General features: G+C 42.3%; 2 protein-coding genes, 1 non-coding gene and 1 pseudogene across 5 annotated transcripts; 1 reads left to right on the top strand and 3 right to left on the bottom strand.

Moving 5' to 3' along the window:
• The first annotated feature begins 2,940 nt into the window (after positions 1-2,940).
• Positions 2,941-27,149, top strand: WBP4 (WW domain binding protein 4). 3 transcript variants are annotated; one of them, XM_040267174.1, is made up of 11 exons: positions 2,941-4,606; positions 5,510-5,582; positions 6,657-6,775; positions 7,996-8,058; positions 8,148-8,271; positions 10,210-10,377; positions 11,460-11,506; positions 11,964-12,039; positions 13,857-14,062; positions 18,205-18,422; positions 25,587-27,149. In XM_040267174.1, exons 5-11 carry the CDS (start codon positions 8,211-8,213, stop codon positions 25,795-25,797), a joined length of 987 nt encoding a protein of 328 aa, XP_040123108.1. In that variant the 5' UTR covers positions 2,941-4,606; positions 5,510-5,582; positions 6,657-6,775; positions 7,996-8,058; positions 8,148-8,210; the 3' UTR covers positions 25,798-27,149. The 3 variants fall into 3 exon arrangements, with proteins under 3 accessions (XP_040123108.1, XP_040123107.1, XP_040123106.1); XM_040267173.1 differs by lacking the exon at positions 6,657-6,775; XM_040267172.1 differs by lacking the exons at positions 2,941-4,606; positions 5,510-5,582 and having other exon boundaries at positions 5,605-8,058.
• Positions 3,668-3,739, bottom strand: TRNAE-UUC. The gene has a single exon. It is a non-coding gene; the product is annotated as a tRNA-Glu (tRNA).
• Positions 27,150-57,590: 30,441 nt separating the features above from the next.
• LOC120883166 (kelch repeat and BTB domain-containing protein 6) lies at positions 57,591-61,988 on the bottom strand. Its single transcript, XM_040267164.1, has one exon. The coding sequence runs from the start codon at positions 61,397-61,399 to the stop codon at positions 59,291-59,293; it is 2,109 nt and encodes a 702-aa protein (XP_040123098.1). The 5' UTR covers positions 61,400-61,988; the 3' UTR covers positions 57,591-59,290.
• Positions 61,989-71,148: 9,160 nt separating this feature from the next.
• LOC120882893 overlaps positions 71,149-72,089 on the bottom strand; it is a 3,067-nt pseudogene continuing 2,126 nt past the window's right edge.

Below are 72,089 nucleotides of genomic sequence, written 5' to 3' on the forward strand. Positions count from 1 at the left end.
ATATTATGCTATATTTAGTTTTTTCAAAGAGACAAAAAATGTTTTAAAAACTCTACTGACATAAATATCACTCCCGTAAAACAACTTGGGTTGCTGTTTGGTCGCTCAGTCGTGTCCGACTCTTTGCAACCCCATGGACTACATCACACCACGTTTCCCGGTCCTTCACTATCTCCTGGAGCTTGCTCGAACTCAAAACAACTTGTTACTCAGTCAAGTTATCCAGTTAAAATTCTCTTTTAATGTCCCAACCTGATCCCAATGACGCTCCCTCTGGGTACTGTGTACTCTCACCCAACCAGGCTACTTGCCTGCCTCATACTCCCCCCTACCCACAAGCTCAGCTTTGATACACATTCCCCACCACGAGAAATCCAACCCATTCTTCAAGGTCCAGGACAAACACTCTCCTCTCCTTGTCTGGACTCTAGTCCTCTTCCCTGAGAAGAACTTATTTCTTACCCATATGCTCCTGAAGCAATTCTGTAACTCGGACACCGGCCTATCCAATTCTGCCTGGTACACAATATATAAATCTATGTCTTTTTTTTTTTTTTTTAATTTTTCGGCTGCATTAGGTCTTCATTGCTTTGCAAGAACTTTCTCCAGTTATGGGGAGCATGGTCTACTCTACGTTGCAGTGCGAGGGCTTCTCATCACAGTGTCTTCTCCTCTTGTAGCGCACAGGCTCCAGAGCGAGTGGGCTTCTGTATTTGCGTCACACAGTTCAGTTCAGTCGTTCAGTCATGTCTGACTCTTTGCGACCCGATCAATTGCAGGATGCCAGGCCTCCCTGTCCATCACCAACTCCCGGAGTTTACTCAAACTCATGTACATCGAGTCGGTGATGCCATCCAGCCATCTCATCCTCTTCCTGCCCCCAATCCCTCCCAGCATCAGGGTCTTTTCCAATGAGTCAACTCTTCACATGAAGTGGCCAAAGTATTGGAGTTTCAGTTTTAGCATCAGTCCTTCCAATGAACACCCAGGACTGATATCCTTTAGGATGGACTGGTTGGACCTCCTTGCAGTCCAAGGGACTCTCAAGAGTCTTCGCCGACACCACAGTTCAAAAGCATCAATTCTTCGGTGCTCAGCTTTCTTCACAGTCCAATTCTCATATCCATACATGACCACTGGAAAAACCATAGCCTTGACTAGATGGACCTTTGTTGGCAAAGTAATGTCTCTGCTTTTCAATATGCTATCTAGATTGGTCATAACGTTCCTTCCAAGGAATAAGCTTCTTTTAATTTCATGGCTGCAATCACCATCTGCAGTGATTTTGGAGCCCAGAAAAATAAAGTCTGACACTGTTTCCCCATCTATTTACCATGAAGTGATGGGACCAGATGCCATGATCTTAGTTTTCTGAATGTTGAGCTTTAAGCCAACTTTTTCACTCTCTTCTTTCACTTTCATCAAGAGGCTTTTTAGTTCCTCTTCACTTTCTGCCATAAGGGTGGTGTCACCTGCATATCTGAGGTTATTGATATTTCTCCCGGCAATCTTGATTCCAGCTTGTGCTTCTTCCAGCCCAGCGTTTCTCATGATGTACTCTGCATATAAGTTAAATAAGCAGGGTGACAATATACAGCCTTGATGTACTCCTTTTTCTATTTGGAACCAGTCTGTTGTTCCATGTCCAGTTCTAACTGTTCACACAGTCTTAACTGCTCCGAGGCATGTGGAATCGTCCAAGACCAGGGATCGAACCCATGTCTCCTGCATTCGCAGGTAGATTCTTATCCACTGTGCCACCGAGGAAGCCCTATAAGTCTGTCTTGCACACAGAGAAACTGTCATCAAACTACTCCTCTCAGCATACACTCGAGTACATATAAAGCCATTTGCAATTATAGCTGGTACTCAGTTGAAAATCACATCCATTTTAGCACAATTTGGTACAGTATAACACCAAGTCATTAGGAAATGCAAGATCAGGAATGAAGCACTATGGAAACAATTAAGGCAGAGAGTTCTTTTCTTTCTTCCAAATTCCAGCCTCAGTAAATGGTTTCTGAACAATGACACAATCCTTTATTTAAACAAAACTTTTCCACTCTTATTACTGACACAAGAATTGCTCAACAATTCCTGAAGCTCTAAAGTTTGTGAGTGATATGCTTTATCAAGAATTTATGGCTCTAAACCCAGAGCATAAGGAAGTGAAAGCTACACAAAGTTATACTGATCAAAGGAGCCAAAATATACTTTTAGTATTCTCTCCACAACCTCCTCACATTAAAAAAACGTGGTCAACTTTCAAAATATCTGAGGGTGCTTGGTGTAAACGTCCAAAATATTTAAATTAATAGAGACGATCTAAAACATATTTAGCTGTGGAAGTTTACAATGTGAAAATAATTAATCTTTAATCATGCAGATCACACTAACAGCTTATTCCAAAACTCACTGTACAGCTAAAACTATCAAAACAAGAGTTTGAGAAGGCACGTACAACTCAAGTTTCTGCTGCTCATCACGGCACGGCCCAGAAACCCATCCACAAGAGCCACTTCTTTCTGCTTCATTTGTTCCCAGAGGCCCAATAGGCTAAACATTATATAGCTCACCCCATTTTCTCATTTCAGCTTGCATTTAAGATAATGCTTTTGTTTCATTTACAACTCACATGCTGCTGACACAGCTGCCCCTTCTTTGTAATAAACACAGGGCTTCTATATTTAAAAATACAGTGAAACTTTGTTATAACATCCCCTCCCCAGGCTCGGGCCAATTTTCTCTCTTCCGAGCCCCACCACCACGCCAGGATTTGCTAGCCGCGGCGCTCAAAACGTTATAGACCCTTTGGAGAAGTCACATTTCTTCTTGAAAGACATCTCATCCCAGTGGTTATTTTTCTTCTGCAGAACGTGCGCGCGCGCGCGCGTGTGTCTGTGTGTTGGGCGCGGAGTGGGGCGCGGAGAACCGGCCGGATGCCCTCGCCCTTCCCGAGCCAAAGCACTCAGGTCTGCGGCTCCCGAGTCTGGGGTGCTTTCTGTGAACGGCGGCCGGCGCCGCACATGTCAAACCGGGGTGCCCTCTGCGCGGGGCTCGGGCGCCCCGGGGAGGACCCGCGCCGGGCGGGCGGCAGCGGCGCGGTCGGGAGAGCGCGCCCGGGGCGTCGGGGGGTCCCCGGCCCGCACCGCGCCCGGGGGCTGCTTTGTGTCGGGGGTCCGGGGGGCGGGCGGGGTGTTTCTAGGGAAGAACCCGGGCGCGATGACTCGGGGCTCCGAGCCGGGCGCGGGCGAACACGCCCCGCGTCGCTCGGGACCGTCCGAGGCGAGGGTGTGTGCCTGCCGGGGGCGCCGGGGGCCGATAAGGCGAGGCCGGGGTTAATCATCGCCTCCCGAGCTTTGGGGAGGGGACGGCCCGGGCCCGCAGCGGCGGGAGGACGGCCCCGGGAGAAGTGAGACTCCGCGCCCCGCGCCGCAGCCCCGCCGGCCTCCCGCGCGAGCAGCGGCAGCCTGAGCGCACCCGCTCCTCCCGCCCGCCCGGCGCCGCACTCGAGGCAGCCCAGATCTGACCACACGGCCCTAAGGCGCGTTCTCCACAAAAATCACCTGGATGGGGCGGTGGGGGGGTCAAGAAAAAAACAGAGCCAGAGCCACTGGAAATAAAACAAGTCGGTTTCGCCTGTCAGTTTCTGAAAAGTGTTACCACGTTCCCATACCGGGAGTCGAACCCGGGCCGCCTGGGTGAAAACCAGGAATCCTAACCGCTAGACCATATGGGAAGTGCTGCGAGAAGCTCCGCGGTGACTCACCTGACAAGAGCCAACGCCGCCGCCGCCGCCCCAGTTCCACCACCCACCGCCGCCGCCGCCTCGGGGCCGCCGCCGCCGCCGCCTGCTCCCCAGCTCCCCACGCGCTCGCGAGCCCGGGAGCGCGCCCGGCAGGAGCGCGCGGCCGTCCCAGCGGTGGGGCGGGGTCGCTCCGCCGCCTGCGGAAAAGTTTGGAGGCCAAGCCCAGCGACTCTCGGCCCCGAAACCAGCTGTTTCACCTTTCTTTTTTTCGTTCTTTTTTTTTTTTTTTTTTTAAACTCCGCCAGCGGCCCTCTCCCCAGCCTACGGGTCCGGGCTGCTCCGCCGGTCAAAGTGCGTGCGGACCAGTTGGCAAAGTTGAGGGCGGCGACGTCTCTGGGAACAGCTGTTTGCGTTCGGGGCGGAGGCGGCGCGCGAGCTCCTCGGGCCCCGAGCCAGCGAGCCTAGAAGGAGGTGGAGGTTCTGGATCTCGGGAGGGGAAAAGAGAGAGAGAAGGCGAGCTGACGCGGGGACGCGAGACTCGAGCGTGCGCTCAAGTCCCGTCGCGCTCTCGCCCCTCGTCGGCGACCTCGGCCCGCTTATAACGACCCCACCTCTCGGGGAGCCGGAGGCCCGCCCCTCGAGGAGGAGCGCTGGGGAGGAGAGCGCGAACGCGGATTGGGTCGCCGGGGCACCCGTAGTTGGGAGCGGCGGAACGCGGGCCCCGGGGACGGCGGGAGGCGTCCGCGCTCCGAGGCTGCGGTGGGCCTCGTGGTGAGCTGGGGCCCGGTTCTCCCCGCGCGGAGAACGCGAGCCTCGGCCGGGGCCGGGGGCGGCCCGCGGAGCGCCCGGTCCAGTCATGTGAGTCGGGTTTCTCAGGCTCTCAAACAACGAGGTCTTGTTTCCCCGGGCGGCCCTTCTCCCCCGGGTCTCTCCCTCCGCCACCGCCCCTCTCCCCCCCCCCCCCCCTCGGCCAGGGGCGTGACGGAAGCGCCCTTAACTCGCTCGGGGCCGGTTCTCCCGTCCCGGGGTGGGGACGCGCGGGCTCTGGCAGGGAGCCTGGCGGCCCCTGCAGGTAGGACGGCCGCCGTGGAGCGACAGACGGCTGCCGCCGCCTCCACCGTCGGGGGCCGCGAGTGTCCTCGTTCTGGCGGCGCTTGAACCGTGGGGTGTCGTGAAAGCGGAGGGTTGGACTGCGGCCACTGCTGCCGCCTCCGCCTGCTAGAAGCGGCCAGCCCTGGTTAGCTTATGACTTGAATTTTTGGTCTTGCCAGCTGAGAGATCCATTGGCTTTTCAACTCTCTCTTGCCTTGAGGCTCAAGAACAAACTATTAACTGATAGTCTCGGAGGAGCCACAGTCTCCCACCAGAGGCGTCTTATGTTTAGTTCTTTGAGTGGAAATAAATTTAATGTGAACTTTATGAGTTTCTTCAGGTCTCCATTACGGTAACCTCACCTCCAAAAATGCCAGAAAGGAATGGATGATCTTCTCCAACATGTTCCTTATTTAATACTGATGACAGTAACAATCGAATCATTTTTAAAAGCTATTTTGTTTAAGGGAATTTTAAATACGGTGCAGACTTTTTTACTCTAGTGGCAACAGAATTTCAGTTGACTGCTTTCGGTCGGCTAAATAATAAAGCAGGATGCTGTGTGTAACACGATTCTGAAGCTTGCACGTCGGACTCTAAGCTGAAGATGTAAATCATGCAAAAATTACCTTTTTTAGGTTCTAAATAAACTTGTTTTTTCTTTTCCAGGGCAGACTACTGGAAGTCACAACCAAAGAAATTCTGTGATTACTGCAAGTGTTGGATCGCGGACAATAGGCCTGTATGATGATTCCTCTATTAGAGAGTCTCCTGATACTGTGTTCATGCGAGATGTTCTTTGTTGATCTCAACTGAGAGCTTACAAAGTACTTTCACATGCGTTGCTTTTGATTTTTCAAAACATCGAACAATTTCTGTTGTGTTTTCATTCCTTGTAGGAAAGTTGTGAGCCTTCTTCTTTATCATCAGCCCAAATTTGATTATGTACTAAGCCAAATTATTTCTCTCTGGCCCTTCACTCATTTTCAGGAACTGGACATTGAGTGGGTAATCACATTCATGTTTATGAAACACCTAGGTTATGACGGTGCTGTTTGTAATATTGTTGTATACAAAGAAAAGTAAAAGCAGAAAGTCCTTAACATGTAAAAAGAAACGTTATTGTAGTTTGTCTTGTATATTTCTCCTCTATAGGTAGTTAAATATTTGATGTAGAGCTTTATATTTCTAAATGCTTAAATTTGAAAGACATCAGTATCTTTTTCATGGAATATGAAAACAGCAAACTTTAAGCACATTATTAGTATATCTTTTAGTCCAAATTCACCTTTTAAGACATAAAACGAAAGACACCATTGATTTTTTTTCACCCATCTCATGCATGTCTTTGTACTGTGTATGTAGTAGATAAATGATAGGGTATTTTTTAGATGTATATTTGTATCCTTATTACTTGGTAGAGGTGGATGGGTAGAAGAATAGTAACACCATCTGTAACAATGTTATGTTTCTTTGGTAGGCATTTATTTATTATTATCTGCAAAGAGTTTGAGTATATTTTTCAGTTTTGTCTTTTTTTATTTCTTCTTGAATAGTTGGTACAGTTCTTGACTATCTTGTTTGATTTTGCCCATCCTTACCAAAAAAAAAAAGTCAAGTTTTAAAAGCTACACAAATCACTGATAGCCTCTCTTCCTTGGAAGTATGCAAGCAATTCAGTTAAGTTTTTGAGTTCTCTAGAGAAAATAATTCTTTCTAGGATTGTCTTTCTTCATTTCCTTGAATGGCTAATACACATTGATTTAACCTTTAACTAGATTTATTTTTGATTAGGCCTTTACTATTCTCTGTATAGTAAAATCAACTTTAGGAAACCAAGATATGAAAAATAGAGGATGAATATTTGCTTTACGAAGTCACACTTTAAAGAGGAATTCACAGCAGTACTTTAGAGTAACTCAGCAAGTGCGTTAGGTAAGAATTGATTGACAGAACTTTGCAAAGTTAACCAGAAATTTCTTATCTCATACAACACATTTGTAATTTAGAGAGCATTCTTGCTGTTAAATAGGTAATAATATTCACTCCTTAGCTCAGTCCCCATCCATCCAGTTACCATCATTCCTCATAGGTTACCCCGTTTTCATATTCTTCTCTGTGCTTCCATATTTGTATCTAAATGTTTCTGTAGATTCCAAAGTACATAGAAGGTAGCATGCTGTTTACACTGTTGTGCACCACAGTTGTTTTTTTTTTTTAATTGGATAGCATATCTTGATGCTCTTTTATCATCAGTGTATAAGGAGCTCCTTTGTTCTCTATTACAGCATCCTAAATTTAGCTTGCCCTACATAGGAGTTTTACATTTTGTACCATTACGACATTGTATAATAGTATTTGTTTACAATTTAGAAGACATTTTTTAATGCCTACTTTTCTCTCAATTCGGAGAAGTTGAGAATCATCGTTTATTCCTTTTTGTTTTTTTTTTTTTAGCATAATGTGGCAAATAGAGCAGTACAAATTCTAGATTCATCGGTTGTGACATTTTATGTTGATGGGTGTTTTTCTTTGTTTTTTTTTTAATTTAGTTTATTTATTTTTGGCTTTGCTGGGTCTTTGTTGCTATACTCCCGACTTTCTCTCATCACGCGTGGACTTCTCATTGCAGTGTCTTCTCTTGTTACGGAGCACGGGCTCAGTAGTTGTGGTGCACTGACTTAGTTGCTCCTCAGCATGTGGGATCTTCCCAAACCCGCAGCTCCTGCATTGGCAGGCAGGCTTTTCACCACTGAGCCACCACGGAAGGCCCCAAGAGGTGTTTCTTGAAGTGTGAGGTGTTTTTTTTTTTTTTCCCCACTCCTCTTTTGGCTTTGTGTCTTGCTTGAGCCCTCATCACAGTCATATTCAGTAGATTAGTCATCGAGGGTGCCTTGTATACTTCTCTATTAATGTGGACATCATAGTTTATTTTAAGCACCAAAGGAAACCTTGTCAGAGGGCATAATAATAAATAGTGTGGTTTAGTTCCTTAGCATCATTTGATGAAAAGGGCCAGTTTGCATGAACATTAATTTTATCTTTTCTGCCAGTTGTACTTCAGTTTTGTTATGTTCCATTTCCCTATTTACTGTTACTTTGCTGTGAACGTTATGATGTGTAGTTTTCCTTTGTCTTTTTTTTTAACCTTCAAGAGCATTGAATTTCATGAAAGAGGAAAGAATCATAAAGAAAATGTGGCGAAGAGGATCAGTGAGGTAATCTAGTTTCTTTCTTTCTTTGCCAGTTTTTCTCTGTAAATATCAGCCCTTTATCTAGCATTCACTTTTATATGTGTCTTACACAGATTAAACAGAAAAGCCTGGATAAGGCAAAGGAAGAAGAAAAGGCATCAAAGGAGTTTGCTGCAATGGAGGCAGCTGCCCTGAAAGCATACCAGGAGGATTTGAAAAGGCTTGGCTTAGAGTCAGGTAAAAAAGCAGCCAGCATGTTTTAAAAGTAACATCACAGGTTGTGCTAAGTGAGCTCTTACTGTTTCCATAGAGAAGTTATACGCTCGGTATACTCTTAGTGCTTTGCCTGTGTATCACAGCCCTATTTAGACTGTGGGACTTCTGCTCATGCACTTTTCATTTTGCTTTTGAAGCTTCATCTTTCAGTACCTCCGTTCACGACAGCTGTATTACGCTAGGGGTTACCTAGCCCTTGCTCTTAGGCCAGTAGTTCATTTCAGAGACACTTGAGTTTTTATGGATCCTAAAATTTTGGCTAAATGGATCTATTCATTTAAAAAAGAGGCCTTGCCTTATAACCCCAGTTCACTTTATCCATACTATCAAAACTATGAATCATGTTTGTTTATGTAGTTGAACTATAGTGAATTAAACTTTTGTGGACAGATAATTGATTTTACTACTAGAAAGTAGATTTTTATTTTTTTTAACTGTTTAATTTTTTTATTGACTGTTAGACACATTATGTAAATTTAAGGTTTACAGTACGGTAGCGTGATAGATCGGAGAAGGCAATGGCACCCCACTCCACTACTCTTGCCTGGAAAATCCATGGACAGAGGAGCTTGGTGGGCTGCAGTCCATGGGGTCACACAGAGTCGGACAGGACTGAGCGACTTCACGTTCCTCTTTCATGCATTGGAGAAGGCAGTGGCACCCCACTCCAGTGTTCTTGCCTAGAGAATCCCAGGGACAGCGGAGCCTGGTGGGCTGCCTTCTGTGGAGTCGCACAGAGTCGGACATGACTGAAGCGACTTAGCAGCAGCAGCATGATAGATTTATTGTAATGTGATTGCATTATAGCAGTATTTATCATATTACATATCTATGATATCATTGTCAGTATTCAAACTGTGCAGTACATTTCTGGGTTATTTACTACTTACTGCAAATCTGTACCCTTAAACAGTGTCAGTCTTATCCCTCTACCCCCCATCCCCTGTTAACTACCCGTTTGCTCTCTTTTTTACAAGTTTGACTTTTCTAGATTCCACATATAAGTGATAACGGTATTTGTCTTTTTGTATCTGGCTTATTTCACTTAGCATAATGTGCTCAGGGCTCGTCCATGTTGTTGCAAATGGCACAGTCCTTTCTGGTGGCTGAATTGTATATATGTGTATGTGTATATATGTGTGTGTATTAAAATGCCATAATTAGTCTCTTCCTGATTAACATTTAGGATTTTTAAAGTTTTTCGCAGTTAGAAAGACTATTTCAGTGAGTGCCCTTATGCAGGCATGTTGTCACAATGTATATCTGTAGGCTTAATTTCAAGAAGTGAGATTGCAGATTTGCAGTGCAAATGTTTTATAAATTGATTGATGAAATCAAGCTGTCGTCACAAATGTTGAGCTGATTTACACTTTTTCTAGAAATAAAATTATTTTATTAACTGATGTTGGAAATAACTATTCCTTTGGAAAAAAGCAAAGCCGTAAAAACTACCTATTTTTTACACTCATGTAAATACCTGATGGATCAGACTGACTAACAGTGAGTTTGGTTTCATTGTTGATCTAATGCAAAAACAATTGTATGTATTTGCATTTCCTTGATTATTAGTGAAGATAATGTTAATTCTCTGAGTTACCTTTGACTTTTTGCTCATTTTTGAGTTAGAAAGTTAGATTTGTAAGGGATCTTTGTTAGGAACATTAACTCTCTGTCGTATTTGTTATAAAGATTTATCGTTTTGTCTGTCTTATATATATATTTTGGGATGTTCTCCTGGATAGTCTTATATTCTTGCATGTTTCATTTTCCAAATAGGCTTTGTAGTAATGTATCAGGTTCCCAAAGGAATCTTGTCAAGCTTTTGATTGAAATAAAATTATTAAACCAGAAAAGAAAACTTTACATCAGCTACTTCACCCTTCCTTCATCTTTCTCTAGAGATCTCAGAGCCAAGCGTGTCACCAGTAACCAGCATGGTCCCACCCACCTCTGCATCAAATCAGCAGAAAGAAAAGAAGAAAAAGAAAAAAGACCCTTCAAAGGGCAGATGGGTAGAAGGCATAACCTCGGAGGGTCACCATTACTATTATGATCTTATCACAGGAGGTGCGTCATTTAGGCGTAAAGACAGTAGAAAATGATAACTGACAGTTTATTTTGTGTTAGAACTTAGTTATTATCAGAACACTTCAACAGTGAGAGACTAAACTTTACATTTTTGCCACAATGGTTTAAAAAAAACAACTATGTGCCCTTTAAAAATGTACCCTTTTCATAGTGATTCAGGGTCATCACTAAAGACTTAATAGTGGGTTCCTTATACACTATAAATATAAATAAATTGTGTAGCTTTATATTTTCTCACTAAAACTTTGTAAATATGTTAAATTTAGGGGTGTATGAATCACATGTAGAGAACAAGAAATAGAAAGGGTGGGTACCTATATTCAAGGAATGGGTAGAAGAAAAGTTAAGAATGGTTGGGAAGGTAGGAAATGAGACTAGAGAGTTAATGAGGAAAAAAACCTTGGGCTACCAGTATTGTGGGAATTATTAAGATCTCTAGTCACAGTCAATTTTTGACTACGCAGAAACAGTAATAATCTCTTGAGAGTTTGCACTGAGCTATCAGTGAAGTGCATGTTGTAGTTCAGCAGTGAACCATAAATAATTATATGCTAAATATTGTCTTAAATTTATACAGTAATTACTTACTAATTACATTTTCCCCTTTCTGCAGCCTATTCCTTGCTGCCTTTGTTCACCATCCTACTTCATATACTATTTCTCTTAGCAATGCTTGTTTTTAATTCCTGCGTATTTCATTTCTGTCTTGAGTCATTCATTCCATCTTTCACTCTCCCCTGCCCCAAGATGTCAGAAGGCCTTCTCATGCCTTCAAAATTCATCAAACCTGAATTCTAAGAAGTCTTTAAGAGGAGCCCTACCTGGCTCTAATACTTCTTGTGGAAGCACCAGTAACTTCTTATCCTTCATTCTGTCCTCCCTTCTTGGTTACATAGCATTCACATGTATGCTACACAGTACCACTAGGGTGTATGTTGTTTCTTTTATCTTTGAATTATGTTTTAAAACTACAGACACATAGTATTCATGTTGAATATATTGTAAATATTTGCCAAATTATTTTGGAAAGATTTCACAAATACAGTATGTTTTGCTTTAAGCATCTCAGTGGGAGAAACCTGAAGGATTTCAAGGAAACTTAAAAAAGGTAACTGAAGCACATTAATAGTATTTTCTTTATTCTTTAAAGTGATTGGCGTTTGGGATTTTTGTTGGGTTTAGTTAATCGGATTTACTTACAGATAAGCCTCCCAATCCCCCCAGGCACTTTGCTCCTTTCTTTCTATAATCCTTTTGTTAAAAGGGTGGATGGAAGTGGAAAAGTGTTGTCTACACTAAGTCTATGCAGGGTGAATGTTATTAGTTGATTTACAGTCAGTTGCCATTTACATATCCCAGTCAGTCTGCAAAGAACTGTCCAGGTGTTCAGAAGTGAGATATTCCATTCATGAAAGGTGGCTCATGACTAACACAAACCAGCTTCCTGGCCATGATCAGTACCAATTCCCAGGTTTCCATAGGAAAGGAAAGGTTGGCTGACTGTCTTAGTTATCTAATATATAACCACATCTTCAAATTATGCTGGGTTTTTTTCCTCCCATTAGGCAACAGGGAAGACTGTGTGGATAGAAGGGTTAAGTGAAGATGGCTATACCTATTACTATAATACAGAAACGGGGGGTAAGTAGTACTTTGGATGATCTTTTAAACTGTCTAAAATTGTGCCGAACACTGCTCATTAGCCTGCTGGTGAATTGTCTGAACTTTAGAATTTTAGTATGCTGCTGCTGCTGCTGCTGCTGCTGCTGCTGCTGCTAAGTCGCTTCAGTGGTGTCCAACTCTGTGCGACCCTGTGGACAGCAGCCCACCAGGCTCCTCTGCCCACAGGGTTCTCTAGGCAAGAACACTGGAGTGGGTTGCCATTTCCTTCTCCAGTGTATTATTTTTTGTAATTTAAAAGCATTAATACAGTGGAAAAGCAAAGAGGTTTCTATAATATACTGAGCTGTACATTGTTATTCTCAAGTGACACTGCATTCACAAATTTTACTTCGAAACTCATTTTTACTTTTTCCACTATGATTGGTTTTATCATGATTATTTTAGAAATAGTCATTACTTTGGAAGATCACCTCATTCAACTTGCCCTCTCCTTTTTCAAAAAACAGAACTGAGGCTACTTTAGCAGCGGTGAAGTCTGTCTGATTTTCACTTTTACTTTAATAATTTTCAGTTACATAAATATTAGAAAATGTGTAATTGTTATTACAGAATTATGAGTTTTTCAAATTAAGATTTTATCTAATTTAATTTCATAAAACTAGTCTTCGCAGTAATTATAATTGATTTCTTCTGCAGTTAAATTTACCAAAATAGCTATAGTATTGGTGTAACTCTGAGATGGTTTTTGTTGTTGTTTTTTGATTCCTGCTATCCAAAGATTGCTACATAGCGTTAAGCCTTTTAGGAGGAAAAGGCCCTTTTCATCTCCAAGTAGATACCCAGTCTGCCCAATGATGACAGTGGTTCTATCTCAATAAACCTGATACACTAAATCTGTATAGACATAAAATAACTTACAACTCAGGGGTTAGATCTGAGTGAGCTCAGCGCACACCTTCTTCCCTTATCAGCTCTGTGATTTTGGCAAGTCACTGAACCTACAGTTACTCTTAAGTAGAGTCGATCGTATACTCTGTGAGGTCATGATGGTCACGTGTCTGTAAGGTTCCCCAAACAGTGCCTAGTACATATTAGATGCTTAACAAATTTTTCATGAAAACTCTTTTGTTACTTGTGTGAAATAGAGGCAAGGAAAAGTAATGTTTTTCATTAGTGCTAGAAAGTTCCCTGTAGTTAATAAGGGACTGGACCAATGTGATTATTAATATAGCCCCTTTTACTCTTTAAACTTTCCCAGTTGAACAATAAATTCTAGAATCACTTTTATTAAACTGAAAATAGAGAATAACTGCAAGATAATTAGAGCTGCTGTCATTTTACTAAAAGCCCAAGAAACCACTGGGTGGCAGTATAGTTCAACTGAGGGTTTTTTTCTTTTCTTACCGATAAAATGACAAATTTTATTTATTCAGATCCTTGCCATATTATTTCATTTTGTGAAGATCCCAGGGAAATTTTGTGATAAATAAATTTAAGAAAATCTCCTGTGTGTCCATTACCACATTTCCTGAAATTGGTGGTGGTTAAATTTTGAGTCCTCAGAATGTATTACCCAGTTTTTAGGTCGCTTTCCATTGGGACTGTAGTTGATACATCTAGTGAACCCAGAGTGCTTGAATTTCATTTCTGAAAGCTAATAGCAAGATCTTTGAGAATGCTTTTTATCTTCTTGATCAAGTGATGGTGCGAAACAGATGCAGTGTTGTCATTGTCACTTAGTAATATCTTGAAAGTAATAGGAAACATTATATTGGAAATTACTTTTAAATAGAATTGGTCACTAAATAAGATGACTGTTAAAATGTGTTGAATAGAATCCAGATGGGAAAAACCCGATGATTTCATTCCACACTCCGGTGATCTGCCTTCTAGTAAAGTCAATGAAAAGTTACTTGGCACCCTCGAAGAGTCCAAATCATCAGATTCACATGGTGAGTCTGATGGCGAACAGGAAGCAGGAAAGGAGAAAAAAAAAGAAGAGATCCCAACAGAAACACAGAAGCTAATAATAAAGTTTAAGGTAGGTTCTTGGTTCTTTACAACAGTTTGTTAGTTTATAAAAAGATCTATTGACTCTTCAGCTTTCTGGTAGAAGGTGGAAATAAAACCAAGATATGTGTGACTTTTGGCACCCAGATAAATGATAGCAGCAAGACAGTAAATTGATTTTTAGACCTCCTAAGTTTGAGATGCCTCTGTAACATCCAGAGAGCTGTCTGAACATGCACGGATGAATGTCTAAGTCTAGAAATGTTAACTTGAGTATCATCAAAATACTAGTAGTAATTTAAGTCATAGAACAGATGAAGTAACCTAGAAAAATTACTTTGGGAAACATTAAACATATAAGTGTAAGTGAGAGAGAAGGCCACAAAGCAGAATGAGGAAAGAATGATTAAAAAGGTATGCAGAGAAGCAGAAGAATACAATATCCCAGAAGTGTGCATGCCAAGTCGCTTTAGTCGTTTCCGACTCTTTGTGACCCTATGACTGTAGCCCGCCAGGCTCCTCTGTCCATGGGATTCTCCAGGGAGGAAAACTAGAGTGGTTCAGTAGTTCAGTTTAGGTAACCTGGGGATTGGACCTGCGGCTCGTGCATTGCAGGCAGATTCCTTACCGCTGAGCCACTGGGGAAGGCCTGGAGTAGAGAGCATCGAGGACTAACTTGGTCTAGAAAAGAAAAACATGTCCTTTGAATTTTGCAGACAGGAAGTCCTTGATATGCTTTTAGTGGTTAGACCAGAGTTTCAGGAGGTGAAACTCAGATTACAAGAGGATGAAAAGTGGTGCACAGTGTGTATGTGGTTGGGATATGAAATGAGAAGTAGAAAGTAAATGATAGGATGGTGGCTACATACTGACTTTTAATTGTGAGAGATCTGTAGTGGTGATGTTTTCCTTAAGAGGAACTCCAAAAGAATACCAACAAGGGTAAGTGAATAGGTTACTCATTCTCTGTAGGAAGGTAAGGCTTTCATTTTCTATAAGGTTTGACTGTAGATCAGTTGCTGTCAGGGAAGAAGTCATGCCTTTTAGCTTCAGCTTACTCGTCTGTAAAGAAATCAAGATTGTTTGCTGAGAGGAACTTTGGGGAGCTTGACAACATTAACAGACTCAAATAATCCCTGAGCCAGGGTGGGAGAGGAAATGACCAAGAAAGAGGATTGACAGGTAGTGCTGCTGAGTGCCCAGCCGTGGTGGGAAAGTAAAACCAACATTTTAATAGTGTTAATAGTATTGCTGGACTTCCCCGATGGCGCAGCACGTAAAGAATCCACCTGCCAATGCAGTCTCTTGCAGGAGATGCAAGAGACTTGGGTTTGATCCCTGGGTTGGGAAGATCCCTTGGAGCAGGGCGTGGCTACTCACTCCAGTACTCTTGCCTGGGAAATCCCATGGACAGAGGAGCCTGGCGGGCTGCAGTCCATGGGGTCTCAGACACCACTGAGCACGCTCACACAAAGTAGTATTGCTCGTCCTCCTGCTTTTGTGACCTTTTTAGGAACAGTCAGGAGCCTGGATGCCAAAGTGGACAAGATACGTATCATTGATCCACAGTTGAGTACTGGCCTGAGAGGTGAATGAATATCCAGGATGCTGGAGAGAGGGCACTTGCGGCCTTCCCTAGGGTCTTGTCTTTGCCTGCAACTTCTCTACCCACCCCATAAATCCTGGTGGAACTTAGGGTGAAGAACGTATCCAGTTTTTAGAAGAGCAGCAGCAACGCTTTTTGTGTAACATATATCTCAGTGTTTATAGTTCAGTTTAGGAAATCCAGCATCCAATTTGGGACAGATATTAACTCCAGGCAAACAAAATATTTCAAAGTATCCGGCCACTTGCCAGAGAAATCAGTAAACACCTTGGTGTTACTGGTCTATAATATTTCTGTATTCAGATTTGATCATTGCTTTAAGCAAAATATGGAGTCATACTGTAATAAGGTTTTATTATCACTTTGCAATTTAATCTGTCACAGAGAATATCATTAAGTCTTCATCCACTGAAATAATGCGTGAATAGTATTCCATGATGTGAATATACAGTGATTAATTCAGCCCTGTGGAGCTGAAATTTTAAATAATCACTAAAGGGACCAGGAGAAGAAATAACTGGAGGCATGTTACTTAGCAGTGTTAAAGTCTCTGCTGAAATTGGATACCATAAATTCTGAAGGCTCATCAGTTTGTATATTGTGTGATTCTTTTTTTGGTAACACTTGACAGACCAATGGTTGGATAGACCTGGGTTGGAGATTTTTAGATCTTTTGCAATAGACAGGCATAGGGACAAAGATATTTAAGGGAGCTAGCTAGCAAAGGAATGTCTCTGAAGTGATTCTCTGTGGGCTGGGGCCTGATAATGAAGAATATGAAGTCTAGATGAGACCAGCAGACTCAGAGCACAGGAAATTAAGGTAACAGAGATAGCAGCAAGGTTGAACAGGAAATATCGTTAGAAGTAAGGGAGCCAGAAAGCCAGCGGAGTAACATTGTGTTGGACTTGGAAGATTTCACAAATTATTGTTGAATTTTAAAATCAAATGTAGAAAAATCATGAATAAAGCATATTTTTGAAGGAAATGTTATTCAGCAAAAAAGAAAAAAAGATTTCACAAGTGGGGCATTTCTGAGTGATGACCTAATTCAAATTAACAGGAACATAAATGTGAGGATTTAATACTTGAATACTACCTATGCCGCAGGTGCTACATGTGAGGAAATACCTTACTAGGTTACTAAAATACAGTGAAGGCCAAAGTCAATGGTTTTGTGCATCACAAAACTGAGGGTCGGGAATTTTTAAGCTCGAGGATGACCACGAGAGTTTGAATAGAGAGCACAGGGTGCCGGAGTTGCCCGTGTCGCCACGTCATGGAGTTAGATCACCAAGGATGGAGGACAACTGCATAGAAGGTGGTACAGGTCTCAGAGGAGGCATTTAGTAAAACGTTCTCAGTAAAAATGTTTCATTTTAAAAATGACATGGTCTGGAAGCAGTCATGATTGCTAGAGAAAGCTGATGCTGTGTCCTGGTTCTGTGATAGCAGCAGCATAAGAGAATGCATTAACATCCATTCAAAGAATTGCAAACAGAACAGTCCCAGGACTGCCATCCGTGGTAGTACAGTTTGCAGAGAGGCTAAACCGAGCCACAGGGCTTTGTTATCCCAGTTGAAGAGGTGCCGTAAAAGCACCAGCTCTCCCAGGGGCTCTGCAGAAGCTGCTGCTCCTTCAGGGATGTGTCTTTTCCTGATTTCATGTCATTACCAGTCGTATAGGCCAGTACATTTCTGGCTGTGTCCTCAACGTGCAGATGGATTTCAGTTAACTCTGATTGGCTGAGTCTTAGTTGTTCAGTCATGCCCGACTTTTTGCAACCCCACGGACTGTAGCCAACCAGCCTCTTCTGACCATGGAATTCTCCAGGCAAGAATACTGGAGTGAGTAGCCATTCCCTTCTCCAGGGGATCTTCCCAAACCAGGAATCAACCCTGAGTCTCCTGCATTGCCAGCAGATTCTTTACCATCTGAGCCACCAGAAGTTCTTTACGTAGGTAATGGGTATAGAAGGGTCCAGTGACATGGCATTAAATTCAGAAGGGGCGCAGTATAAAGGAAGGTCACTGTTGGACATGTGAGGAAGGAGAGAAAGCAGTAAAGTGGAGAAGACAGGATAAATAAGGCCTATGCATGTCTCTTCAGTGTCAAACAGGTAGAGGGGTCATGGTATGTTTTAACAGCCTTGGCCATGGTATGTTAGCATTTTAGACATAATGAAAAACCTAATCAAGCATTAAAGAAGTCCTTTCATGTACATTTGTTGTGTTATGTGCAAATTTGAACTATTGAGTTAATGTATTATGTATGGATCAGTAGCAAGACTGGGGGGTCGCTAAGAGTCGGACACACCTGAGCGACTTCACTTTCACTTTTCACTTTCATGCATTGGAGAAGGAAATGGCAACCCACTCCAGTGTTCTTGCCTGGAGAATCCCAGGGATGGGGGAGCCTGGTGGACTGCTGTCTGTGGGGTCGCACAGAGTCGGACACAACTGAAGCAACTTAGCAGCAGCAGCAACAAGACTATATTAAAGAAATTTTGGCTCTGGCAGTTTTCTTTGAGGTTTGTTACTAATATTTCTTGACTTTGACATTCCAGGAAAAAAATAAAAATAGTAATAAAAGAACTGAACCAGAAACACAGAAAGAAAAAAATACCCAAGGGAAGAATTCATCAGGTCCAAGTGAAGAAAAACCCAAAGAAAAAAATACCCAAGGGAAGAATTCATCAGGTTCAAATGAAGAAAAACCCAAAGCTCATAAAAAGCCAAACCCATATGGAGAATGGCAGGAAATTAAACCAGAAGTTGAGTCCCAGTAAGTACCTGAAACTTAATCCAACAATTATAAGTTAGTCCTGTCCCATATTATTTTTAAGTATTTTATGTCCCAGTACTTCCGTAAATTGTAGCACTTAATTTCAGGAATACGGTGCTCATTAAAAAGTGTAGCTCATTTCTTTTATTTCTAGAGTGGGAAAATATGGTTTTATTTTCTCTAATTAAATATTTTAAAATGTAAACTAATGTTTATTTTTTAAAGTAAAACTAAGCATTGCTTTCATTCTTACAAAGACATGACGTTTCTGTTGACCACACTAACATGCCATATACATATGAGTATTTTCACACTCACCATGGTTATTCTATCAGAGAAGCAAATGTCTGCATATCTAGTACATGCCTCATGGAATCTATCTAAAGGCAAGAAAACAGCCCTTGTTTTGTTGATGTATTGAAAATGGCTTATGACACTTCACCCAAGGTTTTAAGTTTTTATTCATAAAGCAGAGCGGTTTTATCAACTAAACAAGGTTATGGTAGAAATGTTACCTGGTTTACATGATTAGCTTATGTGTTCATATCACTTATTGTCTTTGGATCATTTACACAATGAAAGGAAAACGTCACCCACACTTTCCCACACTGGTGTTTCTTAAATGCTTAAAAAATATCTGAGTGGGAAAAAAGTATCTATATGAATTAAACAGTTTTTCTCCAAAACACTAGTGCTGTGGAATCTTTTTTAGTGAAATTATTCACTGTTAAACTGTACTTTGATGGAAAAGTCATATTTTCACAAGGTGGAGGAATGCAAGTTTCAGGCAGCCATATATACGGTGCTAATGAGAAGTGATTCCTTAGTGGTAGCATACAGGATATACCTGAACTATTAAAGTGTCTTTAGCAAATATTCAGGTTTTATTTATGTTATTTAATGAAACATTAGGAAATATGTATTTAGTGCTGCATAGTGCCAGGGACCAAAGTATATTGACTGTGTATATTGAAGTTGCAGAAATAATAGACTGCATTAGTTAGTTGGGCTCTTAAGTGATTTACAATAGGAGAATGGTCTTCTTATACCAACATCACCTATACTTTAAAGTTGAGATTTCTTAAAATTTGAGTATTTTGTTTTCCCTGTGATAAGTTTACTGAAAAGCCATTCTTCTTAACGTCAACCAGTTTAACAGGTGATGGATTGTGTCTGACTTCTTAAGTAGATTTACTGGTGAGGTTGAAACTTTTTTTTATATGCCTGTATTTATTAGTGTTTTGTATTTACTCTTGTGTGAATTGTCTGTTCCTATGCTTTGCAGATTTTTCTGTCAAGGTATTAGTCTTTCCTTACTTGCATCAGATTTCTGTGTAGTACAGAAGCTAACCGTTTATTAGTAGAAGAATTTGTAGTTTGACTTTTAACTGTTATAATGGTTTTAGATGTGTCAGATTTTGTAATGTTTAACTAGTCTGATTTCTTTTCTTTTCCTTGGTGATCAGTTTTATTGCTATTACCCATTTTCATCTAAAAGTCAAGTTTATAATTTTGATACATTGTATGAGATAAGATTCTAAAATAATTTTTTACCTTTCCCTGGCAAACCAATTCTGCCAGTACCATTCTTCCCCCCGCCTTTTTTTTTTTTCATTCTTCCCCATTTTTAAGTGGCCTTTTTTTAATCTGTGTTTAACTCTTAAATTTACCAGTTTGCTTCTGACTACCTATTGTTCCATTAATCCATCTGTCTTTGTGACAGTACCATAAAGATTTAATTAATGTGATTTAATATATTCTTTTTTATGATGCATATTGATATCTCATGGTTTATCCCTGTATTTTTTTCCAAATTTTATTAAGTAGTCTCTTCCTGTTTTTTCCATGTTAGTCATTTGCAAGTGTTCAACAAGTATAGAATCTATATAAATATGAATAAATTATGGCAACAATATTGTTTTCAGTATTTCATATTTTCATCAAAAAAAATATTGTTCCCTTTTACTCTTTTTACTCATGGCGTTTTGTAGGATTTTCTATCCAGCTTTTGTCTGTAAGTCTCATGTTTGCAACCCCAGGACTAAAAACAGTGATGGGCACATAGTAGGTGTCTGTGAGCTCAGTCACTCAGTCATGTCTGACTCTCGGGCTCCATGGACTGCAGTCTGCCAGGCTCCTCTGTCATGGGATTTGCCTAGTGGTTCAGGGCACCAAACACAGGGGCACGTGGCAGCCCTGGATCCAGGGGGTGTGTCACCACTTTAGCTCCGGGCACTAGGATCCCACGCCTGTGTGGTCCTCAGCAGACACTGCAGGGCTTCCCCAGGGGCTGTTGAGGTCTTCGGGAGCACTTCCAGGTTCAGCAGCCAGAGGCCGGGACAGGCAGTGGCAGTGGCTGGCTCTGGCGGGGTACAGAGACTCAGCTGCAGGGCCACCTGAGATGCCTGTGGGTGTAGTGGGCAGGCAGGCAGCAAGGGCCAGGGTCAGCTACAGGTTCACCGGCAGCTTCAGGGACCCTGGCTGTTGGGGTGCTTCCTCATGGCTGCACAGTCTCCCCCTGAGTATACGTACTGTGGTGGAGGATGGTGTCCGGGGTCAGGCTGGGGGAATGCCAGTGTGCTGCCGCAAGGATTGGTTCCTGAGGAGCAGGGCTGTGCAGGCCAGTGACAGAAGACAGGACCTGATTCAGGCCCACAAGCCAGCAACTGCAGAGACACGGACTGTTGGCATCATCTCCCGTGTGCCTTGCTCCCCTCTGGGCAGTGGAGGCTGGTGATGGGTGGCAGGGCAGCCGCGTGCAAGCACACCACTGGAGGAGCTTGCCTCAAGCGTGCCAGCGGCCGTGGCGTCAGCCGTGGGAGGGCAGTCCAGGCTGCCATCTTGCACAGCACCCTGAGCTGACTGCAGCGAGGCGGGCTAAAGGACGGAGGCAGCTGGCATCAGCAAGCACGAATAGCTGTGCACCAAGGTACCTGCTGAAATCTGGGGCATCCGCAGCAGCTGTGAGGTCTCTTGGCTCTCTCTGCAGCAGCAGAGGCAGCTTGCTTGTCCGTAGCGCAGGCCACTGCCACTCCTTGTCTGCTCTCTGTAGTCCCAGGGTTTTTTTCCCTTTTCCTATCCATCTCTGTAGGTCCCAGCTTCACTGCTGTGGGTGGGGTGAAACCTAAGCAGGACGTGGCCCAAAAGACTGCATCAGCTGGGCTTAACCCTCTCGTCTTTTCTTGGTGAGGGGAGGTCTTTCCAGCTGGAAGGTTTCCTCTTGTCTCTAAGCATTGTCAGCCTGGGGAATGGGATGATGCAAACAAAGGGAGGTTGTCTTTCTTCTCTTCTTTTGCAATTATTCTCATGGTGTTTCATCCCATTATGTTACTTAAGTTTCTTAAATGGACTCAAGCAGTTTTTCTTCATGGATAACTGTCTAATAGTTGATCATTTTGTGGGGATGGAGACTAGGTTTTTTAAATATTTTTCCTTATTGAATCAGCTCTTATTTTTAATTATCTATTGAATTACATATCCATTTATTAATAGATTTTTCTGCTGCTTCATTTCTACCTCTAATTTTCTTCCTCTGACTCCTCTTAAGTTTCTTTGTGTTTGTTCTTTATTCAGGTGAACACTTAAGACTGTTGACAGGGGGTGAGGAAGGGGTCTGTTCTTAGTTCTTACTGAAACTGGTTAAAGCTGTATTGTGTCTTAGTATAATTCTGTCCATATATCACATAAACTTTGAAAGATGCTTTCTTGATTTCATTGTTTTTGGAATAGTTTAATATCATGTGTTTGCTTACGTTTTTGACTTGGTAGTTTTCCAAAAGGACTTATTTTTCAAACTCTTATGTAGGTTGGCTTGTTTTTTCACCTTTATTGTGTACAGATACTGTAACCTTTACAATGTTTACATTTTTAATTTGGAAATGACTGTGGTTTTGAGGAAGTGCTTATGTAATTATTTTTGAAATTATTTGAAAGGAAGGTATATTCTCTGTAATATATTTTATTTATAGTCTCTTACCTTTCTTTCAAACATCTTTTCCTCTGATTATGTCACAAGGGTTTATTCCCTACTTCATTGACACTTCTGTTAGCTTCCACTTAGGAATTTCCTAGGACCATGATTTCAGAAACAGACTCATTCTTTATCTCTCTCGTAATCCTAGTTAGGAAGTAATACTATGATTTGATCACTTTATCAAAATACAACACAAAACACCAAGTTTGTGAAATAAGTGAGTCTGTCATAGACTTTCTTGGATAGAGATTCATTTGTCCAGCCATCAAACCCTTCATTTCTCAAATCTTTCTCTGCTTGGCTAATGGAATATTTTGGTTTCACCTGGAAGCAGAGGGGTCTAGGGGAAGGAATATAGGTTTTAGATAACACAGGCCTAGGTTTTTTGTTTGGTTTTATTCATTTATTTGGCTGTGCCAGGTCTTCACTGTGGCGTGCAGGATCTTTAGTTGTGGCGTGCAGATTAATGAAGCATGTGAATTCTTAGTTGCAGCACTTGGGTTCCAGTCCCCCAACCAAGGACTGAGCCTGGGCCCCTGCATTGGGGACACAGAGTCTTAGCCACTGGACTGCCAGGGAAGTCCCTGGCCTGGGTTTTAATCCAGGTAATGTTACTGCCGTAACGGTTTGGTTGACCAAGTTATTTAACTTCTCTCTAAGCCTCAGCCTCAGCCTCTGTAAAAGTAATGAAAAGCCAAGAATGAATACCCCATCAACTTCAGGGGCTGCTAACCTTCTTGGAAAGCACGGTTGTTGGCAATCTAAGGGAAAGTAGTGAAGTAGGAAAAGCCAATAAAAGTTGCATTTGTCATATATGTTTAATACAGTAAAGAAAAGTTTGGAAGGCATCTGTATTCAGAGCAAATCAGATTTAAGACCTATTCCAGTAAAAGCACACCTGTTTCCTGCATCCCCTCATCAGATTTTGAGGAAATGTTATATAACATCAGGATCTAGCTTCTTCCTCACGTTTGTATTAGTTTTTAGTTTTGCTTTTTCTAGTTTTGAACTCTGCATTACAGATTTGAAATTTTCTTTGTTCTTATAGTCTTTGTATTTACATATTTTCTTTTATGTTGTTTTTTGCAGTCCTAGCAAGCTTCCTAACTATTTCAGTTTTTAAAATTATTACAGTGCTTAGAGATCTCTTTTAAGGCTGTGAGTTTATCTATGTGTACATAGAATGGACCATGATCCATGGATCTCTCAATACTGTCACCATGGACCTCTCTGCACAGTCTATATGAGAGGGAAACAAACTTGTTAACATGTACTTTTAAGATAATTGAATGGAAGAGCATATATTAAATTTAAATTCTAAGCAAACACATAAAAAGCATGTGTCTACAGTTATCAAGAGCCGTAGTTGATGAGAAATCACTGTGAAGGTCTCTGACTTTTGTCTCCGCTTTCCTCTGACTTGCCTGCCTTTCTCAGGCAGGATCTCCTCACTTGGTAGCAAAGCTTTCATCTTATCTCATACTGACAAAGATTCCCGCAATAAAGAAGTGCTGCTTTACCAGTTCCCAAAGTGGCCCTGTTTAGCTTTCATCAGATACCCACTTCCCTGTCCTGAGCTAACTACTGTGAATTCTGACTGGACATGAGCTGAATAAGCGCAAAACTCAGAGAGGAAGAAAGAGGTCATTTCCAAAAGGGGGAAAAAAAGAAAATTTAAGGTGTTCTAGTACTAAAAAGGACACTAGAAAAGCCAAAACAGAGTATTTCTACTCCAGGAGCCTGGTGCCTAGTCTGCTTTACAGTATACATTCAGTCTGGACGCTCCTGTTAGAATAACTACTACTCGAGGAACTGGCCTAACAGTCCAGCAGTAAGCCTCCGTGCTTCCAATGCTGGGGATGCCGGTTCAGTTCCTGGTCAAGGAACAAAGGACCCCGCATGCCATGTGGTGTGTCCAAAAGAAAAAAGAATAACTACTACTCTAGATCTACCATTACCTTTCAGACTTCTCCTGGCCCCTGGGAAAGGTTTTCCTCTGTTTCCAAGGATCAGGATGAATGACTACATTACACGGGTTCTTCTGAGATTGGAGGGGTGTGATCTTTACTATTCCTCACTGTTCTTAGATGGGGAGTTCTCAACTCTTGATATCTGAGACTTCTAACATTTAAATCATCCCTTAGCCTTTTTATTCCTTTTTCTCTCCTGTCATCACTCTTCCTTTCATGCTGACCAGGTAATCTTTTGGTTTCAAGTGAAAAACTTGAGTTACTTTAAATTTTAGGAAGAGGTTAATGGAACTTCCTGGCAGTCCAGTGGGTAAAGACTCCGAAATTCCACTGCAGGGAGCCTGGGTTCAACCCCTGGTTGGGGAACTAACATCCTCACAAGAAAAAAAGAAAAGAAGAAGGTTATTAGTTCAAAAATTCCCAGAAAGGTTCTCTCTACAAGCCACAGGAGAGGCAGGAATTGGGCTGGGCCTCACAGATAACTGGAACCAGGCCTGAAATATTGGCAGGATTCTCCATCTCCCATCCTGCTTTTCTCTGCAGGCCTTATTCTCTTATCGCTGCAGAACTCCTTGCTCTGAGTAGGAGAATGTGTGGTCCCCAACAAGTCTTATATGCTTAGCCACTAGAGAGGTAAATATCGTCGTGTTCCTGGTCCATGTTCAAAAAGCTCATGGCTGGGACGAATGGCTGTGGTGCGACTTAATGCTCTTTCACAGACCAGTTGACTATGTCAAGGGTAGAGACTGTGATAGGCTCATACTAACCGGGTACTGATCTCTGGACTAGTCATCTGATTATTTATAACAGCCAAGTAGATAGTCCTGCTACACCAGGACATTGAGATTCCATGGTTTTCATCGTGTGCTGTGAAAGCCTTCAGAATCCTCAGTCCATGGCAAAATCCCTTTTCATAGACACTTCTCATTTATATATATTCTCATATATAAGTACAAGCCTTTCCTTCAATGATATACCCAGTAGGAACAAAAGACTAGAAAGGATTTTTCCTTGTATGTCCACCTATATAGATGCTCAGTATCTTAAGTAATATTATAAAATCAGTATTTTAAAATAATCACCTTCTCCAAAATGACCAGCTTCTAATTTCCAGTATTATCATTAGAAAAATGACCTTGAGGTTTTGGTGGACTCATATATTATGTAAAAGTTTGTTTTACACTGTCAAATAGTGGTTTTATTTTTTTCTTTCTGTTCCAGTGAGGAGGTAGATTTGGAGCTCCCAAGCACTGAAAATGAATATGCATCAACTTCGGAGGCTGATGCTGCTGGGGAACCCCAGCTGGTTTTTAAAGAAAAAACAGTCACTTCTCTTGGAGTCGTGGCAGATGGAGTGGCCCCAGTCTTCAAAAAGAGAAGAATTGAAAATGGAAAGTCTAGAAATTTAAGGCAACGAGGTGATGATCAATAATTATAAGAAAGCTTTTAATGTGTGCTTTTTGGACACAGTGGAGACTGTACATCTTTAAAAGCTCCTCTGTGTTTGTTTTACATTATTTAAGTGATAAAAATTTAGACTTACTCTGAATGTATTTTATGTGAATTTAAAATAAATCTTTTTTCATGTGAAATTGATTTTTGTTCCTAAAATGGAAGCCTACCACATTGCATTGTAATACAGTGTATTATCTTCAGTGTCCAAAAACTGGTAATTATGTCATAATACAAGATGCTATGTATCTGTTATTTAAAACGTTTATCCCATTCTTCCTCTTATGAACATGCTTGTACTGCACTGGAAATGAATTACCTTTGCACACTGATATTATCCAAGAAATAAGGATTACACCACAAAAGAGCAGATTCGTAGTCCATGATGACTCAGTTTTGAGGATCCTGTCTGAAAGGCTGATGTAGAAAGTATATGCATATCTTGCTTACTTTTTCCAACTTAAGGTCAAGGACCAAGAACCAGGACTGTAGCTCAGGTGGTGGTTAATAGGGAATGAACATCGGACCAAAGGAAGATTAGTGTATCTGCCTGGTTCAGCGCAAAGCAGTAGCCATTGCGTCGGCCTTTTCACCTTCAGCCAGGCACCATGCTAGGAACTGGGGCTGTAATGGTTCTTCACAACTTCTCATTCAAACAGAATCTTTTTCCCCAGTCATGCACTCTGTGCACCGGCCTTATATGTACTGGAAAATATTTTTTAGGGTTTATTTAAAACTCCGTAGATGAAGCCGTGAACAAAAATAGTAAGGTCTCTGACTTCGGTGAAAAAGTTTTGGTGTTTCTTCAGACAGAATGGAAATTTCCCATTTCCTGGTTAAATTTCTTGAAAAGTAGAACTTTCTTATTTAATCCATTTGAAATAGGTACTTTCCCTTTATTATTCCAAATTCTTAAGATTATATTTTTTATAAGTTGTACAGTAGTTAACATTTGGCAGTAAATATTTGTCTTTTTAAGGTTACTAGTATACATGTAAGAAAATTATAGCTTATTAAAAACTTTTATGAAAGTCAATTAAATAGTTTTTATTTTTTCTTCTAATACTCATCAGTGTCAACTTAGCATTGGTGAGAGAGTATTTGGAGACTTGTGTTTGTTTAGTGTACTTATTTGAGTATTTCACGAATGTATAGCATTATGGAGAAGTACATTCTGGAAGCCCATTTGTCATCTAGCTAATAAGCAGTGCGTTTTGGTACTAGGCTTTCCTCAATTGGAAAAGATAATAAGACCATAAATGGAATACTGCTATGTTTTACACACATATTTAGCTTATATAAAATATGCAAATTTAAAGGCATTTTCAAAACTACACCTTATTCTGTGACGTGTTTCCCTTTGATGCATTCTTTATCTCCTTTATCTTTGTAAGATGACAATATTTCCAAGTTTAAAGGTCAGTTTGCCTTAAACAGAGACTAGTTTTAAGGATTGCTCAGGAAAGACTTGACAAACACAACAATTTTAGTAAATCAAATCATGAAAAATAATACTTTTCTATTTGCTTTGAAAGAATAAGTGAAAATATACCAGCTTTAACTTCCTGGATTTTTGCAGAAGTTAAATATTTGATACCTTTTCTTCCATTACCTTTCTATTACATTATTTTGCATATACTTTTCTATATATATGCATATGCAGAAACTCAGTCATGTCCAACCCTGTGACCCCATGGACAGTAGCCCATCAGGCTACTCTGCCCATGGGATTCTCCAGGCAAGAATACTGGACTGGCTTGCCATGTCCTCCAGGAGATTGTGCTGACCCACATCTCCTGTGTCCTGTGTCTTCCATGCTGGCGGGTGGATTCTCTATCCCTGCACCACCTGGGAAGCCCGTGTGTGTGTGTGCGTGTGTGTGTGTGTGTGTGTGTTTATTGTATATATGTGTGTGTGTGTGTGTGTGTCTAGATTATAAAATCAATGTATTTTTATTGTATATATATATATATATAAACAGAGAAGTGTTTTTAAAAAAAGTCCCAATAATCTATGACCTCTTCCCCTATTGCCACTGTGGGTGTTTTCCCCCTAAGCTTTTTAACTCTGTGGATACATGTGGATAATCCTTAGGACACCTGGCTCCATCTCAGTACGCAGGCTTCTCTAGTGGTGGTGCTTGAGCTCTAGAGTGTGAGCTGAGGAGTTGCAGCATACAGGCTCTGTAGTTGTGGCACGTGGGATCTTAGTTTCCCGACGAGGGATCAAACCCAGGTCCCCTGCACTGGCAGCAGAATCCTAACCACTGCGTGGCCAGGGAAGGTGAAGGTGAAAGTCGTTCAGTTGTGTCCAACTCTTTGTGACCACATGGACTAAGTCCATGAAATTCTCCAGGCCAGAAGGCCTTTCCCTTCTCCAGGGGATCTTCCCAACCCAGGGATTGAACCCAGGTTTCCCACATTGCAGGCGGATTCTTGACCAGCTCAGCCACAGGGGAAGCCTGGATGACCAGGGAAGTCCCCCAGATTTTTAAGGACTGAAAAACTATAGTCAAAGTTCAGTTCAGCCGCTCAGTCATGTCCAACTCTGCCACCCCATGCACTGCAGTGTGCCAGGCCTCCCTGTCCATCACCAACTCCCAGGGTTCACCCAAACTCATGTCCACCGAGTCAGTGATGCCATCCAACCATCTCATCCTCTTTCATCCCCTTCTTCAATCTTTCCCAGCATCAGGATCTTTTCAAATTAGTCAGCTCTTCGCATCAGGTGGCCAAAGTGTTAAGAGTTTCAGCTTCAACATCAATCCTTCCAATGAATACTCAGGACTGATCTCCTTCAGAATGGACTGGTTGGATCTCCTTGCAGTCCAAGGGACTCTCAAGAGTCTTCTCCAACACCACAGTTCAGAAGCATCAATTCTTCGCCGCTCAGCTTTCTTTATAGTCCAACTCACTTCCATACATGACCACTGGAAAAACCATAGCCTTGACTAGATAGACCTTTGTCAGCAAAGTAATGTCTCTGGTTTTTAATATGCTATCTAGGTTGGTCATAACTTTCCTTTCAAGGAGTAAGCATCTTTTAATTTCATGGCTGCAGTCACCATCTGCAGTGATTTTGGAGCCCCCCAAAATAAAATCTGCCACTGTTTCCACTGGTTCCCCGTCTATTTGCCATGAACTGATGGGCCCAGATGCCATGATCTTCGTTTTCTGAATGTTAAGCTTTAAGCCAACTTTCACTCACCTCTTTCACTTTCATCAGGCTCTTTAGTTCCTCTTCCCTTCCTGCCATAAGGGTGGTGTCATCTGCATATCTGAGGTTACTGATATTTCTCCCAGCAATCTTGATTCCAGCTTGTGCTTCACCCAGCCCTGCGTTTCAAAGTAGTGGTACTTAACTTACACAAAGGTACATCATATTTAAACTAGAGTTCGTTTCTGGTTCTCTCTTGTTGTACCAGTGCCACACAGATGGCATTGTTACGTCTTCATCGTATGTTTTAACATCTGGTAAAGCAGGTACCCGTCATACTACTTTTCTGTTTCAAAATGTTCCTATTCGTTATTTCAAGTTGCCACCTCTGCATGTCCCCAGAAATACTCTTCCCATACCACAACCTATTGAATTGGTAATAATTGCCATCATTGTTTTTGACATTAATTCTTCTCATCTATCAACACTGTCTTTTTAGTTAGGTTTTTTTATGTCTCTCTAAAGTTGTGTCGTTTTCACCCTAATGGGCCCTGTATATACAATTCTTGATATGTAAGCTTCCTGAGGGCAAGGGCCTTGTCTATTTTGTTCACACATCATAAGTACATGGCCTATTGCAAGCACTTAATATTTTTAGGGAATGAATGAGAAAAATAGTAGAAGAAAAGAAGGGAAAAAAGAAATATAGATGACTCAAAATTACAACTGGCTGTCATTTTTCACCAGATTACCAAACATCAGCTTGTTAGTGTTGGTGAAGTTGTGAGAAAACAAGTGATCCTGTATGCTATTAATTAAAGCCTATGCAATAATTTTTTTTTTCTGTATTTTATGATGTTCCTACATCTTAAAAAGTTTGCAGCCTGGAGAGACTGCTTCTCCCAGGATTAGCCCTTAGAACAAAGGGCTTGCCCGGGAGCACATCTTCCACATACACGGCAGCTAATCCCAGGTCTCCTGCCGCAATCACCTCTTTATCGAATTCTCACTCACCAGTCCAATATTTCCTCTGCCCTAAGACATCCCAGAGCCAGATACCAGGCAACTAGAGACCACTTCTATAGCTCAAAGTCCACTGGAATTGTTCAAACTGAGGGAGTGAGTGAGTGAGTGAGTGAAAGTCGCTCAGTTGTGTCCGACTCTGTGACCCCATGGACTATATAGTCCAAGGAATTCTCCAGGCCAGAATACTGGAGTGGGTTCCCTTCTCCAGGGAATCTTCCCAACCCAGTGATCAAACGTAGGTCTCCCGCATTGCAGGTGGATTCTTTACCAGCTGAACCACAAGCAAAATCCAAGAATACTGGAGTGGGTAGCCTGTCCCTTCTCCAGGGGATCTTCCTGACCCAAGAATCAAACCAGGGTCTCCTGCATTGCAGGCGGATTCTTTACCAACTGAGCTATCAGGGAAGACCTATTATTCAGACTAGCCAACCCTAAATTGTTTATTCTCCCCTACCTTGCCTTTGCTGCACAAACGCCAATAAAGACCTTGACCTAGACCTTTCCCTTGCTCCTGTGCTCTGCCAGAATCTGGCGCTTACCCTGTAGCCCCAAGTGGCATGTGGTCACCTCCACTCTTGAGATCTGTCAGAATAATAAACGTTGTCCTCCCAAGCTTCAGTCTCATGTGGCCACACCTACTTTTACTATGTCATATCCAACACGTACATTTGTAGAATAGTACAGATGGATACAATCTCCAATAGAGCAAGTTTTCAAAATACCAAGCTTTAAAAGCACATATCTATTAATGTAATTGGAGAAGGAAATGGCAACCCACTCCAGTACTCTTGCCTGGAAAATCCTACGGACGGAGGAGCCTGGTAGGCTACAGTCCACGGGGTCGCAAAGAGTCAGACACGACTGAGCGACTTCACTTCTTCATTAATGTAATAGCGGGTTATTCCACTTCAAAAAATTTATTATCCTATAGGTGCTCTCACACGTGCTAGAAATGACAGGTATAAGGTTAATCTAACATTATTCCTAAATCAGATTGGAAGCAACCTTAGTGTCTCTCAATATAAAATTGGTTAAATCAGTTGCACTTCTTTAACAATGAAACTCAGAAAGGAAAAGCAAAAAAAAAAAATTCCTTTTAAAATTGCATCAAAAATATATAAATAAATAGTAAAAATACTTAGGAGTAAGCCTGACCAAGAAGGTAAAAGACTTATAAGCTGAGAACTATAAAGTATTAAGAAAATTGAAGGTTTTAAAGAAATGGAAAAAAAAAAAAATAAAGAAATGGAAAAATATCCCATGCTCTTGGGTTGGAGAAGTTAGTATTGTTAAAAGGGTCATACTACCCAAAGAAATCTATAGATTTAGTGTGATTCATGGTCAAATTACCCAGGATGTTTTTCACAGAACTAGAACAAATAACCCTAAAATTAACTTGGGACCATAAAAGACACAGAATTGCCAAAGCAATCCTGAGGAAAAAGAACAAGGCAGCAGGCATCACCCTCCCAGACTTCAGACAATACTACAAACTTAAAGCAATCAAAACGGTGTGGGATTGGCACAAAAACAGACATATGGATCGATAGAACAGAGAGTCCAGAAATAAACTCATACACCTACAGTCAATTAATCTTTGACAAAGGAAGCAAGAATATACAATAGGGAAACGAGTCTCTTTAGCAACTGGTGTTGAGAAAGCTGGACAGCTGCATGTAAATCAATGAAGTCAGAACACACCTTCATACCATACACAAAGACTCCAAATGGCTTGAAGACTTAAAGCATTAAGACATAGACTTAAAGACATAAAGCATGACATCATAAAACTCCTAGAAGAGAACATTTTCTGACATAAATCATACCAGTGTTTTCTTAGGTCAGTCTCCCAAGGAAATAGAAATGAAAGCAAAAATAAACAAACGGGACCTAATCAAACTTATAAAGCTTTTGCACAGCAAAGAAAACTATAAACAAGCTGAAAAAACAACCTATGGACTGGGAGAAAATATTTGCAAATGATGCAACCAACAAGGGCTTAATTTCCAAAATTTGCAAACAGCTCATACAGCTCAATAACAACAACAATAAAACCTCCACAAAAAACAACAAAACCAATTTTAAAATAGGCAGATGATCTAAATAGACATTTCTCCAGAGAAGATATACAGATGGCTAACATTCATGTGAAAAGATGCTCAACATCAGTAATTATTAGAGAAATGCAAATCAAATCTAGAGAATGCAAATCAAATGCAAATCAAATATTAGAGAAATGCAAATCAAAACTACAACGAAGCACCATCTCACACCAGTCCAAAAAGTACCATCTCACACCAGGCCATCATTAAAAATAACAAATGCTAAAGAGGGTGTAGAGAAAAGGGAACCAACTCTCCTGCACTGCTGGTGGGAATGCAAATTGGTGCAGCCACCATGGAAAACAGTATAGAGTTCCCTCAAAAAACTTAAAAAGAATTGCCATATGACCCACAAACCATATATCCAGACAAAACTGTAATTCAAAAAGATACATGCACCGCCCTCATGTTCACAGAAGCACTATCACAATAGCCAAGACATGGAGACAACCTAGCTGTCCATCAACGAGTGGATGACGTGGTGCAGCATTTTCATATATATACATGAAAGCTACCCCCGTGGAGAAGGGAATGGCCCCCCACTCCAGCAGTCTTGCCTGGGGAAAACCAAGGACAGAGGAGCCTGGCAGGCTACAGTCCTTTGAGTCACACTGAGTCAGACACAACTGAGTGACTAACACTTTTTCTTCATGAAAATTACTCAGCCATAAAAAAAGAATGAAATAATGCTATTTGCATCTACATATACAGACTTAGAGATAATCATACTAAGTGAAGTAGATCAGAAAGAGAGACAAATACCATACAATATCACTTACATGTAGAATCTAAAAGAGGACACAAATAAACTTGAAGCGAAAGTCGCTCAGTCGGGTCAGACTCTTTGCAACTCCACAGACTATACAGTCCATGGAATTCTCCAGGCCAGAATACTGGAGTGGGTAGCCATTCCCTTCTCCAGGGGATCTTCCCAACCCAGGGATCCAACCCAGGTCTCCCACTTTGCAGGTGGATTCTTTACCCACTGAACCACCAGGGAAGCCGAATAAACTTACCTGTTGTTATTGTTGTCACTAAGTCGTGTCCAACTCTCTGCGACCCCATGGACTGCAGCACGCCAGGCTTCCCTGTCCTTCACCAGCTCCCGGAGTTTGCTCAAATTCATGTCCATTGAATCAGTGATGCCATCCAACCATCTCATCCTCTGTCACCCCCTTCCCCTCCTGCCCCCAATCTTTCCCAGCATCAGAATCTTTTCCAAACGTGTCTCCTATGAAACAGAAACAGACTCACAGATATAGAGAACAGAATTGTGGTTACCAAGGTGGCAGGAGGAGTGAACTGGCAGTTCGGGATTTGCAGACACAAACTATTATATACAGAATGGATAAGCAGCGAGGTCCTATTGTATAGCACAAGGAACTGTATTCAATATCCTGAAATAAACCAGAGTGCATAGGATATTTGCTCTGTCAAATAAATTTGTTATTATATTGGGCTCAAAAATATTTTTAAATATCTTGTAGTCAATAAAAAGTAGGCATTAAAAAAATAAAAATATTTAAAAACCATAATGGACAAGAAAAAATATTACATATTATTTTACATATTACAGAGTTAAGACTCTGTGCTCACAATACAGGGGCCACAGGTTTGATTTCTGGTCAGGGAACTTAGGTCCCTCAGGCTGCAGCAGGAGGAAAAAAAAAAAGTGGGAGAGAGCCTTTCCTGTGGTTTTGGATTGATTTGCAAGATACACTGTTAGGTGAAAAGAGCAACAAGGTTCAGAAAAGAAAGAAATGTGTGCTGGTTAAAGACAAAAGATTTCATGCCAGACTAAACTCATGGCCAAATCCTATTTTGTACCAAATGGACCTTGGTAAGAACTCAGGGAAGTTATTTAATTCCTCTGTGCCTCCATTTTCTTAGGTAAAATGGATTTTTTTAGAACAGTTTTTTTAAGTTCACAGCAAATTTGAAAGGAAGGTACAGGGAGTTCCTCTGTAGCCCTGTCCCTACACACGCACAGACTCCAGCGTTACCAATATCCTTCACCGAGTGGGACACTGTTTGCAACTGATGGACCCATGCTGATACCTCACAATCACCCTCGGTCTATAACTTCCATTAGCGTTCACTCTTAATATTGTACTGGTCTCAGATATTCTGTTCCAGGGTTGTGGCTGCGATTGGTTGTTTGTTTTCATTTTATTCCTCCACATTTCACTTTGGGAAGTGAAATGGACATACCTTCAAGCTAGCTGCTAACTTGACAACATCCAGTCTACTGATAAGCCCATCAAATTCTTCATTTTACAGTGTTTTGTGTTCTTGGGTTTTTTTGTTTTGTCCACATCTTGTGGCATGTGATATCTTAGTTCCCTGACCAGGGGCTTCACTCATGCCCCCTTCATCAGAAACACAGAATCTTAACCACTGGATCACCAGGGAGGTCCCCATCTTTACAGTGTTTTTATTTCTAGCATTTCCTTTGGATTCTGTGAATTTCCATCTCTGTGTTTACATTACTCATCTGTTCCTGCATGTTGCCCACTTTCTCCATTAGAGCCATTAGCACATGAATCATAGTTATTTTAAATTTTGTTCAGATAATTCCAAACCCTCTGCCCTATTTGTGTCTGTTTCTGATGCTTTGTCTCTTCAGAGTGTGTTTCTTTTAGTGTGCCTTTTAATTTTCCGTTGAAAGGCACATAAGGTATATTGGATAAAAGAAAGAAGTAAGCAGAGCTGCAGTGTGAGATTTTATGTTCATTCACTAGGAGTTAAGCAGTGTTTTAATGTTTCCTAGAGCTGTAAGTCCCCACTCCAGTACTCTTGCCTGGAAAACCCCATGGACGGAGGAGCCTGGTAGGCTGCAGTCCATGGGGTTGCTAAGAGTCAGACACAACTGAGCTACTTCACTTTCACTTTCATGCATTGGAGAAGGAAATGGCAACCCACTCCAGTGTTCTTGCCTGGAGAATCCCAGGGACGGGGGAGCCTGATGGGCTGCCGTCTATGGGGTCGCACAGAGTCGGACACGACTGAAGTGACTTAGCAGCAGCAGCAGAGCTGTAAGTGGGTTTCGGAGATAATACTAGCGGTAAAGAACCCGCCTGCCAGTGCAGGAGACGTGTGTCCGATCCCTGGGTCAGGAAGGTGCCCTAGAGAAGGACATGGCAACCCACTCCAGTATCCTTGCCTGGGAAATCCCATGGACAGAGGATCCTGGCAGGGTCCAGTCCATGGGGTTGCAAAGAGTCAGACATAGCTGAAGTGACTTAGCACACACACACGCAAAGCTGTGTCAGTGGTTTCAATTTGCTCAAGTGCCCTTGTTTTTGTTTCCCCTGTTGTCTTGGGTTTCTCTAGAAATTCCCCACCTGACTTTTTTTTTTTTTTAACATTGGATTGTTTTATTATTTTGTTTTACTTTATCTTATTTTATTGGCTGCACTGCATGTGGGATCTTAGTTCTTTGAACAGGGATTGAACTCATGCCAACTGCTATGAAGTGCTGAGTCTTAACCACTGGACCTCCAGGGAGAGTCCCCTAGAAATCCTTCCTCAAGTAGAATCTGAGCCTTGCTTTTCTTTCAGCTGTGATCCACTGTTGCTATACAGGAAGCTCATCAACATGGTGGGAACGGAAGCTGTCTACAACCTTCCTGATGAGTAAGTCTCGGTCTTTCTGTGAGCCGGTTGCCCTGGGTTGTGACCTTCACAAATGTTTCTCAGCTTCCTCTCTTCCGCACTTAGGTGACATGGGAAGCCTGGAGGGTACTGGAGTTGGCTGTTTCCCTCCTCCTACATAGCTATGGCTCTGATAAAACAATTTCCCTTGACAGCAGGCCTTAACGTGGAAAAGTGAAGCTCTCGGGGGTATTTCAAAATACTACTTTTTCCCCTTTTGCATATTTCAAAAGAGTTAATTTTCCCTGGCCAAACAAGAGGGAACTTTTCTCACTATGGTCTTCACTATGGGGCACGTTTGGTGCGTGCATGCTCAGTTGTGTCTGACTCTTTGTGACTCTTTGGACTGTAGACTGCCAGCATCTTCTGTTCATGGGATTTTTTTAGGCAAGAATACCATGTAGTTGCTTACCATTTCCTCCGCCAGAGCACCTTCCTGACCCAGGGGTCGAACCCGCGTCTCCTGTGAATTGTGCATTGTAGGCAGATTCTTTACCCTCTGAGCCACTGGGGGTCTTCACGGTGAGAACTGATAATGTTCTCAGAGGTAGAGGTAAAATCAAAGACTGGGTTCCCAGGAGTCAACTCTAAACGAATCCACACTCCAGCCACTTGCCAATTACATTTTGAGTGTTTCTATAAGTCCTGGCTCCAGTGTTTTTTTACAGTATTTCAGATAAGCTGACTTCTGTTCTCTGTATTTATCTGTCTCTCCAGTTTAGGAAATCATAGGTTGTCCTCTGACCTCAGTTTTCTGATTGATCTAAGTTATTGATTTTAAAGTTTGTACAACTTATTTCTCCTTGTGATGGATGGAGTGAGGACTATAAGCTCTTTACATGTTAAAGCTATAAAAAACTCTACCAATTTTATTTTTTATTTATATTGGCAGAGGAGGGGAGAGGATTCAGAATCTCAGTCCCCTGATCAGGGGTCAAACCCATGCAGTGGAAGCACAGAGTCTTAACCACTGGACTGCCAGGGAAGTGTCTAGCTTGAGACTGTCAATTTTAAATGACATTTGTTATGAATAGAATCATGTTTCTCCAAAATGAATATATTGAAGCCCTAACCCCCAAGTACTTCAATATTACTGAACTTGGAAACAGGGCCTTTAAAGAGGGACTTACTAAGTTAAAAATGAGGCAATTAGCATGGGCTATAATCTGTATGACTACTGTTCTTATAAGAAGGAGGTTAGGATATACAGAGAGAAACCTTGGGTATGCACAACCACAGTTCAGTTCAGTTGCTCAGTCATGTCCGACTGTTTGAGACCCCATGAATCGCAGCACGCCAGGCCTCCCTGTCCATCACCAACTCCTGGAGTTCACTCAGACTCACGTCCATCGAGTCGGTGATGCCATCCAGCCATCTCACCCTCGGTCGTCCCCTTCTCCTCCTGCCCTCAATCCCTCTCAGCATCAGAGTCTTTTCCAATGAGTCAACTCTTCACATGAGGTGGCCAAAGTACTGGAGTTTCAGCTTTAGCATCATTCCTTCCAAAGAAATCCCAGGGCTGATCTCCTTCAGAATGGACTGGTTGGATCTCCTTGCAGTCCAAGGGACTCTCAAGAGTCTTCTCCAACACCACAGTTCAAAAGCATCAATTCTTCGGCGCTCAGCTTTCTTCACAGTCCAACTCTCACATCCATACATGACCACTGGAAAAACCATAGCCTTGACTAAACAGACCTTTGTTGGCAAAGTAATGTCTCTGCTTTTAAATATGTTATCTAGGTTGGATATAACTTTCCTTCCAAAGAGTAAGCATCTTTTAATTTCATGGCTACAATCACCATCTGTAGTGATTTTTGGAGCCCGAAAAATGAAGTCTGACACTGTTTCCACTGTTTCCCCATCTATTTCCCATGAAGTGATGGGACTGGATGCCATGATCTTCGTTTTCTGAATGTTGAGCTTTAAGCCAATTTTTTTACTCTCCACTTTCGCTTTCATTAAGAGGCTTTTTAGTTCCTCTTCACTTTCTGCCATAAGGGTGGTGTCATCTGTATATCTGAGCTTACTGATATTTCTCCCTGCAATCTTGATTCCAGCTTGTGCTTCTTCCAGGCCAGCATTTCTCATGATGTACTCTGCATAGAAGTTAAATAAGCAGGGTGACAATATACAGCCTTGACGTAATCCTTTTCCTATCTGGAACCAGTCTGTTGTTCCATGTCCAGTTCTAACCGTTGCTTCCCGACCTGCATATAGGTTTCTCAAGAGGCAGGTCAGGTGGTCTGGCATTCCCATCTCTTGAAGAATTTTCCACAGTTTATTGTGATCCACACAGTCAAAGGCTTTGGCATAGTCAACAAAGCAGAATAGATGTTTTTCTGGAACTCTCTTGCTTTTTCCATGATCCAGTGGATGTGGGCAATTGGATCTCTGGTTCCTCTGCCTTTTCTAAAACCAGCTTGAACACCTGGAAGTTCATGGTTCACGTATTGCTGAAGCCTGGCTTGGAGAATTTTGAGCATTACTTTACTAGCGTATGAGATGAGTGCAATTGTGCAGTAGTTTGAGCATTCTTTGGCATTGCCTTTCTTTGGGATTGGAATGAAAACTGACCTTTTCCAGTCCTGTGGCCACTGCTGAGTTTTCCAAATTTGCTGGCATATTGAGTGCAGCACTTTCACAGCATCATCTTTCAGGATTTGAAATAGCTCAACTGGAATTCCATCACCTCCACTAGCTTTGTTCATAGTGATGCTTTCTAAGGCCCACTTGACTTCACATTCCAGGATGTCTGGCTCTAGGTGAGTGATCACACCATCATGATTATCGTGGGGATACCCCACGTCCAAGGTTAGAGAAACCCAAGTAAGACGGTAGGTGTTGCAAGAGAGCATCAGAAGGCAGACACACTGAAACCATAATCACAGAAAACTAGTCAATCTAATCACACTAGGACCACAGCCTTGTCTAACGCAATGAAACTAAGCATAACCACAGAGGAAAGACCAAACCAGCACATACCAAGAAAGCAGCCATCTGCAACCTGAGAGGAGCCTCAGGGGAAACCAGCTCTGCTGGCACCTTGATCTCAGAATTCTGGCCTCCAGAACTCTTAGGAAATAAATTCCTAGTGTGGAAGCCACCCAGTGTGAGGTATTTGGTTATGGCTGCCCAAGCAAACTAATGCAACACTGTAATTTGAGACATTTGAGAAGAGTTTTTAAGGTCCTAATTCTTTAAGATCTCAAAAAGTATTACAGATGCTCATTGTAAAAAATATCAACAACAATCAAGTGTATGAGGGGGAAAGCTACAGTGTTTTTCTAAAGTCCCCTGTCCACTTTTCTATCCAGAAGTAACCAGCCACTGTTTAGGATGTGTCCTTCTGGTTATTTCTTTTAGACACCTACATGCATGTGATTTTGTTTTGATTTTTTAAAAATATTTATTTATTTGGCTGAGTCGGGTCTTAGTTGCAGTACATGGGATCTTTAGTTTTGTTTTGTGGGATCAAGTTTCCCAACCAGGGATCGAACTTGGACTCCCTGCATTGGGAGCGCAGAGTCTTAGCTACTGGGCCACCAGGGAAGTCCCTGTTTCGATTTTTGTTTTCATGAAAATAAGAATCACCAGGGATTTCCTGGCGGTTCGTGGATAGGACTCCACTGCAGTGGGCAGGGTTGGGGCTGAGGGCACAGGTTCCATTCCTGGTTGGGGAACTGTGAGCCTACAAGCTGGGCAGCACAACCAAAAAAAAAAAAAATGAGAATCACTGTAAGCATATTGGGACTTCCCTAGTAGTTCAGTTGGTAGAGAATCTGACTGCAGTGCAGGAGACCTGGGTTTGATCCCTGGGTCAGGAAGATTCCCTGGAGAAGGAAATGGCAAACCACTCCAGTATCCTTGCCTGGAAAACCCATGGACAGAGGAGCCTGGCAGGTTGCAGCCCATGGGGTCACATGACTGAGCGACTAACACGCACACAGATAAGCAGAGTATTCCTTGACTTGATTTTGCTGTGAACAATGCAACATAGATATCAAACCAGTCCAGATTCTTGGTTGCAAAGAACAGAAACTTCCTCTGGTAAAGAAAGCAAAAATAAAGTAAGGAATAAAGACTGGGAAGGAAGAATTTGTTGGGAAGGCAAAGAACCAACTAGAAAATGCAGGAAGACCAAAATTTCTCAAGCAGCCAGAACTAAAGGTCAAAATAAAATCAGAACAAAATTAGTAAGTCTAATAACACATTTTGGGGAAATGGCACCACTACCCATTGCTGGTGAAAGCATAAATTGGTATAAATTTACTGAGGAGAAACTTTGTAAAACCTCATCAAAATTCCAAATATGCATATCCTTTGAGAAATTTACCCTACAGGTATTTTGGCAGAGGCATGGAAGATAACAAGTACTCACAACAGCATTATTTGTAGAAGCAATAGATTGTAGGTCACCTAAATGTCCACCAGTACAAACTGACTGACTTATAATACATTTGTAAAGCTATGATTTTTCCAGCAATCATGTACAAATGTAAGAGTTAGACCACAAAGAAGGCTGAGTGCGAAAGAACTGATGCTTTTGAACTGTGGCACTGGAGAAAACTCTTGAGAGTTCCTTGGACTAGCAAGGAGATCAAACCAGTCAATCTTAAAGGAAATCAACCCTGAATATTCATTGGAAGGACTGATGCTGAAGCTGAAGCTCCAATACTTTGGCCATTGAGGGCAGTAGGACAAGGGGGTGACAGAGGATGAGATGGTTGGGTGGTATCACTGACTCAATGGACTTGAGTTTGAGCAAACTCTGGGAAATAGGGAACGACAGGGAAGTCTGGCGTGCTGCAGGCCATGGAGTCACAGTGAGCAGGACACGACAGAGCAACTAAACAACAATAAATGTAATGTCTACTCTGTAGCCATCAAAAAAGAGCGAACAGGCTCCTGACTTAGGATATAGGATGTGCTCCGAGATCAGAAGCAACTTACATAGTATGATGCCACCGTAGTTAAAAAATAATAATAATAATGGGGGAAAGAGAAAGATACATACACTGTAATAAGTCCATAAAGTATTTCTAAAGGAATACTTACACAAAATTAAGAACATTGGAAAAGAAAATTAGGTGTTTAGGGGCTTCCCTGGTGGCTCAGTGGTAAAGAATCTGCCTGCCAATGCAGGGGACATGGGTTCGATCCCTGGTCTGGGAAGACCCCACAGGCCGTGGAGCAACTAAGCTCCTGCACCACAACTACTGAGCCTGTGCTACTGCTGAGCCCACATGCCGCTCCTACTGAAGCCTGCAAGCCTCTTGCCCATTGCCCACTGCCCATGCTCTGCAACGAGAGAAACCACTGCCAACAGAGGCTCTTGCACCACTAGAGAGTAGCCCCCGCTTTCAGCAGCTAGAGAAAAGCCAAACAGCAACAGAGACCCAGCACAGCCAAAAATAAATCTATAGGATTTTAAAAAGTGACTGCTTTAAAAAAAAAAAAAAAAGAAAAGAGAACTAGGTGTTTAGGGAACAGGGATAAGAAGGACTGGAGGAAACAGGCAGTGTGGCGGGGGGACTTTTCCTTTGCACTCGTTGAATTCTGAACCAACTGAACATGATACCAGGTGTTTTCGTTTGTTTGTTTTGCTGCCCTTTTATTTCTTTTTTAAATTGAGGTAAAATTGGCATATAATATACTGGTTTCATGTGTGCGGAAATTGTGTTAGTTGCTCAGTGGTATCCAGCTCTTTGCAACCCTGCGGACTGCAGCCCACCGGGCTCCTCTGTCCATGGGATTCTCCAGGCAGTAATACTGGAGTGGGATGCCTTTCCCTTCTCCAGGGGATCTTCCGGACCCAGGGACTGAACCTGTGTCTGCTGCATTGCAGGCAGATTCTTTACCGTAATTCAACATTTGTATACACTATCACCGCAATGAGTCTAGTTACCATCTGTCACCATATAAATGACCTCCTTCACCCATATCGCCCTCTCCCACAACCTCTGCCCCTCTGGTAACGAGCAATCTGTTATCTGTATTTATGTTTGGTTTTGTTCCTTTATTTTTTAAATTTCATGTGTAAGTGGTATTCGTCTTTCTCCGTCTGTCCCAATGTCCACCCTTGTCAGAAATGTGCAATACAAATGCTGAAAGTCAAGTCAAAAGTCCCATTAAAGGGTCTTGTTAATATGCTGCGACTCTCCAGCCCGAGAACATAGACATTCTTTCCACTACTGCTGCCATGACCAGAAAGAACTCTAAATACCTTGCTTCTTTGTGTCACTTCTCGAGACTCAAAGTCCTATAAAAGACAGGACATGCTCATGAATTTTGCCTACAAGCTCTCTCTGCCAGGAGTCTGAGAAAGTACCTGCCCTCAAACTTTTTCACTTTTGTAGAAAAAAACTGGTCCCTTGGAGACTTCACAATCTCAGGTTATCCAAACAGGAAGGGGTTTCAGATGCCACACAATCCAAACAACAACAAAGTCTACCGCAACCAGTTTCCACTTCATGACACACAGAGGCACCACATTCTTTTTAATGGCTGCACAAGATTCTGTAGTAGAAATGTCTGTTTACTGAATTTGTATTTTTAAGTTTAGGATCTGAATGCTTGTTGATGAACATTAATGACTTTTTAAATATAATGCTATGAAGCTACAATACTTTGGCCACCTGATGCGAAGAGCCAACTCATTGGAAAAAACTCTGAAGCTGGGAAAGAGTGAAGACAGGAGGAAAAGGGGACAACAGAGGATGAGATGGTTGGATGGCATCACTGACTCAGTGGACATGAGTTTGAGCAAACTCTGGGAGATAATGAAGGCCAGGGAAGCCTGGCATGCTGCAGTCCATGGGGTCACAAAGAGCTGGACAGGACTTAGCATCTGAACAACAGCAATAAGATAATTAAAAATACTGTAATAAGGATCCTTATATGTATAGGATGTATACAAGCATCTTTGTATAATATTCTTTATCATATTAGTTTGCACACATGTACAAATGTGTTGGGAGAACTTCTGTGAAATAAGATAGTATGGCAAAATCATACAAAATCATGTGTATAGGATGATCTATAAAATCCATGTAAAAGAACATCTTCAATAGAAGGCTGGAAGGAAGTATGCCAAAATGAAAGGAATCCAAACTAGAACATGAAAGAAATATGTAAGTGTAGATCCATAAAATCTTAATTGTTCCCATGATGAGACGAGGATGAGGTAAAGACCTTGGTTACGAGTCAAAAAGGAAATGATCTTCAAATTCAGCAAGCCAATGACCAATCAAGAATAGACTGAAAAATGCATGAATGTTTTGCTTTGAGTGGTTAAATTTTATTGTCTTTGAATATCTCTTTAATATACATATAAAAAATTTTAATTTTGCCCCAAATTTAAGATATAACTTGTTACTCCAGAAAGAATCTGTATAATCTATTTCTTTTATTTTTAAAATTTATTTTTATTTTTTATTGGAGTATAGGTTTCCCAAGTGGCTCAGTGATAAGAATCCACCTGCCAATGCAACAGACTCAGGAGACGCAGGTTCAAGTCCTGGGTGGGGAAGATCCCTAGAGAAGAAAATGGCAACCCACTCCAGTATTCTTGCCTGGAGAATCCCATGGACAGAGGAGCCTGAGGGCTGCAGTCCATGGGTCACAGAGAGTCAGATGTGACTTAACACACACACACACACACACACACACACAGCTGATTTACAACGTGTGAGTTTCAGATGTACGGCAAAGTGAGTCAGTTACATATACACATATATGCACTCTTTCTTTAGATTCTATTCCCGTATAGGACATTACAGAGCATTGAATAGGGTTCCACACATAGTCTGTTTCTAAAACTAGAAAACCCTCATGAGACCTCTTCATTCTCCTGGAATTGAATCCATCTTTCCTCAAGTATAGCATGAAAAAATAAATTTAAAATTCTTATAACACTCTTAATTTTTCTGATTTGTTTTGATACAACAATATTTGCTTCGATGAGAAGTATGATATGTTTACTTTCCTATGGGCTCCCGTGCTTCACAGGTGATTTAATCATAATGCTAAATTGTCACATGTGGCCTCACGGGATCATCATCTACTTACTCACATTATGGCTTATCATCGCTGGGTTGTTTAAAATAATGACACAGGAGGTCTCAAAATTGAAAAGCACTATCAGAAGCAATCATTTCATGAAATCTTTGCCGACCTGATTTTTCCAGTCAATGATACAGCTAATAATCTACACCGCTTTCAGCAGATAACAGTGTTCCTCACGTAAAACAAATAATAACAAGGCGAGAGGATGGGTGGTGTGTCTAGTGGTACCCTAAACCCTAGACTCCATCTTCTTCCTCAACTTGGAAAATCTTGTGGGGTGTTTTCCTTTTCTTTTCTTAATCCAAGCAAGGAGACACCAATTTAGAAGAGTGAAATAATGAACTCTTTGGGAATTCCCTGGTAGTCCAGTGGTTAGGGTTCCAGCTTCCACTTGCAGGGGTCCCAGATTCCATGACTGGTGTGGAAACGAAGATCCCACAAACCATCTGGTGCAGCCAAAAAAAAAAGGAGAGCCTTCTTCAGAATAATGAAATCCCTGTCACTGGTGGGATTCAAGCAAAATATGACTCTATTAGGAATGCCGTGGAAATGAAATAGACAAAAGTGGTTGGTCAATTTTTAGGGTAATTTCTATCATTCTGAGTGTTTTGGCCACCTGATGTGAAGAACTGACTCATTGGAAAAGGCCCTGATACTGGGAAAGATTGAAGGCAGGAGGAGAAGGGGACGACAGAGGATGAGATGCTTGGCTGGCATCACCGACTCAATGGACATGAGTTTGAGTAAGCTCTGGGAGTTGGTGATGGATGGGGAAGCCTGGCGCGGTGCAGTCCATGGGGTCGCAGAGAGTCAGACATGACTGAGCCACTGAACTGAACCGAGTGTTGCAATGTAGTGAAAGTGTTGGTCCTTCAGTCATGTCCAACTCTTTGCAACCTCACAGGCTATAGCCCGCCGAGCTCCCCTGTCCATGGAGTTCTCAAGGCAAGAATACTGGAGTGGGTAGCCAATCCCTTCTCCAGGCAGTCCAGAGGTTAAGACTCTGCACTCCCAATGCAGCGCGCACAGGTTCAGTCCCCAATCAGGGACCTAAGATCCCACAGACTGCACGGTGTAGCCACACACACACAAAAGTGAGAAGATAGCCAGCGGTGTACTAGTTTTCTGGGTTGCTATAACAAAACACCACAGCCAGGGTGGCCTCAATAACAAAAATAAATTTCCTCTCAATTCAGGATGGAGGTGCCAGCAGGTTTGGTATTTTCTGGGCCTCTCTCCTTGGCTTGAAGATGCCGCCTTCTCTGTGTCTTCACCTGGTCTTTCCTTGTGCATGTGTATCCCTGAGGTTTCTTTGTGTGTCTCAATCTCCTCTTATCATGAAGACACCAGTCAGACTGGATTAGGGCTCAACCTAGTGACTTCCTTTTAACTGAATTTCCTCTTTTGAGGCCCCATTTCAAATACAGTCCCATTCTGAGGTACTGGGGATTAAGCTTTCAGATATAAATTTGGAGGCTTCACTGGTGGCTCAGACACTAAAGACTCTGTCTACAATGTAGGAGACCGGGTTCAATCCCAGGGTCTGGAAGATCTCCTGGAGAAGGGAATGGTTATTCACTCTAGTCACATTCTGAGGTACTGGGAGTTAAGCTTTCAGACATAATTTTTAGGGGGACATTATTCAGTGAATAACCGCTTACCATCTGGACCCCCAAATTCACGTTTGTCCCACATGCAAAATATATTCACCCCCATCCCAACAATTCAAAAATCTTAACTCATTGTGGCATCAGTTTCAAATCCCAAGTTTCCCTAAATGTCATCTAAATCAAGTGTGAGACAGACTTGAAGTTTAATTCATTCTGAGGCAAAAAGCCCTCTTTGGCGCTGAACCTGTAACAGCAAATTATCTACTTCCAAAATACAATGGTGGGACAGGCATACAATGGACGTTCCTGTTCCAAAAGGGAGGAATTGGAAAGAAGAAGGGGCCAGGGAACCCAAGCAAGCCCAACACTTGGTAGGAAAAAAATTCCCTGATTTTAAACTCAAGAATATTATTCCTGGGCTCAATCCTCCCACCTCAGGCCCAGCCGGGCAGGCGCCACCGTTCAATTCCAGGGAGCAGCCCCACCTCTGAGGCCTGGGACATCCTGGCCTGCTGAAAGGCGGAGCCCAGTAGGAATGGCTGTCCTTTCAGTTTGGGAATCACCCTCAGGGCCATTCTTCCCTTTTCTTGAAAGATAAGGTGTGTTCACAGAGATTAGCTCTGTCATTCCTTCTGAGAATCTCAGTTCAATAACCTCCCTCCACTGTGTCCCTTTCCTGGAGTCTGAGGACAAGGCTGACTGAAGCCAGAACTCACGTCCACATTTCTTCATCAAGGGATTGTTTGGCTGTACCCTTGATGTTATCTCTGGAATGTTCCTCTTCATATTTTTGCAAAAAGGATAGGCTGAGAACTTTCCAGACCTTTTCACTTTCTGGTTCCTTTTTGCTTAACATTTTCTTCTTCAGTTTCTCTCCTCTCACATTTTACTACAGGCAACAAGGGAAAATTGAGTCGCACCTTGAACCCTTTGCTTAGAAATGTCCTCAGCTGAACCTCCAAGTTCATCACTTATGTTTCTACCATCCACAGAACACTCCAACACAATTCAGCTAAATTCACTGCCCTTTTATAAAAGGATTATCCTTCTTCCAATGTCCAATAACATGTTCCTTATTTCCATCTGGGGCTTCCCAGGTGGCTCAGTGGGCAAAGAATCCGTCTGCAATGCAGGAGACATGGCTTTGATCCCTGGGTTGGGAAGATCCCCTGGAGAAGGGATTGGGTACCCACTCCAGTGTTCTTGCTTGGAGAATTCCATGGACAGAGGAGCCTGGCGGGCTACAGTCCATGAGGTTGCAAAGAGTCAGACACCACTGAGCGACTAACACTTATTTTCCTCTGAGGTCTTGAAACCCAGTAGCACCTTGTGGGGATCCTAGGGAAGAAATCTTTCTCTGTTCCCTGTTCCTTGTTTGTAGGGAATAGACTCCAGCTGCCATGACATTCCATCAGTCCCAAAGGGCAGGTTCAAACAGCTGCTAATCAGGGAAAGGAAAGTATGCAGAGACCGGGGAATAACAGCCAAGAACCAACAGTGCAGCCTTGGGGTAGGATCCTGGTTCCACTACAAGGGATGCACGTAACAACATCTTTAAACCTTTTATAGAACCCCCCAACAAATGGATGGGCTTCCCAGGTGGTGCTAGTGGTAAAAAAAAAAAAAAAAAAAAAAAAACCTACCTGCCAATGTAGGAGGCAAAAGAGCATGCAATCCCTGGATCAGGAAGATCCCTTGGAGGAGGAACGGGCAACCCACTCCAGTGTTCTTGCCTGGAAAATCCCATGGACAGAGGAGCCTGGCGGGCTGCGGTCCACATGACTGAAGCAACTGAAGCGACTTAGCACGCATGCCTAACATATCAGCATTCTTCATTCCAAAGAAGACCACCTGAGGCCAGATTAAAGGAACCAGAGAAACTCAGCGAAAAGATTACCTGAGACCAGATAAAAGGAGTACAAGCCCTGCACACATCCTAATTTTATCAGCAACCCCACCCTTGAACCTTTGCTATAAAACTTCTTACCAAATCCTCCCAGGTGGGGATACACGGTTTTCGAGGCCAGGACCCTGCTGTGTACCCCTTTGCCTGGCAAAGCAATAAAGCTATTCTTTTCTACTGCACCCAAAACTCTGACTCCAAGATTCTATTCAGCACTAGAACACTGAGTTTTCTGCATTAATCTCACCAGAAGCAACTTTAACATCCATATTTCTACTGATTGATAGTTTTCTTGAGGCAACCTAGGCTTTCTCCAACATGAACTCAAAAGTCTTCCAACCTCTACCCACTACCCAGTTCCAAAGCTACTTTCACATTTTTAAGTATTTGAAACAGCCATAACTTTCAATATCAAAATACATATTAGTTTGTAAGGCTGCCATAGTAAAACACCATAGCCAGGATGGCCTAGACAACAAAAATGTTTTTTCTCACAATCTGGGAGGCTAGAGGCCCAAGGGCCAGCAAGTGTGGTTTCTACTGAGGTCTCTCTCCTTGGCTTGCCGATGGCCACTGTTGCAATACATGCTCATGTGGACTTTCCTCTGTGCACACACATCCCTTGTATTTTTATGTGTGTCATAATTTCCTCTTTTTATAAGGACACCAGCCAGATTGGATTAGGGTCCACCCTATGGGTGGCCTCATTTTTAACTTAATTACCTCCATTAACGCCCTATCCCCAAATACAGACACAAAATGAGGTCCTGGGGAATTAGGGCTTCAACATATGAATTTTGAGGAGGGCACAACAGCCTTTATAACATATTGAATGCAATAAAATGTTTGCAAATCACACATCTGATAAGGCAATAGTATCTAGAATATACTACGAACTCTTCTGTGTGCTTAGCTGCTCAGTCACGTCCGACTCTTTGCGATACCATGGACTGCAACCCTCCAGGCTCTTCCTCTCATGGGATTCTCCAGGCAAGAATACTGGAGTGGGTTGCCATGCCCTCCTCCAAGGCATCTTCCCAACTGAGGGATCAAACCCACGTCTCTTATGTGTCCTGAATTGGCAGACAGGTTCTTTACCACCAGTGCCACCTGGGAAGCCCAGGTGGGCTCAACTCCTACAGCTTAATAAAAAGAAAATCCAATTAAACAATGAACAATGGATCTGAGAAGATACTTCTCTAAATAAGATATACAATTGGTCAAGAAGCACTTGGAAAAGTGCTCAGTGTCTTTAGCCATTTGATACCAGGTAAATCAAAACCACAATGAGAATGCACTTCATACATACTAGGTTGGCTATAATAAAAAAGACAGATAAATAACAGTTGTTAGTGTGGAAACATCAGAACCTTCTTACATTGCTGATAGAATTGCAAAATGGTGCAGCAACTTTGAAAAAGTTTGGCAGTTTCTCAGAAAGTTAAACACATATGCCTAAGAGAACTGAAAGTATACATCCACACAAAAAATTGTACGTGAATACTCATAGCAGCGTGATAAATAATAGCCAAAAAGTGGGAAAAGCCTTAATGTCCATCAAAGGAGAATGTATAGTAAAACATGGTTGTTGTTGTTCAGTTGCTAAGTCATGTCCGACTCTTTGTGACCCCATGGGCTGCAGCACGCCAGGCTCCCCTGTCCTTTACTTCCTCCCAGAGTTCAAACCCATGTCCATTAAGTCAGTCAATCAGCTATAAGTGTGCATATATCCTCTTCCCCCCGAGCCTCCCCACAACTCCCCAAGCCACCCTTCTAGGTCATCACCGAGTGCCCAGCTGAGTTCCCCGCGCTGTACAGCAGCTTCCCAGTCGGGCTTCCCAGGTGGTGCAGCAGTAAAGAATCCACTACTGGGACCACATATCTATTCTCTGTGTCTGTGTCTCTATTTCATATGGATTTAGAAAGTAGACTATTGGTTGTCTAGGTCTTGGAGAAGCGGGCGAAGTTGAGGGAAAATGGGAAATGACTGCTAATGGATACAGGGTTTCTATTTTAGAGTGAAGGGAAAAAATTTTAATTGTAATGATGGTTGCACAACCCTAAATATAGAAAAACTATTAAATTATATGCTATAAGTAAGGGAATTATATGGTATATGAAGTATATCTCAATAAAACCATTAAAATATATAAGATCACATATAAAATCAATTAATTTAAAAGTTATTAATTAAAATATAACTAAGATGGCAACCCACTCCAGTACTCTTGCCTGGAAAATCCCATGGACGGAGGAGCCTGGTAGGCTACAGTCTATGGGGTCACAAAGAGTCAGACATGACTGAGTGACTTCACTTTCACACTTTCAAGATAAGATAGTATCTCATGTTTTCTGTCTCTTTGATGAAAGTCATGCATTCTTTATTCATTCATTTTTCTCCTGACCTTGTGAGCATCTTTATGACCAGTATTTTGAGCATTTTATCATATAAATCATTTATCTTCATTTCATAAAGGTATTTTCCTGGGGTTTCATCTTCTTTTGTTTGGAACATATTCCTTTGTTTCTTAGTTTTCTTTGACTCTCTGCACTGGTTTCTCTTCATCAAATAAAGCAATCATCTCTCCCAGTCTTTTGTTTTTGCTACTTAGCTTATAGGATCCTAATTCCCCAACCAGGGATCAAAACTGGGCCCCCAACAGAGGAAACTCAAAGCCCTAAACACTAGCCCACCGGGGGATTCCCCGTCCCCAGTCGTGAAGGAGTGTCCATGTGTTCAAGATAAATCTTGTCAGTCAGCATGACTTGAGCACCTGGTCGCCTCTCCAACTTTTGCCCTTATCTAAGTCAGTGTTTGTTCTTGGTGGCTTCTAGATCAGGATGTGCCAAGATGAGATATTGCACCAAAGGCATGGAAAATACCCACATACCTGTTCAGGCTCCCGGAGGACTGTATCAAATGTTTGTCCCTCTGAGTCCCCAGTGCAGGCTAATTGGAAGCCTGACCTTCAGGCAGCAACTGGGAAGGTCAGGATGTGAGGTAGACAGTGTTTGCAGCCCTGATTGAAGGGAGACCAAGAGCTGGGTATTTCAGCCTGCTCGCTCTGTGCTGAGCCAGAGGGAACCCCTGCCAGAAACACCTGTGCACCCATAGAAAATTCTGTTCTCTGTGGTCCCAGGGGACTAACCGCTGAACCCCATCAGCTCCCAGAGCTAGGAGACTTAGCAGCCAGTCCCTCAGCTTGCAGCCATAGAAGATGGCATGATAGACAGGTTGAGAAATGCATCTGGAGACTTGGCTTCACGGCTGGGGTGAGCTATAGGGAGAAGACATAAGAAGTCGCCACAAGCCCATTCAGTCCCTCAGAGGGTGACTAATTACATGCCCAACAGCTCCCAGATATGCGCTAATTTGAAGCCCAGTCCTCGGGCGGAAGTTGAAAAAGTATGCGAACACCTTCTGGGAAGAAAGTGAGAGCCTCGCAGTTTTGTCAGTTCCCTCTGTGTTGAGCCGGCTGACATTTTGGGGTCAAACTGCCCCTTAGTTTCATGTGGCCCCAGGGTAGTTGTGAAAGCTGGGTGCTGTTGGCTTCCAGAGCAAGGTGACGATGTGGGAGCTAGGCCCTCAGGTGGCACAAAGATAGTTCGGGTGCTGCACGTGTAGACAAGCTCCTTCCACAAAGAAGTTGGAGACTTGGTTTTTATCACTGGAGCAAGCTTTAGAGAACACACAGCGGGAGTGCTTGGGGGCTCCTGGGAGAATCCCAGATGGCATCCACACAAAGGCCAATTAGAAGCTGGACCTTCAGGCAGTAGCTGGGAAAGTATGTGGTAAAGCGCCTTTCAAGGAGAAACTAGAGGAGGGGTGTTTCTGCCTGTTTCCCCAGTGCTGACCTTGGGAGGTGACTAGCCATGGAAGTGCTTGAATGCCCGTTTGAAATTGCTCCTCTGTTTAACGTGGTCCTGGAGGACGTGCAGATGACAAGGCTGGCTGGCTGGCTCCCCAAGTGTCCCCATGTGATTTGGGATGCAGGCTCTTGGGTGGCATCCTTCAAACCTGGGGTACTCGATACTTGATCCAAACTCTTCACTTGCAAGGAAGGAATTGGGCAGTGGGGTTCCCGCCTAAATGCAAAAGCTCTATTTTCTAACTGCAAGTTAGTGTATCCATGACTTTTATATACTTTATATATATTTTTTATTATATATTATTTTTATATATTAATTATATATATATGTTATATATATATATCAATGACTTTTATATATTTGCTTCTTGACAGTCTGGTTAATCTGATTCAGTACCCAAATCCAATCAAATCAAGGTGCAGCAATTACTGAATATCCTAACTTCTAGAGAAGAGAACAAGACTTGGGAAAAAGTGATTTCATCAAAAATTGTTGCAAGATCTGTGTGGCTGGACATCTGATCCTCCCCTGATAAAACTTTCCCTTCTACTGGGCCATTTTCAATTTTTACAATAGGCAGATATCTAGGCTCATCCGTCTCAAAGTTTTGACATATGAGATCACGTTTGGTAGGATTCAAAGCTTTCTGAAAATAATAACAATGCCCGGAAATTTCTAGAAGACTAAAATAAAGTTCTTTAAAATATGTAAATCAAAATACCCTGGCTGTTCAGGTACCAAAACCTGCAATCTTGACATCACACTTGATACCATCTCCCACATCTTTCTCTTTATCCTCCTGACAGTATCTCCATTATATACTATTTGTTAAAGATGGCTGAATTTACTAAAGTCTTACATTTTTATAAAGTCAAAGCCCAATAGGTAAGTTAAACACAATATCACTTCTTTTACGTAAAGTTATAGGAATGTTTACTGGTGAGTATTACAGCTGTGTTATGAGAAAAACTTTAAACTTGCCCAGAGGAAGGAGGCGTTAGACCTGCACAGAGGAAGTGAAGTATTTATTATAGGATCTACCTGGAACTATGTGGTGCCTGACTCTCCCTACAACATGTGACCAGAACCTACAGAGAAAACAGAGCGTAACATACATGTAAAATCCCCTTAAGGCATCCACCATTAGAAAACAACTCTGCTGGGAATTCCCTGACAGTCTAGTGGTTTAGACTCTGAGTTCTCATTACTAAGGATCCAGGTTTAAACCCTGGTTAGGGAACTAAGATCCCACAAGCTGAGCAGCCAACAAAAGAAGAAGAAAATAGATTATTTCACTTAGAAACTACATTCATAAAAAAAAAGAAAAAAGAAAGAAACTACATTCATGGTTCATTGAATGGGCTGGAGAAATCCTGTTTTTAATGAAACTTTTCTCAGTTCTTGCCACTAAAATGTGGAAAGAAGAACAGGGTTGGGGAAAAGCCTGATTTTGAAACATTTCAGAGCAAATATCAACTTTTGCAAGCCTATTATTCACTAATTTAACATGACAGTTAAATAACAAGCAAGGACTGGGAATTCCCTGGTGGTCCAGTGGTTAGGACTCAGTGCTTCCACTGCACGCATCACGGGTTTGATTCCTGGTTGGGAACTAAGATCCAGCAAGGCTCAGCATAGGCAAAAAAAGACAAACAAGCAAAGAGGAGAAAATGAGAAAGTATTTAAGCTGCAACAGAGCTTTTTTAGAGTCTGTCTTGTAGCAATTAACTTTCCAAACATCCTTAACAACTTGGTTAGAAAACCCAAATGAATTCACAAGTGCTTATGGAAAGGTGGAGAACTTAGAGGAAATATGAAAGGGTTGAGAGAAGAGATATGAGTCATACTGTTTTATTTCCCCTAGCCTTTGTTGATCTCAACAGATTTGTTTCCGTTCTAATTCTCTGCCATCTTCATAAAAGACAGAGAAATATATAGTGTCAGAAATGTGATTTATAATAGCATCATTATTCCATAATTGAAAACACCGCGTATTTGGTTGTCTAGGAGAATATGCCCATCAGAAATAACCTGTAGCTCTGGAGGCCAGTGGGTTGCTATGGCAACCAGACAAAAGAGTTTAATAATAGCTCTCCTTCATAGCTGGAAAATTGACAAAAAGATGAAAGCTCTGAATGCGAGTGTTTCTTATATAAATGCAAACAAGCACAAAATACATTTATTTCTTTGTTCAACAAACAGTCACTGAATGCTGACGATGTACCTGGCGCTAGGTTAAGAGCCGTGGAAAAATCAGATGTGGTTTCTCTAAGAAGAGTGCACATTTTAGTGCATGAGACATAGAATAAAGAGCAAACAAATCAATACACGGAATAATGACAGCATGTAAGATGGCCACACGAGAAAGTAATGAACCTGGGATACTAAACAAGCAGAGTAGCTGTTCTTCAGTTGCTCAGTCGTGTCCAACTCTTTACCACCCCATGTACTCCAGCAGGCCAGGCTTCCCTGTCCTTCACCAAGCAGTAGCTAGCACAAAATATGGAGAAGAGTCCAGTCACAGCACACATCAAAAATCTTGTGTTTAGACAAGAAATTAAATAGAGAATGGGGTCTTATAGTCTTCATTAATGTACTAATGTAATCACTCTAATGGCAGAAAGCAAAAAGGAACTGTAGAATCTCTTAATGAGAGTGAAAGAGGAGATGCAAAAGCTGGCTTAAAACTTAACATTAGAGAAACTAAGATCATAACGCCGACTCACTGGAAAATATTCTGATGCTGGGAAAGATTGAAGGTAAAAGAAGAGGGTGGCAGAGGATGAGATGGTTGGATGGCATCACTGGTTCAATGGACACGAACTTGGGCAAACTCCAGGAGATGGTGAGGGACAGGGAGGCCTGGAGTGCCATGGGGTCACAAAGAGTCAGACATGACTTAGCTACTGAACAACAACAATGTACTAATGAAATACAAATACTAACAGAAGCATTACTTACTCTTCTTGCTGGCAGGGATTAGAGTTACATATGAAAATAGGGCTGTTTGAGGGTGTTTTAAAAATAAGTATGGATATTTGTAATGAAAATTATGATGATCAGTTACATACTTGATGGATACAATTATTCAAAATGGTCTCTAGCAGTTGTTTTGAAGTTTTCACAAACACAAAACATAACACTCTATGTGTGTATTGCATGAACTATGAGTCACCTGAGGTCAGTTAAAAAGTTCAGCAAGACACTAGGTTTTGAATAGACTATTGTGGCTAATTGGTCTGAGCTTCAACAGAGGGGGAGAAGCACAGCACAGAAAATGCCAGAATGTTGCTAAATAGCTCATTTTGTTCTAAGAAATATTCCCTTTTCATCATTACTGTATAATTGATATTGCACATTTTATTTTTTAAATTTTTATGCTTTTTATTTTGGGGTGCACTGGGCCTTCATTGCTGTGCGGGGGCTTTCTCTAGCTGCGGCGAGTGAGGGCTTCTCATTGCAGTGACTTCTCTTGTTGCAGAGCACAGGCTCAGCAATTACGGCACACAAGTTTAATTGCCCCAAGGCACGTGGAATCTTCCCGGACCAGAGATTGAACGGATGTCCCCAGCACTGGCACGTGGATTCTTAACCACTGAACCACCACAGAAGTCTGATACCTCACATTTTAAATAGAAGCAATACTGCCATTGATTATTCAGAGCCATTGTCTCGGTATTCTTTTCTTTCCTTTTAGGAAGCTGGAACATTCCGATACAATGAATACTAGACTTTGGCTCGTGATCTAGGGTACCAGTACACACGGAGTCTAGGAGGCTTTTCTTAATTAGACCAAGATGAGGCACCCTTGCCTTTTCTGTACAGAGTAGCAGCAAGAGCCTAGGGAGCTGAGTGTTTCTGGGGTGGGAGGCCTAGCCCACGTTGTTTTGATGGCAGTAACTCCTAAGATGGTGTGATCATCCTGGCTGCCATGTAACAGAACCTGGCCTGACAGGTCGTGTAATACTGTTGTTTAATCTAACAGCCTTTCCCCCCATTCCCTAGGAAGGAACCTTTGAAATTTAACTAGATACATGCTGACCCAAAACAAAGACTACCTCTCCGAGTCCCTCCTGCAGCTCTGTATGTCTCTGAGTTAGGATCTGGCCCAGGTCATGTGACTGAAGCAGTGTTCATAACCTCCCTCACACGGAAGGGTCATGCCCTCCCCTCCCCTTTCCTCTCCTTTTAATGGCTGGAATGTGGACACAAGGGTAAACCAGCTTGGGCCATGTGGGTTAGAATAACACCCTAAGGGTAGCAGAACAAAAAAACAGAAAAGCCTGGGTCTCAGTCAACTTTCTAGATAAAATAACAGATTGGACTTTCATAGGAGAAACTTCATATTTATACAATTATGTGTATCTATTACCAATATATTCTAACCAATGTAGAAAGCAAGGGAAAACATTACCCCGTGATATATTCTCTGTATAAAGAAAACCCTGAAGATACTGAGACTCTGGAGCAAGCTGTACCTGAAGTAAGTGCCATGGCTGAATTTTTCAGTCACAATATACAAAAAACAAAAAATTATATTTTCTTAACATGATCTAAATTAAGGTGATGGTGTATACAATTGAAGAGTTCTGGCTCTTCTCTTTCTTCAAGGCACAAACATACCTGTTTTGGAAGAAGTACTTTGCCTGACAATTATAAAGTCCTTTTAAACCGTTCCCCCACAATTAATGGTCTGCCCAAAAGAATATTCTTGATACGGAGATTCTATGCATCAATTTTAGATTTAGAAGTGACAATGAAAAACGGTTACTCCATTAGAGACAGGCGACTCCCCACAGATGAGGCTGCTTCAGGACAAATGTCTCAGATATGGATGAAATGTTACACAACAGTATCTGTCACTTCCCCTCTCCTTTGCCTTGCACCATATTGAGTTCTCAAAGTTGAACATGTTTGATGGAATGGAAGCCTGATGAAATGGGCGACAATGGCTCAGAGTAAAAGAGAGGGGTCCTTGCTCCTATTTTGCACAAACCTACTGCCTCCGTGGTATTCTCCATGGTATTCCAGAGGTTTGGCAACTTCTGTGAATAGTGTCTTTTGTTTTTTATTATTTTAAAAAACCCAAACAATTGGCTTGTATACATTGAACCCTCTAGTTGGTTATAAAAATGACATTGATCCTTTCAAGTTTCTACTGATGGTCACATTTTCTATAACCAAAGCTGACTCCTAACACTTCCTGGCTTTATCGTACTATTTGTCATAATAAATGTTCCTTTAAATTCAGTTAAAATGATAAAAAGGGTTAGAGCTTTTATGCAAGTATGGGGAGGCCAGACTGTCATGAGTGCTCTTATCTTAGGTCTGATGAGCTTCAGAAGTCGTCATACTTGTATGATTTCAGGGATGTTATGACATCGGCCTTTTTCTTAGAAGTAGATCAAAAGTGTTCCCCAGATTTTCAACAAGATCAGGTACAAATACTTCTGCTTTATCCTTTTGGAAATCCAAATGCCACTTATCGTTTGAACTTAAAAGAACTTGAAAAAATTTGGGTCTTTTGACAAAGCTTTTCAGCCTACAGGGATAGATACAAAAGATAATTAAGGTCATTCTGAAGCTTACAAAGAGCAGGCCTATAAACATATTTACCAAAAGATGTGCTGATTAATTGGAAAACAGGGACAAGGGTACTTTCCTGTTAAGAATAGATTTCAACACTGCTAGTTGCCATTCACTGTACAAGCAAGGGTTTTATACACTTAGCAGAACACAATGAATTGAAAAGTCAGAAAACCCTGGATTCTAGTATGTTTTATTGTAACTAATCACATACAAATCACTTATCCATAAAATAATGATTAACAACTATTCTCTAGTTCACAAATATAGCACAAAACCAAAGTTATTCCCAGGAAAACCTCTTTGTAAACCAAGATATCACCACTATTTAGCTTAGGCTTTAAATCAAAGGTTGAAAATGACAAGTAGAAAACATGTTTTTTATCAATCAGTTGCATATCTTAATTCTGCAGAATTAAGACCTGGTTGAGATCATCATTGTTTTATTTCAACCTGATAAAAGGAAAAGCTATCAACAAGAAGTAACTAGCAAAAAAAAAAAGTTGGCCAAAAAATAATCCTATGGATAAACAGCTTTGTGTTAAGGACAGTACCCAGAAAAACCCTGACGTCAAATGAAACAAAATTTAGCCTTAAGCAACTCAAAGCAGGTTTGCCCTTCTGAAGGCAACCAAAAGCACGTTTGCCCTTCTGAAGGAACACATACTGGTTGGAAAAGTGAGCATCTTTACTAAAAATGTTGAACAGGAATGTCTTCTAGAATCTTCAAACAGCTCATTAAAATGTCTAAGAACAACTTGTAAAAAAAAACAAAAATACCTTTTATGTCTTCCTCTTTCTGTTTTCATCCTATGGTATTTCAATAAAAAATTCCATTCCCTACCAGAAAGATTGCATTCCTCTGTACTCTCTGCCAGAGTGTAAGAAATGTTAGCACTCTGTCACTGGGGAAAAAACAGAAGAGGAATTAGCATGTCACTGAATGAAGATTCAGAGAGAAAATTCTGACTGCGTGTAGAAAAAGTTATACATCATAAGCATTTGGTCACTGATCATGTGTATGTATCATGACAATTACATCCAACAAAACCTCCAGAAGTAAGCACTTACATTTTGTTGTATTTAACAATGTAAGTTTTGTGTCATTTATTCTCTGTTTCTGGATTTTCTTTCCCTTACATATGTTGACAGAAACAAAGACCGAAGCAGGGTTCATAGAGAAACACAGGACAGGTACAAATACCATAATAAAATAGCCTCGTACACCACTGCATAGAGAAATATTTTAGATGAAATATACTTTCACTACTGGCCCCAAATGCTATCATCCACTTATGTTATTTAACTGTAAACTTTTAATAGAAAAATACCTTTAAGCTGATAATAACATTTAGCGACTTACAAAACTGACAGAATTTTTCAGTGCTACACAAAACAATTCTATACACGACTTAAAGTTTGAAAATTCTTTGCTGGCACTTGATTTTGAGAGTTGATAGACACAATAACTACTGATTTCAATAAAATACTGTTCTTAACCGGTATATACTTTCAAAACCAATATTACTCACAAAACAGTAAAGAATAATCACACCTTGTTGACAAATCTAAGATAAACACCAAAACTATACAGCAAAAATATTTTAAGAATCACATAAACTTTTAAAGACAACGGATAAAAATTTTCACAATCATGTCCAGTGAAAAAAAGGATTATTCCTCTGATTCAATGAAGCATTTGTCAAGTATAGATTTAAAATATGAACCTACAAAGCAAGTTAGTTGTTTTTTTTTAAGATTTTTAGATAATTGGTGACACTATTAGAATGGAATTTTTTTAGATGGAAAATTGCTATTTGCAAATATATGTTATGTTACAGATTTAAACTGAAATTTCTGTTCAAAGAGAATCATGTTTTTTTGTTTGTACTTTCGGTAAGTTTATGACCATTCTATACATTGTCACAAGTGAAATCACCATTTAGTCACATTAAACATATATATAATTTTTTTTCCACAAAAGAGGAGAAAACAGAAATAAAACTTAGCAGACTATATTTGTTAGAACACATTTTGTAAAAACCCACTACTTTAAAGTTTTGGGAATCTACTACACTGCTCTGAAGGAAAATATATGCTTTCCCACCCTCATAATTCCTATCCAATCAGTTTTTTAGTGTAGAAATTAAAATTCAAGTTGAAACACTTGTGGCACAAGACAATGTAAGATTTAATCATAGAAGACTACTGATTACAATTAACTTATATTGTCAAACATAAACATACCAAACAAGTCCACACTGGACTTTTAGAACAGTAAATTATTAAATAGGTTGATTTCTTTTAAAGATGTTTAAATTCTGCAATGTGATATTATATTACTATTTCAAACAATACCCTTTCTAAGCCAAACTTGAAATTAATCAACTCTTTTTTTTTTTCCTTCCAGCAAAGAGAAAGGGTATCTCTTTAAGATACTTTCCAAAGCAGTAAAAATACCTTAGTGTTTCACTTTATCTGTAACACATTCTGCTGTGCATTTCACTGAGGGGCTACCTGAACCCACAAATCATCATCAGATAAAGAGCTTGAGCTCCCTGATTCAGAATCCAGCTCACTGAACCCACCTAAATCCCACTCAGTGCTGGATTCACTAGGTACTTCTTCCTCCTCAGTGAGAAAACTCTGACCGGGTTCAAGACAGGAAGGATAAACGCGAGCTGAGAGGCAAAAAAAGTTAGAATCGAACTGGAACAGGCCTAATGTGGTACCTATATTAATCCACTGGTCACCCCTAACATCGTATTCATACACGGTCACCCGGTTCTTCTTCCACTGCGGGGTGCGTGAGGTGATCAGCAACAGCTTTTGGCCATGATTGATAATCCGGTAGTTGTTAGTCTCTGACACCAAGGGGATGTTATTAATCTGCCTCCACTCTCCTCTGACTGGATTGTACACCTTCATGACGGGGATGTCGCAGATGCAGTAGATCTCATCGTTGAAGACACAGGCTTCCTGAAAGTCATTGCGCTTCAGAGAAACGCACTTCAGCCACATATTGTGGCTGGGATCAAAGCAGAACATGCGCTTACTGTTGAGAGCGTACAGATAGTTCTGAATGACCATCAGGTCAAAGGAAATAAAGGAATGGGGCAGCGGAGCCACCAGCGCCCACTGGTTTCTCTGGACACTGTAGCACTCCACCTCCTTCAGTTTGATGCCGGTAATGGGGTCCCGCCCACCCAAGATGTAGATGTGGCCATTGAGGTATGCCACGTCCATGCCCTCCCGGCAGAGCAGGCGGTCAGCAAGCTGCTGCCAACTATTCTGGGCTGGTTTATACACCCAGAGATCCTTCCTGGGCTGGGCGGCCAGATAGATGTCATGGTCTGGAGAGACACAGACAGCTAAGGTGGTCACAGTCCTAGTGTGAGCAAGGCAGGTCAGAGGTGATGGCACTTTGTAAATGTCCCCCGAGTATGGGTCACAGCACAGAAAGGGATCTCTGGGATGGCCAAAGAAGATCACCATCTTCTTTGCATACACACCTAGCCTCTGAGGTGGATAATCAGCCATCGGCACAACGGAGCTGCTGCTTCCGCCGCCAAGAACAATGCTAACGACACTGCTGCTGCCACCGCCGCCACCACCACAAGCAACGCAGCTAACAACGCCGCTGCCACTGCTGCCACCGCTGCTCTCTGGCTTGGGCACCAGAGACTTGCACAATGTGTCACCATACCGCATCTGCCGGGCCCCTTCAACAAGGTCCAGGCAGTACTTCTTCACCACGGTGTTGGTCAGCAGCTCTTCCACGTAGCCCCGATCTTCGTCAGTGAAGTAGGTCCAGCGGACACACTTGAAGACTTCTGCAGCGCTGGGACCCCGCTCCTTGGGAGCCGCCTCCAACCACTGCACCGCCACATGACACACGGTTTGCTCGTGCTCGATGTTGAGACTGTCCAGGCGCAGGACGGTCAGCAGCTGGGCCAGGGTCAGATCTGCCAGGGACTCTTCGCGAATTGGACTCATCTGGCTGAGCTGCTTGAAGTTGTGGGCTATAAAGGACTGGGCCTGTGATCGCAGCTTGCGATGGCCGAAGGCATCAGCAAACTTGAAGATGGCCGTGCAGTTGGCCAGGTCAAGGCGGCGGGCTAGGAAGGAGGCACAGGCTTCCCGCACGTACTCCAGCTGCAGCATGTCGGAGGCTGCATAAAGGCGCTCCACGTTCGATTCACTCAGGGACACGCGACCGGTGTAGCAGTAATCGACCAGCACCTCGAAGGACTCGGCGTCCACGTCGTGCATGGTCACGTTCTTCTGATGGCTCTCGTACATGCCGCCGGTGAACATGCTCTTGAAGTAGGGACACGCGGCCGCCAGCACGTTACGGTTGCAGGGGAAGAGGCGGCCCGTGCCGGGCCCGCTGCCGGGGGTGACCACCTCGATGGTCACATCGCAGAGCAGCCGCGCATCGTAGAAGGACTTGAGCTGGGCCAGCAGAGCTGCAGAATGGCCCGTGTCCTTCAGCTCCTCCGGGCCCGTGAAAAAAGCTGAAACCGTGGGTTTGTGAACCCTTTTGGGGCGCTTCCCGCCGCGGGGACTGGCGAGGCGGCGAGAACGCGAAGCTTCTTCCCGGGACTGCATGGTGGAGAGAGCGGCGGAGAGCGAAGGATGAGAACGGGTGCAAGGACCAGGTTCTGGCGCCTCCTCACCCTCTTCTCGCTGACGCTAAGACCGCGGTGTCTCCGGAGAGACTGCAGCACGGGTCCATTTATTTGAGTCAGCCCACTGCCGTGGTGCCGCCTCCCTCGATCGCGTAGACCGCGTCCAACTCACCGGGTTCCAGTTCCACGCCCTTTCCGCCTCAGCTCGCCCTCAGAGGACCTACTGGCTGGAAGCGAGCGATCCGCCGCCGCCGCGCCGGCACCACCAGTAGGCATCCAGGAGAACTACGGCTCCCAGATTGCCTTTCGCGCCTCGAGGCATGCCGGGACCCCGCGGACTCTGCGGCACAGGCTGCGGCACCTGCTGCGGCACAGGTTGCGGCACGAAAACCGCTTTGCATATCGGGAGTAGTAGTAGCTTCAATAGCATCGCGAGATTTGTCTCCCGTTCATTGTTTCGGATGACGGGGAGTTAGAAATGGTTAATTCTATTCCGTTCGGTTTTATGGTTTCGAACTTTGGGTTTGGAATTCAGACTAAAAATGCCCGTTGTTGTATTTATCAGTTGTCTGGCTTCTCTCAGAGCTGCCGCTTGTTTTTTAAAAACGTTAATGGCAGTGGTACCTCATAGCATTGTATGACGATCGAACTAAATTGCGTAGATGATACACGCATAAATCGCGTAGGTGATATACGCGTTAAATCGCGTAGGTTGGCTCTCCTTGCTTTAAATAAATATTTGTTGATTAGCAGAGTAATGTACTTTTATACGCAGTACCCATGATATAAAGGCTTAATGAGTTTTAGCTTTTCTTCTAGCGTTCATGAAGAATGAAGCACCCTCTCATTTGAGACCATGAGCCTGTGGGGAAATTTGAAAAACCCTACAGGTTTCTGCAGAGATACCTTTTAAGTTTTTTTGGTTTTGCTTTTAACAAATAGATTTTTAAGACCAGTCTTAGGTTTACTAGAAAATCCAATAGGAAGCTCTCATATACTCCACCCCCTCTGTTTCACCTGTTTACAACATCTTACATTAGTGTATGCCCTTGTTAAAAGTTATGAACTTACAGTGATCTATCATTAATTAAAACGTAGTTTATATTAGGATTTACTCTGTGTTGTACAGGCATGTCATGTATCTATATAACATGCATGTCATTTACATGTATGTATGGTGTACATGTATGTCATAAATGTATGTCATGTACCTATCATGACAATAATAGAACAGTTTCACAATCTTAAAAAATCCTCTGTTCAACCTACTTATGCCTCCCTCTCCTTGCCTCCCAGCCCTTCGGAACCATTAATTTTCTTATTGTCTGGTTCTACCTTTTCCAGAATATCATGCAGTTGGAATATATATTCTTTCACTTAGCAATATTCATTCAGATTAATAAAGCTTTCTATTGAATTTTCTAATAAACCTTAAAATCTGATTTTAAAATCTATTTATTAAAAAAAAAAAAAGCTTAAACCTGCAGGGTTTTTCAAATGTCTTTTCATGGCTTGATAGTTATTTCTTTTCATTGAATAATATTTCATTGTATACCAGTTTATACTTATCCATTCACCTACTAAATGGCATTTTGTTTGCTTTGAATTTTTGCAGTTGTGAATAAAACTGCTATAAACACTCGTGCTGGTTTCTGCATGGACATGTTTTCAACTCATCTTTATACACCAAGGAGTGTGACTGCTGGGTCACACGCTAATACTACGTTTAACTTTGTAAGAAAGTGTGAAAATGTTTTCAAAGGTGGTGGCTCTACTGTTTTGCATTCCCACCAGCAATTAATAAACATTCTGGCACCCCACTCCAGTACTCTTGCCTGGAAAATCCCATGGACGGAGGAGCCTGGTAGGCTGCAGTCCATGCGGTCGCTAAGAGTCGGGCATGACTAAGCAACTTCACTTTCACTTTTCACTTTCATTCACTGGAGAAGGAAATGGCAACCCGCTTCAGTATTCTTGCCTGGAGAATCCCAGGGACAGAGGAGCCTAGTGGGCTGCCATCTATGGGGTAGCACAGAGTTGGACACGACTGAAGTGACTTAGCAACAGCAGCCTATTGTTCCACATCTTCCCTAGCATTTGGTATTGTCAGTGTTTTGGATTTTATAGTGTACAGCCTTTAAACTTGCCTCTCTGGAAAAAAATTCTGAAGGATCTGATCATATTTTAAACATCTAGCAATATCTACAAGGTTGTTCAGTTGTGGTGCCAGAGAGCAGTAGGTATGAATTCTCTCAAATATGCAAATCAAGAATATTAATAGATGCTTTGGTGGTCTCATAAAGTCTGTTTCCTGTTCTGGAAGTATTGCTAAAGTATTTTCATTAATTCTCTTCATAGAAATGCTCATAACTAGTCCAATACAGCTCCTTTCACTACCATCCCCAAATTAAAGATTCTGGAATTCTAGTTATTATGGAGAATTTTAAATAAAAATACTTAACAAAGAGACTTTGTACTGAGCCAGCTCCTAAGAGCTCAGCATCATACATGCCCAAACATCCTTTGAATTAGTCTGGTCTAATGTATGCTTTACAAAAGTGTTTTTATATTTGTGTTTGTCAACATTGCCTCACTATGTTGTTGTTTAGTTGCTAAATTGTGTCCAACCCTTTGCAACCCCCACGGAATGTGGCCCACCAGGCTCTTCAGACCATGGGATTCCCCAGGCAAGAATACTGGAGTGGGTTGCCATTTCCTTCTCCATGCCTCATTATTGTTGTTATTACTCAGTAGCTCAGTCACGTCTGACTCTTTGTGACCCCATGACTGCAGCATGCCAGGCTTCCCTGTCCTTCACTATCTCCCGGAGTTCCTCACTGTAAAATCCTCAAAATAAATTGTGCTCAGTCATCAAGTTTTAACTTTTTCATATATGCCTTTAACAGTGTTATTTGCTTTTGATTGCTTTTCACACAAAGCAAAATATTTATTAGACACTGTGCTATATGGCCTATAGCAGTATTGTTCAATAAAATTTTCTGTGATGATAAAAATGTCCTGTTTCTGTGTTATCCATTCTGGTAGCCATGAGCCACATGTGGCTCTTAAACACTTGAAGTGTGGTTAATGCAACTGAGGAACTGAAGTGTTAATTTTAGAAACACAGCATTGGCAGCAACAAATTCAGTGGGGAAAGAAAAGTCTTTGCAACAGGGCTTCCTGGTGGCTCAGACGGTGACAAAGCTGCCTGCAATGAGGGAGATCTGGGTTCGATCCCTGGGTTGGGAAGATCCCCTGGAGGAGGGCATGGCAGTCCACTCCAGTATTAAAGAAGGAAATGGCAACCCAGTCCAGTATTCTTGCCTGGGAAATCCAGCAGCATTGGCAGCAACAGATTCAATGGGGAAAGGACAATCTTTTCAACAAATACTACCAAAACAACTAGATCATAATGAAAAAAAATTCACCTTGAAACTGACAGTGTGGAAGGTTATACCTAATCCCTGTACCACAGAAAAACATTGATAATTAAGAAACATCTTCAATTTCTCCCACCCCCTGGAAATCATCCTGCCATTTTGTGATCGGAAATAGGTAACCACAGCAAGAGCCAACTCATTGGAAGAGACCCTGGTACTGGGAAAGATTGAGGGCAGGAGGAGAATAGGGTGACAGAAGATGAGATGGTTGGATGGCATCACTGACTCAGTGGACATGAATTTGAGCAAACTCTGGAAGACAGCGAAGGACAGGGAAGCCTGGCATGCTGCAGTCTATGGGGTCACAAAGAGTCGGACACGACTTGGTGATTGAGCAGCAACCACAGTAAACCATCTTTTCCCACATGACTCATATTAGAGTAATTGTCCACTCTTTCTCACGACTACCATAAGGCTCACAGAAGATTCCCTCAGGCACCTGTGAGAAGGTTAAACACAGACCTTTCCATTTTTTCCTGAACCTACCAACAAGGCCAAACACAGGTCTCTGTCTCCCAGTCCTTTGTCTTAATGATGTCTTAATGATTAACTGAGATTAGAAGGGCACCACCCAGGGGGAGGACTCCTTGGTGATCCGGTTAACCACTGGACTCAGCTCGCTGGGGCGTGGGTTTGACCCCTGGTCAGGGAACTAAGATCCCACAAGCCCTGCAGTGCAGCCAAAAAAAAAAGTAATGAACCCAAAGTAGCTAGACACCAAGATACATGTTTCCTAGTCAGCTGACCAAGACATCCCCAAGTTATTAAAGCAATTCTAACTGTAAACCACTCTATAATTTGTCTATATCCTCCCTATAAAAAAAAAAATCTAAGGCAAACTCACCCTGTTTTGGATCCAAATTGTTCTCCATAATGGCAACAGTGTGAATAAACTCAGTTTCCTTACTTGTTTGGCTTTTGTCTTTGACAGTTTGGTGCCATTGTGTTAGTCTCTCAGTTGTGTCCAACTCTTCTGTGACTCTGTGGACCATACTCTGCCAGGCTCCTCTGTCCATGGAATTCTCTAGGCAAATACTGGAGTGAGTAGCCATTCCCTTCTCCAGGGAATCTTCCCAACCCAGAGACTGAACCCAGGTCTCCTGCATTGCAGGCAGATTCTTTGCCATTTGACCACCTTGTTTGGTTTTTGTCTTTGATGACACTTTGGTGCCATTACTGAAATGGAACTGGAAATCCATCTCTAGGCCCCCATCTGCTCCACCCAGGTCCTGAGGCTTTCTGAGCCTCAGTGCAGTGTCCCTGAAGTGGTTTACGCTGGAGTCCAGCTCCTGATCCATGTACTCCAGACAAGTGTCCACAGTAGCATGGGAAGGATTTGAATTTGGTTTGGGGGAGGGGGGTTGTCATCTCTTGGTTTGATTTTATTGCTAGCTATTGTTTTATAGCTCTGTGGTGATGTAAGTGAGAAGGAAAATCTAAAAAAGAGTGGACATACAGAAACTAACACAACGCTGTCAAGCAGCTATGTTGTTGTGTTGAGTCATTCAGTTGTCTCTGACTCTTTTGCCACCCCATGGACTGTAGCCCATCAGGCTCCTGTGTCCATGGGATTCTCCAGGCAAGAATACTGAAGTGTGTTGCCATTTCCTTCTCCGGGGGATCTTCCCAACCCAGGGATCGAATCAGCGTCTCCTTCATTGGCAGGCAGATTCTTTACCACTTAGCCACCAGGGAAGCTGCTGTAAAGCAACTATACTTCAGTAACAATTTAAAGAGAAAAAAAGACCTGTGGGGGATTCATGTCAATGTATGGCAAAACCAATACAGTATCGTAAAGTAAACAAATAAAATTTAAAAAAAATAAAAACAGAAAAAAGACCCCTTCCCTGAGACCAAAAGACAACCCTGAGAGTTTCTGGGATTAGGTAGCTATTGCTGAGCCCAACCCCTTGTTTTTGCACGATTGCCTCTGCCTTCTATGCCACAACAAAGAAAACAACACTGACCCACTAAACAGTGGACTCTATTTCCACATTAGTGGTTTGAAATCTAAAGAACTCTAACCTCTTCTCCCACCTCTGGACCCCTCAGTTACTCATTACCCTTTTCCCTTTCTATACACAAAAAAGAAGGACATGTATATCTTTGTTTGGGGGATGGTTATAAGCTTTTTTTTTTTTTTTCCTGTAAACAGACTACTGCAACTGTAACTAAGCTGGTACCAGAAAGCATTTTCCATATATGGGGGCCCCTTTCTTCCTCTCTAGTGACAAAGGAACTCACTTCAACAGTCAGGTTACTCAGGATATTCAACAAGTACTTCCACCACCCTCCATCCTCTAGAAAAATAAAGCAGACCAACTGTGCTCTTAAATTCAAACTAGCCAAACTACCTGAGGCACCCAACCTACTCCAAATCTTGCACTTGGTCCTAGTGATCCTCAAATCCTTCCCCTTCCAGGCAACACTGATTATTCCCTTATGAATAATTGTGTCTTATGAAAAAATACTTCAGGTCAATGAAGATTTCTTACCTCTTCTGAAACTTAAGTGACCCTAATTTGATCTAATCTAGTATCTATCCTTATATCACTTCACATTGGTCAGAATGACTAGCATCAAAAGTCTATAAACAATAAATGCTGGAGAGAGTGTGCAGAAAAGAGAACCCTCCTACTCTGTTAATGGGAGTGTAAATTGGTACAAGCACCATGGAAACAGGATGGAAGTTCCTTTAAAATTAAAAATAGAGTGACCATATGATCCAGCAATCCCACTCCTGGGTGTATATCCAGAGGAAACCATAATTCGAAAAGATACATGTACCCCAATGTTCACTGCAGCACTACCTTTAAAAGCCAAGACATGGAAGCCACCTAAATGTCCATAGACAAAGGATGGATAAAGGTGATGTGGTATACCTAGTCAATAAAATATTACTCAGCCACAAAAAAGAATGAAATAGTGCCATTTGCAGCAACATGGATGGACCTGAAAACTATCATACTAAGTGAAGTGAGACAAAGACAAATATGTGGAATCTAACTGTAAAAAATTATACAAATGAACTTATCTCCAAAACAGAAACCGACTCACAGATTTTGAAAACAAGCTAATGGTTACTAAAGGGGAAAGGTGGGAGGAAGGAGGAATAAATTAGAAGCTTAGGATCAATTTATACACAGTACTATAGGTGGTGCTAGTGGCGAAAAGTCTGACTGCCAACGCAGCAGACACAAGAGACTTGGATTCCATCTCTGGGTCAGAAGATTCCCTGGTGTAGGAAATGGGAAACCAATCCAGTACTCCTGCCTAGAAAATTTCATCAACAGAGGAGCCTGGAGCTACTGTCCACGAGGTCGCAAAGGGCCAGACACGACTGAGTGACTAAGCACACACACGTATATAAAATAGATATATAACTAACAAGGCCCTATTGTATAGCACAGAGAATGCTACTACAACCTATTTGGAAAATAAGCTACATAGGAAAAGAATCTGAAGTTATATATGTATAACCGAATCACTTTGCTATACATCTGAGACTAACATTATAAATCAACTATACGCCGATAAAAATTTTTTTAAACTATCTATCCTTAAATACTGTTTTATTAACTACACTCTTATTTATCATCAACAGGATAGGTTTCCTTTCCCACCACAGCCCCTACATGAACTCCAAATTGGAGATTCAGTCTTCCGGAAAAAAAGAGACCAATCTTGAACCCAAATGGAGGAGATTTTACACTGTGTCCTAACCAACAATACTGCTACAAACCTACACGGAGCACAACATGTACTTTATGTTTCACAGTCTAAAAAACTGCAAAACAGTCACCCTGGGAAGAGGCAGAGGCTTATTCCTTCCGGGGTCCCCTTCACGTGCTCAGCTGGGAGGGTGGCAGCTCAGTATTTTCTCCAGCAACTAAAAGAAGAGCGAAGTATGCTCCCCCAAACCCCCAAGCCCTCCCTTCTAGGTTCTGATAGAACATTCCAAACCGCAAGCAAAAAAAAAAAAAAAAAAGGAAAACCATTCCCATTTCTCAGTTAAGAGCCTAGAAGTCACCACTCTGCCCTAATAACAATTAAAAGGCTGAATGGACTGAAAATCAACAACTCTTCTTGGATCCTGGAGGGAAGGGAGGACACAGGGCACGCTCCCTCCCCAAGTCTGGAGAGGCAAAAACACGGACTGCTGGCTTACCCGAGCACAGAGCCAGCAGTAGGGGCCGAGGCAGGAACCGGTGCTGACGTCGGAAGACTCGAGATACAGTTGCTAAATTTCTAGATGCTCAGTGTGGATAACTGTAGAGTTTAAAAACGCCAGAGAATCCAGTCAAAGCAGGGGTGCCTCTGACTCCCACAGCTTGAGAGTTTTCACAGTAAACATGGGAGAACAATCCCCTCATACTTCCCAAGGGTGAGGGGAAATGGAACCTGTCCTTAAATACCCCAGGGCTCTCTCTTAATGAGGCCTGCCCCCAGGAGAAATTAGTTAAATCAGAGCCTAGTCTGCTGGGGTCTTATAAGAGCCTCACCTAGGGGAGGAGAAGTAACCAACTCCACTTAACCACAGCCTTCACGTGGGAAAAAGGAACTACACGGCTCCAGCCCACTCAGTCCGATCTACGGGGAAGAAGCGAAGGTCGCTCAGTCGTGTCCACCTCTGCAAACTCCATGGGCTGGAGCCTGCCGGGCTCCTGTGTCCAAGGAATTCTCCAGATGAGGATACTGGAGTTGGGGTGGGGGGTGGGGGGGCGGGGAGGGGAGCAGGGACTCTACCATCTGAACCACCAGGGAAGATCACCCTAAGGGGGAGGAAGACAGTTAAAAAAAAAAAAAAATCAAAACATTTGAAGCTCACAGCTGAGGGATCTAGGTGACCTAGAAGGCTCAAACCTCATCGTGACCAGTAGGACCTCCCCTGCCCCACCTGGCCACCACACTACTGCAGGCCTACTTACAGCAGTGCCTTTTACCTAGCACGTCAAGTCTGGCTATCGAGGAACAATTGTAAAGGCCAAACCACATATTTTTTTTGGACCAGGGGAGAAAGTGTATTTTAATTGTATACTCAATCCATTTGGACTTCTCTTGTGGCTCAGCTGCTAAAGAATCCACCTGCAATGTGGGAGACCTGGGTTTGATCCCTGGGTTGGGAAGATCCCCTGGAGAAGGGAAAGGCTACCCACTCCAGTACTCTGGCCTGGAGAATTCCAAGGACTGTACAGCCCATGGGCTCCAAAGAGTCGGACATGACTGAGCAACTGTCACTTTCACTCAATCCATTTTGTGTATTTCAAAAGGCACGACATTTTCTACATTTATCAGTGAAGAAAGAAAGTAACTTTAAAAATCAGCTAATGGCAAACAAATTTCCTTGAGAGCTACAGACACATATATAGTGCATCCTAAAACGGGAGGAGCAAGACAGCTTCTCCCCACTTTCGTAAGTTTCATTAAACACTGGACCTGCTTAAGGGCCAAGAGAAAAGGCAACTTTCACAGAGTATATATTAATATATCTTAGTTCCACCGGCCGGGGATAGAATCCGGGGCCCACAGCAGTGAAAGCACCAAGTCCTAACCACTGGACGGCCTGGGAATTCCCCTCAAGGATTATATTATTAAATGAGGCATTCACTGTACTCCTTTCTGAGAGTACCATGTGGGGAACAGTTTTCTAAACTAAATTTAGGAAGTAGAATGTAGAATCAGTCCGTCCTCCTCCCCTTAAGGGCTGTCCAATGGTTAATGAATTAAAAACACAAGACTAAATAAAACCAAATCCTATACACACTTCCTGCCCCACACCCCAGGAAAAGGAAAAAAAAAAACACCAAGATTCCCAGGCGGCTGTAGTGGTACAGAATCTGCCTACCAATGCAAGAGACACAGGAGGTGTGAGTTTGATCCCCGGGTTAAAAGATTCCCTGGAGGAGGGCATGGCAACCCACTCCAGTATTCATGCCTGGAGAATCCCATGGACAGAGGAGCCTGGAGGGCTCGCAGAGAGTCAGACGCACATTCTAGATTCCTTTCCCGAGTGGAACTCAGGAACACCTTCAACCACCCAAATCAGTCTGTTACAGAGCCATCACAAGTGTGTCTTGCTTTTAATCAAAGCAACGGCAACAAATTCTTTTTGGAAATAACAAAACAAAAACTAGCACTGATCATTTTTCTGACAATCCACGATTACTCAAAATTCACTGGTATTGAGAGAGGGAAGGAGGCCATACCTATGGGCCTTGTCTCACATAAGTGCATGCAGGTAGGTGCAGTTTTTGTTATTATTGCACAAACAGATTTTAACTGGTAATCCTTAGTTTGATTGAAACATTGCTTGTAGGATCATCTGGACACGAGCTATGCAGAAACACCCCTGGAGAGTTGTTGACCGCAGCACACACCTGTGGCTGCTCTTCGGTTCTGGAGTCTCCAGGGCAGCCAAAATTGTTTTGTTAAATACATTTTTTGTGCCTTTCTGTGTGAGTACAGGACATGCCACATACTTGGCAAACTACAGGCCACACAGGCCAGTTTTTCAGCAATCTCTGAGGTGATGGGATTCTATTCATTCTTGGCAGGTTTCTCAACAGGAGAGGGGTCATCTCTGAGGTCAGTTTGGGGCCTAACAAGCAAGAAAGGAGTGGTGAGTTAACTTTGGCACTCACTTTTTAAAAAACAGTTATTCATTTGGCTGTGCTGGGTCTTAGTTGTTCCATGATGGATCTAGTCCCCCAACCAGGGATGGAACCCAGGCCCCATGCATTGGAAGCCCAGAGTCTTAGCCACTGGTCCACCAGAGAAGTCCCACACACCCATTTTTCTCTCACATTTTCAAATGAGGATGAAGGGCCCACTGGAAGACAGACTAGAAATATATCTAAGTAGGTAAATGTTAGTCACTCAGTTGTGTCCAACACTTTGTGACTCCATGGACTGAAGCCAGCCAGGCTCCTCTGCCCATGGGATTCTCCAGGCAAGAATACTGGAGTGGGTAGCCATTCCCTTCTCGAGGGGATCTTCCCAACCCAGGGATCGAACCTGGGTCTTCCACATTGCAGGCAGATTCTTTACCATCTGAGCCACCAGGGAAGTTAGAACTACATTTGTTTGTGGGTAACTCAGATCACTGGAGAAGGTGATAGCACCCCACTCCAGTACTCTTGCCTGGAAAATCCCATGGACGGAGGAGCCTGGTAGGCTGCAGTCCATGGGGTCACGAAGAGTCAGACAGGACTGAGCGACTTCCCTTTCACT

The sequence above is a fragment of the Oryx dammah genome, unplaced genomic scaffold (genome assembly GCF_014754425.2).
Source record: "Oryx dammah isolate SB20612 unplaced genomic scaffold, SCBI_Odam_1.1 HiC_scaffold_24, whole genome shotgun sequence".
NCBI lineage: Eukaryota > Metazoa > Chordata > Mammalia > Artiodactyla > Bovidae > Oryx > Oryx dammah.

What these genes read in the sequence shown, in the direction of transcription:
- WBP4 (XM_040267172.1), top strand. Translation starts at nt 7,912, where the DNA reads ATGTTCCATTTCCCTATTTACTGTTACTTTGCTGTGAACGTTATGATG. An exon ending in TGGCGAAGAGGATCAGTGAG is followed by an intron (nt 8,059 to 8,147) that starts GTAATCTAGTTT and finishes TGTCTTACACAG; the next exon opens with ATTAAACAGAAAAGCCTGGA. An exon ending in TTCAAGGAAACTTAAAAAAG is followed by an intron (nt 11,507 to 11,963) that starts GTAACTGAAGCA and finishes TCCTCCCATTAG; the next exon opens with GCAACAGGGAAGACTGTGTG.
- LOC120883166 (XM_040267164.1), bottom strand. Translation starts at nt 61,399, where the DNA reads ATGCAGTCCCGGGAAGAAGCTTCGCGTTCTCGCCGCCTCGCCAGTCCC.